Source organism: Ambystoma mexicanum, chromosome 10, assembly GCF_040938575.1.
Source record: "Ambystoma mexicanum isolate Mex_15411 chromosome 10, UKY_AmexF1_1, whole genome shotgun sequence".
Classification (NCBI taxonomy): Eukaryota; Metazoa; Chordata; class Amphibia; order Caudata; family Ambystomatidae; genus Ambystoma; species Ambystoma mexicanum.
Genome location: NC_090932.1, coordinates 582,301,390 through 582,373,478, shown reverse-complemented (window position 1 = coordinate 582,373,478; position 72,089 = coordinate 582,301,390).

The window sequence follows — 72,089 nt, the reverse complement described above, 5'->3', positions numbered from 1 at the left end:
CTAATACCAAACCTGAGACCCATCCTATAACATGAGATGTGATATCCAAATCCTTCCCCTTCCAAACCTGAGACCCTTCCTTTAGCATGAGATGTGATATCCAGCTCCTCCCATTCCAATCCTGAGACCCTTCCGATAGCATGAGATGTGATATCTCAATGCTTCTAATATCAAAACTGAGACCCTCCCTATAGCATGAGATGTGATATCTAAGTCCTTCCGATTCCAATCCTGAGACCCTTCCGATAGCAGAGATGTGATATTTCAATTCTTACACCAAACCTGAGACCCTTCCTATAGCATAAGATGTGATATCCAACTCCTTCCGATTCCAATCCTGAGACCCTTCCTATAGCATGAGATGTGATATCGCAATGCTTCTACCAAAACTGAGACCCTTCCTTTAGCATGAGATGTGATATCCAACTCCTTCCCATTCCAATCCTGAGACCCTTCCTATAGCATGAGATGTGATATCTCAATGCTTCTAATACCAAACCTGAGATCCTTCTGATAGCATGAGATGTGATATCTCAATGCTTCTAATACCAAACCTGAGATCCTTCCTATAACATGAGATGTGATATCCAAATCCTTTCCCTTCCAAACCTGAGACCCTCCCTTTAGCATGAGATGTGATATCCAACTCCTTCCCATTCCAATCCTGATACCCTTCTGATAGCATGAGATGTGATATCTCAATGCCTCTAATACCAAACCTGAGATCCTACCTCTAACATGAAATGTGATATCCAACTCCTTCCCTTTCCAAACCTGAGAGCCTTCCTACAGCATGAAATGTGATATCCAAGTCCTTCCCATTCCAATCCTGAGACCCTTCCTATAACATGAGATGTGATATCCAACTCTTTCCCATTCCAACCTGAGACCCTTCCTATAGCATGAGATGGGATATCCAACTCCTTCCAAATCCAATCCTGATACCCTTCCGATAGCATGAGATGTGATATCCCAATGCTTCTACAAAACCTGAGACCCATACCATGGCATGATGTGATATCAAACTCCCGTCCTATACCATGAGACTTGATATCTCAATGCTTCTAATACCAAACCTGAGACCGGTCCAATAACATGAGATGTGATATCCAAATCCTTCCCCTTCCGAACCTTAGACCCTTCCTTTATCATGAGATGTGATATCCAAGTCCTTCCCATTCAATTCCTGAGACCCTTCCTATAGCATGAGATGTGATATCTCAATGCTTCTAATACCAAACCTGAGACCCTTCCTATAACATGAGATGTGATATCCAAGTCCTTCCCATTCCAATCCTGAGACCCTTCCTATAGCATGAGATGTGATATCTCAATGCTTCTAATACCAAACCTGAGACCCTTCCTATAACATGAATTGTGATATCCAAGTCCTTCCCATTCCAATCCTGAGACCCTTCCGATAGCAGAGATGTGATATCTCAATGCTTATACCAAACCTGAGACCCTTCCGATAGCATGAGATATGATATCTCAATGCTTCTAATACCAAACCTGAGATCCTTCATATAACATGAGATGTGATGTCCAAATCCTTCCCCTTCCATATCTTAGACCCTCCCTTTAGCATGAGATGTGATATCCAACTCCTTCCCATTCCAATCCTGAGACCCTTCTGATAGCATGAGATGTGATATCTCAATGCCTCTAATACCAAACCTGAGATCCTACCTCTACATGAAATGTGATATCCAACTCCTTCCCCTTCCAACCCTGAGAGCCTTCCTATAGAATGAGATGTGATATCCAAGTCCTTCCCATTCCAATCCTGAGACCCTTCCTATAACATGAGATGTGATATCCAACTCCTTCACATTCCAACCTTAGGCCCTTCCTATAGGATGAGATGGGATATCCAACTCCTTCCAAATCCAATCCTGATACCCTTCCGATAGCATGAGATGTGATATCCCAATGCTTCTACAAAACCTGAGACCCATACAATGGCATGAGATGTGATATCAAACTCCTTCCCATTCCAATCCTGAGACCCTTCCTATAGCTTGAGATGTGATATCCAACTACTTCCCATTCCAATTCTGAGACCCGTCCTATACCATGAGACTTGATATCTCAATGCTTCTAATACCAAACCTGAGACCGGTCCTATAACATGAGATGTGATACCCAAATCCTTCCCCTTCCAAACCTTAGACCCTTCCTATAGCATGAGATGTGATATCTCAATGCTTCTAATACCAAACCTGAGATCCTTCCTATAACATGAGATGTGATATCCAACTCCTTCCCATTCCAATCCTGAGACACTTCCTATAGCATGAGATGTGATATCTCACTGCTTATACCAAACCTGAGACCCTTCCTATAGCATGAGATGTGATATCCAACTCCTTCCCATTCCAATCCTGAGACCCTTCCTATAGCATGAGATGTGATATCTCAATGCTTCTAATATCAAACTTTAGAGCCTCCCTATAGCATGAGATGTGATATCCAAGTCCTTCCCATTCCAATCCTGAGACACTTCCTATAGCATGAGATGTGATATCTCAATGCTTCTAATACCAAACCTGAGACTCTTCCTATAACATGAGATGGGATATCCAACTCCTTCCCATTCCAATCCTGAGACCCTTCCGATAGCAGAGATGTGATATCTCAATGCTTATACCAAACCTGAGACCCTTCCTACGGCATGAGATGTCATATACAACTCCTTCCCATTCCAATCCTGAAACCCTTCCTATAGCATGAGATGTGATATCTCAATGCTTATACCAAACCTGAGACCCTTCCTATAGCATGAGATGTGATATCCAACTCCTTCCCATTCCAATCCTGAGACCCTTCCTATAGCATGAGATGTGATATCTCAATGCTTATACCAAACCTGAGACCCTTCCTACGGCATGAGATGTGATATCCAACTCCTTCCCATTCCAATCCTGAAACCCTTCCTATAGCATGAGATGTGATATCTCAATGCTTATACCAAACCTGAGACCCTTCCTACGGCATGAGATGTCATATACAACTCCTTCCCATTCCAATCCTGAGACCCTTCCTATAGCATGAGATGTGATATCTCAATGCTTATACCAAACCTGAGACCCTTCCTACGGCATGAGATGTGATATCCAAGTCCTTCCCATTCCAATCCTGAGACCCTTCCTATAACATGAGATGTGATATCCAACTCTTTCCCATTCCAACCTGAGACCCTTCCTATAGCATGAGATGGGATATCCAACTCCTTCCAAATCCAATCCTGATACCCTTCCGATAGCATGAGATGTGATATCCCAATGCTTCTACAAAACCTGAGACCCATACCATGGCATGATGTGATATCAAACTCCCGTCCTATACCATGAGACTTGATATCTCAATGCTTCTAATACCAAACCTGAGACCGGTCCAATAACATGAGATGTGATATCCAAATCCTTCCCCTTCCGAACCTTAGACCCTTCCTTTATCATGAGATGTGATATCCAAGTCCTTCCCATTCCATTCCTGAGACCCTTCCTATAGCATGAGATGTGATATCTCAATGCTTATACCAAACCTGAGACCCTTCCTATAGCATGAGATGTGATATCCAACTCCTTCCCATTCCAATCCTGAGACCCTTCCTATAGCATGAGATGTGATGTCTCAATGCTTCTAATACCAAACCTGAGATCCTACCTCTAACATGAAATGTGATATCCAACTCTTTCCCCTTCCAAACCTGAGAGCCTTCCTATAACATGAGATGTGATATCCAACTCCTTCCCATTCCAACCTCAGACCCTTCCTATAGCATGAGATGTGATATCTCAATGCCTCTAATACCAAACGTGAGATCCTTCCTCTAACATGAAATGTGATATCCAACTCCTTCCCTTTCCAAACCTGAGAGCCTATCTATAGCATGAGATGTGATATCCAAGTCCTTCCCATTCCAATCCTTAGACCCTTCCTACAGCATGCAATATGATATCTCAATGATTCTAATAACAAACCTGAGACCCGTCCTATAACATGAGATGGGATATCCAACTCCTTCGCATTCCAATCCTGAGACAATTCCGATAGCAGAGATGTGATATCTCAATGCTTATACCAAACCTGAGACCCTTCCTATAACATGAGATGTGATATCCAACTCCTTCCCGTTCCAAACCTGAGACCCTTCCTTTAGCATGAGATGTGACATCCAGCTCCTTCCCATTCCAATCCTGAGACCCTTCCTATAGCATGAGATGTGATATCTCAATGCTTCTAATATCAAACTTGAGACCCTCCCAATAGCATGAGATGTGATATCCAAGTCCTTCCCATTCCAATCCTGAGACACTTCCTATAGCATGAGATGTGATATCTCAATGCTTCTAATACCAAACCTGAGACTCTTCCTATAACATGAGATGGGATATCCAACTCCTTCCCATTCCAATCCTGAGACTCTTCCGATAGCAGAGATGTGATATCTCAATGCTTATACCAAACCTGAGACCCTTCCTACGGCATGAGATGTCATATACAACTCCTTCCCATTCCAATCCTGAGACCCTTCCTATAGCATGAGATGTGATATCTCAATGCTTATACCAAACCTGAGACCCTTCCTATAGCATGAGATGTGATATCCAACTCCTTCCCATTCCAATCCTGAGACCCTTCCTATAGCACGAGATGTGATGTCTCAATGCATCTAATACCAAACCTGAGATCCTACCTCTAACATGAAATGTGATATCCAACTCTTTCCCCTTCCAAACCTGAGAGCCTTCCTATAACATGAGATGTGATATCCAACTCCTTCCCATTCCAACCTCAGACCCTTCCTATAGCATGAGATGTGATATCTCAATGCTTATACCAAACCTGAGACCCTTCCTATAGCATGAGATGTGATATCCAACTCCTTCCCATTCCAATCCTGAGACCCTTCCTATAGCATGAGATGTGATGTCTCAATGCTTCTAATACCAAACCTGAGATCCTTCCTATAACATGAGATGTGATATCCAACTCCTTCCATTCCAATCCTGAGACCCTTCCTATAGCATGAGATTTGATATCTCAATGCTTATACCAAACCTGAGACCCTTCCTATAGCATGAGATGTGATATCCAAGTCTTTCCCATTCCAATCCTTAGACCCTTCCTACAGCATGCAATATGATATCTCAATGATTCTAATAACAATCCTGAGACCCGTCCTATAACATGAGATGGGATATCCAATTCCTTCGCATTCCAATCCTGAGACACTTCCGATAGCAGAGATGTGGTATCTCAATGCTTATACCAAACCTGAGACCCTTCCTATAACATGAGATCGGATATCCAACTCCTTCCCGTTCCAAACCTGAGACCCTTCCTTTAGCATGAGATGTGATATCCAGCTCCTTCCCATTCCAATCCTGAGACACTTCCGATTGCATGAGATGTGATATCTCAATGCTTCTAATATCAAAACTGAAACCCTCCCTATAGCATGATATGTGATATCTAAGTCCTTCCCATTCCAATCCTGAGACCCTTCCTATAGCATGAGATGTGATATCTCAATGCTTCTACCAAACCTGAGACCCTTCCTTTAGCATGAGATGTGATATCCAACTCCTTCCCATTCCAACCTGAGACCCTTCCTATAGCATGAGAAGGGATATCCAACTCCTTCCCAATCCAATCCTGAGACCCTTCCGATAGCAGAGATGTGATATCTCAATGCTTATACCAAACCTGAGACCCTTCCTATGGCATGAGATGTGATATCCAACTCTTTGCCATTCAAATCCTGAGATCCTCCCTATAACACGAGATGTCATATCCAACTCCTTCCCATTCCAAACCTGAGACCCTTCCTTTAGCATGAGATGTGATATCCAAATCCTTCACATTCCAATCCGGAGACCCTTCCTATAACATGAGATGTGATATCCAACTCCTTCCCAATCCAATCCTGAGACCCTTCCGATAGCAGAGATGTGATATCTCAATGCTTATACCAAACCTGAGACCCTTCCTATGGCATGAGATGTGATATCCAACTCTTTGCCATTCAAATCCTGAGATCCTCCCTATAACACGAGATGTCATATCCAACTCCTTCCCATTCCAAACCTGAGACCCTTCCTTTAGCATGAGATGTGATATCCAAATCCTTCACATTCCAATCCGGAGACCCTTCCTATAACATGAGATGTGATATCCAACTCCTTCCCAATCCAATCCTGAGACCCTTCCGATAGCAGAGATGTGATATCTCAATGCTTATACCAAACCTGAGACCCTTCCTATGGCATGAGATGTCATATTCAACTCCTTCCCATTCCAAACCTGAGACCCTTCCTTTAGCATGAGATGTGATATCTCAATGCTTCTAATACCAAACCTGAGACCCTTCCGATAGCATGAGATGTGATATCTCAATGCTTCAAAAACCAAACATGAGAACCATCCTATAACATGAGATGTGAAATCCAAATCCTTCCCTTCCCAAACCTGAGACTCTTCCTATAGCATGAGATGTGATATCTCAATGCTTCTACCAAACCTGAAACCCTTCCTATAGCATGAGATGTGATATCCAACTCCTTCCCATTCCAATCCTGAGACACTTCCTATAGCATGAGATGTGATATCACAATGCTTCTAATACCAAACCTGAGACCCATCCTATAACATGAGATGTGATATCCAAATCCTTCCCCTTCCAAACCTGAGACCCTTCCTTTAGCATGAGATGTGATATCCAGCTCCTCCCATTCCAATCCTGAGACCCTTCCGATAGCATGAGATGTGATATCTCAATGCTTCTAATATCAAAACTGAGACCCTCCCTATAGCATGAGATGTGATATCTAAGTCCTTCCGATTCCAATCCTGAGACCCTTCCGATAGCAGAGATGTGATATTTCAATTCTTACACCAAACCTGAGACCCTTCCTATAGCATGAGATGTGATATCCAACTCCTTCCGATTCCAATCCTGAGACCCTTCCTATAGCATGAGATGTGATATCGCAATGCTTCTACCAAAACTGAGACCCTTCCTTTAGCATGAGATGTGATATCCAACTCCTTCCCATTCCAATCCTGAGACCCTTCCTATAGCATGAGATGTGATATCTCAATGCTTCTAATACCAAACCTGAGATCCTTCTGATAGCATGAGATGTGATATCTCAATGCTTCTAATACCAAACCTGAGATCCTTCCTATAACATGAGATGTGATATCCAAATCCTTTCCCTTCCAAACCTGAGACCCTCCCTTTAGCATGAGATGTGATATCCAACTCCTTCCCATTCCAATCCTGATACCCTTCTGATAGCATGAGATGTGATATCTCAATGCCTCTAATACCAAACCTGAGATCCTACCTCTAACATGAAATGTGATATCCAACTCCTTCCCTTTCCAAACCTGAGAGCCTTCCTACAGCATGAGATGTGATATCCAAGTCCTTCCCATTCCAATCCTGAGACCCTTCCTATAACATGAGATGTGATATCCAACTCTTTCCCATTCCAACCTGAGACCCTTCCTATAGCATGAGATGGGATATCCAACTCCTTCCAAATCCAATCCTGATACCCTTCCGATAGCATGAGATGTGATATCCCAATGCTTCTACAAAACCTGAGACCCATACCATGGCATGATGTGATATCAAACTCCCGTCCTATACCATGAGACTTGATATCTCAATGCTTCTAATACCAAACCTGAGACCGGTCCAATAACATGAGATGTGATATCCAAATCCTTCCCCTTCCGAACCTTAGACCCTTCCTTTATCATGAGATGTGATATCCAAGTCCTTCCCATTCCATTCCTGAGACCCTTCCTATAGCATGAGATGTGATATCTCAATGCTTCTAATACCAAACCTGAGACCCTTCCTATAACATGAGATGTGATATCCAAGTCCTTCCCATTCCAATCCTGAGACCCTTCCTATAGCATGAGATGTGATATCTCAATGCTTCTAATACCAAACCTGAGACCCTTCCTATAACATGAATTGTGATATCCAAGTCCTTCCCATTCCAATCCTGAGACCCTTCCGATAGCAGAGATGTGATATCTCAATGCTTATACCAAACCTGAGACCCTTCCGATAGCATGAGATGTGATATCTCAATGCTTCTAATACCAAACCTGAGATCCTTCATATAACATGAGATGTGATGTCCAAATCCGTCCCCTTCCAAATCTTAGACCCTTCCTTTATAATGAGATGTGATATCCAAGTCCTTCCCATTCCATTCCTGAGACCCTTCCTATAGCATGAGATGTGATATCTCAATGCTTCTAATACCAAACCTGAGACCCTTCTTATAACATGAGATGTGATATCCAAGTCCTTCCCATTCCAATCCTGAGACCCTTCCTATAGCATGAGATGTGATATCTCAATGCTTCTAATACCAAACCTGAGACTCTTCCTATAACATGAGATGGGATATCCAACTCCTTCCCATTCCAATCCTGAGACTCTTCCGATAGCAGAGATGTGATATCTCAATGCTTATACCAAACCTGAGACCCTTCCTACGGCATGAGATGTCATATACAACTCCTTCCCATTCCAATCCTGAGACCCTTCCTATAGCATGAGATGTGATATCTCAATGCTTATACCAAACCTGAGACCCTTCCTATAGCATGAGATGTGATATCCAACTCCTTCCCATTCCAATCCTGAGACCCTTCCTATAGCATGAGATGTGATGTCTCAATGCTTCTAATACCAAACCTGAGATCCTTCCTATAACATGAGATGTGATATCCAACTCCTTCCATTCCAATCCTGAGACCCTTCCTATAGCATGAGATTTGATATCTCAATGCTTATACCAAACCTGAGACCCTTCCTATAGCATGAGATGTGATATACAAATCTTTCCCATTCCAATCCTTAGACCCTTCCTACAGCATGCAATATGATATCTCAATGATTCTAATAACAATCCTGAGACCCGTCCTATAACATGAGATGGGATATCCAATTCCTTCGCATTCCAATCCTGAGACACTTCCGATAGCAGAGATGTGGTATCTCAATGCTTATACCAAACCTGAGACCCTTCCTATAACATGAGATCGGATATCCAACTCCTTCCCGTTCCAAACCTGAGACCCTTCCTTTAGCATGAGATGTGATATCCAGCTCCTTCCCATTCCAATCCTGAGACACTTCCGATAGCATGAGATGTGATATCTCAATGCTTCTAATATCAAAACTGAAACCCTCCCTATAGCATGATATGTGATATCTAAGTCCTTCCCATTCCAATCCTGAGACCCTTCCTATAGCATGAGATGTGATATCTCAATGCTTCTACCAAACCTGAGACCCTTCCTTTAGCATGAGATGTGATATCCAACTCCTTCCCATTCCAACCTGAGACCCTTCCTATAGCATGAGAAGGGATATCCAACTCCTTCCCAATCCAATCCTGAGACCCTTCCGATAGCAGAGATGTGATATCTCAATGCTTATACCAAACCTGAGACCCTTCCTATGGCATGAGATGTGATATCCAACTCTTTGCCATTCAAATCCTGAGATCCTCCCTATAACACGAGATGTCATATCCAACTCCTTCCCATTCCAAACCTGAGACCCTTCCTTTAGCATGAGATGTGATATCCAAATCCTTCACATTCCAATCCGGAGACCCTTCCCATAACATGAGATGTGATATCCAACTCCTTCCCAATCCAATCCTGAGACCCTTCCGATAGCAGAGATGTGATATCTCAATGCTTATACCAAACCTGAGACCCTTCCTATGGCATGAGATGTGATATCCAACTCCTTGCCATTCAAATCCTGAGACCCTCCCTATAACAAGAGATGTCATATCCAACTCCTTCCCATTCCAAACCTGAGACCCTTCCTTTAGCATGAGATGTGATATCTCAATGCTTCTAATACCAAACCTGAGACCCTTCCGATAGCATGAGATGTGATATCTCAATGCTTCAAAAACCAAACATGAGAACCATCCTATAACATGAGATGTGAAATCCAAATCCTTCCCTTCCCAAACCCGAGACTCTTCCTATAGCATGAGATGTGATATCTCAATGCTTCTACCAAACCTGAAACCCTTCCTATAGCATGAGATGTGATATCCAACTCCTTCCCATTCCAATCCTGAGACACTTCCTATAGCATGAGATGTGATATCACAATGCTTCTAATACCAAACCTGAGACCCATCCTATAACATGAGATGTGATATCCAAATCCTTCCCCTTCCAAACCTGAGACCCTTCCTTTAGCATGAGATGTGATATCCAGCTCCTCCCATTCCAATCCTGAGACCCTTCCGATAGCATGAGATGTGATATCTCAATGCTTCTAATATCAAAACTGAGACCCTCCCTATAGCATGAGATGTGATATCTAAGTCCTTCCGATTCCAATCCTGAGACCCTTCCGATAGCAGAGATGTGATATTTCAATTCTTACACCAAACCTGAGACCCTTCCTATGCATAAGATGTGATATCCAACTCCTTCCGATTCCAATCCTGAGACCCTTCCTATAGCATGAGATGTGATATCGCAATGCTTCTACCAAAACTGAGACCCTTCCTTTAGCATGAGATGTGATATCCAACTCCTTCCCATTCCAATCCTGAGACCCTTCCTATAGCATGAGATGTGATATCTCAATGCTTCTAATACCAAACCTGAGATCCTTCTGATAGCATGAGATGTGATATCTCAATGCTTCTAATACCAAACCTGAGATCCTTCCTATAACATGAGATGTGATATCCAAATCCTTTCCCTTCCAAACCTGAGACCCTCCCTTTAGCATGAGATGTGATATCCAACTCCTTCCCATTCCAATCCTGATACCCTTATGATAGCATGAGATGTGATATCTCAATGCCTCTAATACCAAACCTGAGATCCTACCTCTAACATGAAATGTGATATCCAACTCCTTCCCTTTCCAAACCTGAGAGCCTTCCTACAGCATGAAATGTGATATCCAAGTCCTTCCCATTCCAATCCTGAGACCCTTCCTATAACATGAGATGTGATATCCAACTCTTTCCCATTCCAACCTGAGACCCTTCCTATAGCATGAGATGGGATATCCAACTCCTTCCAAATCCAATCCTGATACCCTTCCGATAGCATGAGATGTGATATCCCAATGCTTCTACAAAACCTGAGACCCATACCATGGCATGATGTGATATCAAACTCCCGTCCTATACCATGAGACTTGATATCTCAATGCTTCTAATACCAAACCTGAGACCGGTCCAATAACATGAGATGTGATATCCAAATCCTTCCCCTTCCGAACCTTAGACCCTTCCTTTATCATGAGATGTGATATCCAAGTCCTTCCCATTCAATTCCTGAGACCCTTCCTATAGCATGAGATGTGATATCTCAATGCTTCTAATACCAAACCTGAGACCCTTCCTATAACATGAGATGTGATATCCAAGTCCTTCCCATTCCAATCCTGAGACCCTTCCTATAGCATGAGATGTGATATCTCAATGCTTCTAATACCAAACCTGAGACCCTTCCTATAACATGAATTGTGATATCCAAGTCCTTCCCATTCCAATCCTGAGACCCTTCCGATAGCAGAGATGTGATATCTCAATGCTTATACCAAACCTGAGACCCTTCCGATAGCATGAGATGTGATATCTCAATGCTTCTAATACCAAACCTGAGATCCTTCATATAACATGAGATGTGATGTCCAAATCCTTCCCCTTCCATATCTTAGACCCTCCCTTTAGCATGAGATGTGATATCCAACTCCTTCCCATTCCAATCCTGAGACCCTTCTGATAGCATGAGATGTGATATCTCAATGCCTCTAATACCAAACCTGAGATCCTACCTCTACATGAAATGTGATATCCAACTCCTTCCCCTTCCAACCCTGAGAGCCTTCCTATAGAATGAGATGTGATATCCAAGTCCTTCCCATTCCAATCCTGAGACCCTTCCTATAACATGAGATGTGATATCCAACTCCTTCACATTCCAACCTTAGGCCCTTCCTATAGGATGAGATGGGATATCCAACTCCTTCCAAATCCAATCCTGATACCCTTCCGATAGCATGAGATGTGATATCCCAATGCTTCTACAAAACCTGAGACCCATACAATGGCATGAGATGTGATATCAAACTCCTTCCCATTCCAATCCTGAGACCCTTCCTATAGCTTGAGATGTGATATCCAACTACTTCCCATTCCAATTCTGAGACCCGTCCTATACCATGAGACTTGATATCTCAATGCTTCTAATACCAAACCTGAGACCGGTCCTATAACATGAGATGTGATACCCAAATCCTTCCCCTTCCAAACCTTAGACCCTTCCTATAGCATGAGATGTGATATCTCAATGCTTCTAATACCAAACCTGAGATCCTTCCTATAACATGAGATGTGATATCCAACTCCTTCCCATTCCAATCCTGAGACACTTCCTATAGCATGAGATGTGATATCTCACTGCTTATACCAAACCTGAGACCCTTCCTATAGCATGAGATGTGATATCCAACTCCTTCCCATTCCAATCCTGAGACCCTTCCTATAGCATGAGATGTGATATCTCAATGCTTCTAATATCAAACTTTAGAGCCTCCCTATAGCATGAGATGTGATATCCAAGTCCTTCCCATTCCAATCCTGAGACACTTCCTATAGCATGAGATGTGATATCTCAATGCTTCTAATACCAAACCTGAGACTCTTCCTATAACATGAGATGGGATATCCAACTCCTTCCCATTCCAATCCTGAGACCCTTCCGATAGCAGAGATGTGATATCTCAATGCTTATACCAAACCTGAGACCCTTCCTACGGCATGAGATGTCATATACAACTCCTTCCCATTCCAATCCTGAAACCCTTCCTATAGCATGAGATGTGATATCTCAATGCTTATACCAAACCTGAGACCCTTCCTATAGCATGAGATGTGATATCCAACTCCTTCCCATTCCAATCCTGAGACCCTTCCTATAGCATGAGATGTGATATCTCAATGCTTATACCAAACCTGAGACCCTTCCTACGGCATGAGATGTGATATCCAACTCCTTCCCATTCCAATCCTGAAACCCTTCCTATAGCATGAGATGTGATATCTCAATGCTTATACCAAACCTGAGACCCTTCCTACGGCATGAGATGTCATATACAACTCCTTCCCATTCCAATCCTGAGACCCTTCCTATAGCATGAGATGTGATATCTCAATGCTTATACCAAACCTGAGACCCTTCCTACGGCATGAGATGTGATATCCAAGTCCTTCCCATTCCAATCCTGAGACCCTTCCTATAACATGAGATGTGATATCCAACTCTTTCCCATTCCAACCTGAGACCCTTCCTATAGCATGAGATGGGATATCCAACTCCTTCCAAATCCAATCCTGATACCCTTCCGATAGCATGAGATGTGATATCCCAATGCTTCTACAAAACCTGAGACCCATACCATGGCATGATGTGATATCAAACTCCCGTCCTATACCATGAGACTTGATATCTCAATGCTTCTAATACCAAACCTGAGACCGGTCCAATAACATGAGATGTGATATCCAAATCCTTCCCCTTCCGAACCTTAGACCCTTCCTTTATCATGAGATGTGATATCCAAGTCCTTCCCATTCCATTCCTGAGACCCTTCCTATAGCATGAGATGTGATATCTCAATGCTTCTAATACCAAACCTGAGACCCTTCCTATAACATGAGATGTGATATCCAAGTCCTTCCCATTCCAATCCTGAGACCCTTCCTATAGCATGAGATGTGATATCTCAATGCTTCTAATACCAAACCTGAGACCCTTCCTATAACATGAATTGTGATATCCAAGTCCTTCCCATTCCAATCCTGAGACCCTTCCGATAGCAGAGATGTGATATCTCAATGCTTATACCAAACCTGAGACCCTTCCGATAGCATGAGATGTGATATCTCAATGCTTCTAATACCAAACCTGAGATCCTTCATATAACATGAGATGTGATGTCCAAATCCTTCCCCTTCCAAATCTTAGACCCTTCCTTTATAATGAGATGTGATATCCAAGTCCTTCCCATTCCATTCCTGAGACCCTTCCTATAGCATGAGATGTGATATCTCAATGCTTCTAATACCAAACCTGAGACCCTTCTTATAACATGAGATGTGATATCCAAGTCCTTCCCATTCCAATCCTGAGACCCTTCCTATAGCATGAGATGTGATATCTCAATGCTTCTAATACCAAACCTGAGACTCTTCCTATAACATGAGATGGGATATCCAACTCCTTCCCATTCCAATCCTGAGACTCTTCCGATAGCAGAGATGTGATATCTCAATGCTTATACCAAACCTGAGACCCTTCCTACGGCATGAGATGTCATATACAACTCCTTCCCATTCCAATCCTGAGACCCTTCCTATAGCATGAGATGTGATATCTCAATGCTTATACCAAACCTGAGACCCTTCCTATAGCATGAGATGTGATATCCAACTCCTTCCCATTCCAATCCTGAGACCCTTCCTATAGCATGAGATGTGATGTCTCAATGCTTCTAATACCAAACCTGAGATCCTTCCTATAACATGAGATGTGATATCCAACTCCTTCCATTCCAATCCTGAGACCCTTCCTATAGCATGAGATTTGATATCTCAATGCTTATACCAAACCTGAGACCCTTCCTATAGCATGAGATGTGATATACAAGTCTTTCCCATTCCAATCCTTAGACCCTTCCTACAGCATGCAATATGATATCTCAATGATTCTAATAACAATCCTGAGACCCGTCCTATAACATGAGATGGGATATCCAATTCCTTCGCATTCCAATCCTGAGACACTTCCGATAGCAGAGATGTGGTATCTCAATGCTTATACCAAACCTGAGACCCTTCCTATAACATGAGATCGGATATCCAACTCCTTCCCGTTCCAAACCTGAGACCCTTCCTTTAGCATGAGATGTGATATCCAGCTCCTTCCCATTCCAATCCTGAGACACTTCCGATAGCATGAGATGTGATATCTCAATGCTTCTAATATCAAAACTGAAACCCTCCCTATAGCATGATATGTGATATCTAAGTCCTTCCCATTCCAATCCTGAGACCCTTCCTATAGCATGAGATGTGATATCTCAATGCTTCTACCAAACCTGAGACCCTTCCTTTAGCATGAGATGTGATATCCAACTCCTTCCCATTCCAACCTGAGACCCTTCCTATAGCATGAGAAGGGATATCCAACTCCTTCCCAATCCAATCCTGAGACCCTTCCGATAGCAGAGATGTGATATCTCAATGCTTATACCAAACCTGAGACCCTTCCTATGGCATGAGATGTGATATCCAACTCTTTGCCATTCAAATCCTGAGATCCTCCCTATAACACGAGATGTCATATCCAACTCCTTCCCATTCCAAACCTGAGACCATTCCTTTAGCATGAGATGTGATATCCAAATCCTTCACATTCCAATCCGGAGACCCTTCCTATAACATGAGATGTGATATCCAACTCCTTCCCAATCCAATCCTGAGACCCTTCCGATAGCAGAGATGTGATATCTCAATGCTTATACCAAACCTGAGACCCTTCCTATGGCATGAGATGTGATATCCAACTCCTTGCCATTCAAATCCTGAGACCCTCCCTATAACAAGAGATGTCATATCCAACTCCTTCCCATTCCAAACCTGAGACCCTTCCTTTAGCATGAGATGTGATATCTCAATGCTTCTAATACCAAACCTGAGACCCTTCCGATAGCATGAGATGTGATATCTCAATGCTTCAAAAACCAAACATGAGAACCATCCTATAACATGAGATGTGAAATCCAAATCCTTCCCTTCCCAAACCTGAGACTCTTCCTATAGCATGAGATGTGATATCTCAATGCTTCTACCAAACCTGAAACCCTTCCTATAGCATGAGATGTGATATCCAACTCCTTCCCATTCCAATCCTGAGACACTTCCTATAGCATGAGATGTGATATCACAATGCTTCTAATACCAAACCTGAGACCCATCCTATAACATGAGATGTTATATCCAAATCCTTCCCCTTCCAAACCTGAGACCCTTCCTTTAGCATGAGATGTGATATCCAAGTCCTTCCCATTCCAATCCTGAGACCCTTCCTATAACATGAGATGTGATATCCAACTCTTTCCCATTCCAACCTGAGACCCTTCCTATAGCATGAGATGGGATATCCAACTCCTTCCAAATCCAATCCTGATACCCTTCCGATAGCATGAGATGTGATATCCCAATGCTTCTACAAAACCTGAGACCCATACCATGGCATGATGTGATATCAAACTCCCGTCCTATACCATGAGACTTGATATCTCAATGCTTCTAATACCAAACCTGAGACCGGTCCAATAACATGAGATGTGATATCCAAATCCTTCCCCTTCCGAACCTTAGACCCTTCCTTTATCATGAGATGTGATATCCAAGTCCTTCCCATTCCATTCCTGAGACCCTTCCTATAGCATGAGATGTGATATCTCAATGCTTCTAATACCAAACCTGAGACCCTTCCTATAACATGAGATGTGATATCCAAGTCCTTCCCATTCCAATCCTGAGACCCTTCCTATAGCATGAGATGTGATATCTCAATGCTTCTAATACCAAACCTGAGACCCTTCCTATAACATGAATTGTGATATCCAAGTCCTTCCCATTCCAATCCTGAGACCCTTCCGATAGCAGAGATGTGATATCTCAATGCTTATACCAAACCTGAGACCCTTCCGATAGCATGAGATGTGATATCTCAATGCTTCTAATACCAAACCTGAGATCCTTCATATAACATGAGATGTGATGTCCAAATCCTTCCCCTTCCAAATCTTAGACCCTTCCTTTATAATGAGATGTGATATCCAAGTCCTTCCCATTCCATTCCTGAGACCCTTCCTATAGCATGAGATGTGATATCTCAATGCTTCTAATACCAAACCTGAGACCCTTCTTATAACATGAGATGTGATATCCAAGTCCTTCCCATTCCAATCCTGAGACCCTTCCTATAGCATGAGATGTGATATCTCAATGCTTCTAATACCAAACCTGAGACTCTTCCTATAACATGAGATGGGATATCCAACTCCTTCCCATTCCAATCCTGAGACTCTTCCGATAGCAGAGATGTGATATCTCAATGCTTATACCAAACCTGAGACCCTTCCTACGGCATGAGATGTCATATACAACTCCTTCCCATTCCAATCCTGAGACCCTTCCTATAGCATGAGATGTGATATCTCAATGCTTATACCAAACCTGAGACCCTTCCTATAGCATGAGATGTGATATCCAACTCCTTCCCATTCCAATCCTGAGACCCTTCCTATAGCATGAGATGTGATGTCTCAATGCTTCTAATACCAAACCTGAGATCCTTCCTATAACATGAGATGTGATATCCAACTCCTTCCATTCCAATCCTGAGACCCTTCCTATAGCATGAGATTTGATATCTCAATGCTTATACCAAACCTGAGACCCTTCCTATAGCATGAGATGTGATATACAAGTCTTTCCCATTCCAATCCTTAGACCCTTCCTACAGCATGCAATATGATATCTCAATGATTCTAATAACAATCCTGAGACCCGTCCTATAACATGAGATGGGATATCCAATTCCTTCGCATTCCAATCCTGAGACACTTCCGATAGCAGAGATGTGGTATCTCAATGCTTATACCAAACCTGAGACCCTTCCTATAACATGAGATCGGATATCCAACTCCTTCCCGTTCCAAACCTGAGACCCTTCCTTTAGCATGAGATGTGATATCCAGCTCCTTCCCATTCCAATCCTGAGACACTTCCGATAGCATGAGATGTGATATCTCAATGCTTCTAATATCAAAACTGAAACCCTCCCTATAGCATGATATGTGATATCTAAGTCCTTCCCATTCCAATCCTGAGACCCTTCCTATAGCATGAGATGTGATATCTCAATGCTTCTACCAAACCTGAGACCCTTCCTTTAGCATGAGATGTGATATCCAACTCCTTCCCATTCCAACCTGAGACCCTTCCTATAGCATGAGAAGGGATATCCAACTCCTTCCCAATCCAATCCTGAGACCCTTCCGATAGCAGAGATGTGATATCTCAATGCTTATACCAAACCTGAGACCCTTCCTATGGCATGAGATGTGATATCCAACTCTTTGCCATTCAAATCCTGAGATCCTCCCTATAACACGAGATGTCATATCCAACTCCTTCCCATTCCAAACCTGAGACCCTTCCTTTAGCATGAGATGTGATATCCAAATCCTTCACATTCCAATCCGGAGACCCTTCCTATAACATGAGATGTGATATCCAACTCCTTCCCAATCCAATCCTGAGACCCTTCCGATAGCAGAGATGTGATATCTCAATGCTTATACCAAACCTGAGACCCTTCCTATGGCATGAGATGTGATATCCAACTCCTTGCCATTCAAATCCTGAGACCCTCCCTATAACAAGAGATGTCATATCCAACTCCTTCCCATTCCAAACCTGAGACCCTTCCTTTAGCATGAGATGTGATATCTCAATGCTTCTAATACCAAACCTGAGACCCTTCCGATAGCATGAGATGTGATATCTCAATGCTTCAAAAACCAAACATGAGAACCATCCTATAACATGAGATGTGAAATCCAAATCCTTCCCTTCCCAAACCTGAGACTCTTCCTATAGCATGAGATGTGATATCTCAATGCTTCTACCAAACCTGAAACCCTTCCTATAGCATGAGATGTGATATCCAACTCCTTCCCATTCCAATCCTGAGACACTTCCTATAGCATGAGATGTGATATCACAATGCTTCTAATACCAAACCTGAGACCCATCCTATAACATGAGATGTTATATCCAAATCCTTCCCCTTCCAAACCTGAGACCCTTCCTTTAGCATGAGATGTGATATCCAGCTCCTCCCATTCCAATCCTGAGACCCTTCCGATAGCATGAGATGTGATATCTCAATGCTTCTAATATCAAAACTGAGACCCTCCCTATAGCATGAGATGTGATATCTAAGTCCTTCCGATTCCAATCCTGAGACCCTTCCGATAGCAGAGATGTGATATTTCAATTCTTACACCAAACCTGAGACCCTTCCTATAGCATGAGATGTGATATCCAACTCCTTCCGATTCCAATCCTGAGACCCTTCCTATAGCATGAGATGTGATATCGCAATGCTTCTACCAAAACTGAGACCCTTCCTTTAGCATGAGATGTGATATCCAACTCCTTCCCATTCCAATCCTGAGACCCTTCCTATAGCATGAGATGTGATATCTCAATGCTTCTAATACCAAACCTGAGATCCTTCTGATAGCATGAGATGTGATATCTCAATGCTTCTAATACCAAACCTGAGATCCTTCCTATAACATGAGATGTGATATCCAAATCCTTTCCCTTCCAAACCTGAGACCCTCCCTTTAGCATGAGATGTGATATCCAACTCCTTCCCATTCCAATCCTGATACCCTTCTGATAGCATGAGATGTGATATCTCAATGCCTCTAATACCAAACCTGAGATCCTACCTCTAACATGAAATGTGATATCCAACTCCTTCCCTTTCCAAACCTGAGAGCCTTCCTACAGCATGAAATGTGATATCCAAGTCCTTCCCATTCCAATCCTGAGACCCTTCCTATAACATGAGATGTGATATCCAACTCTTTCCCATTCCAACCTGAGACCCTTCCTATAGCATGAGATGGGATATCCAACTCCTTCCAAATCCAATCCTGATACCCTTCCGATAGCATGAGATGTGATATCCCAATGCTTCTACAAAACCTGAGACCCATACCATGGCATGATGTGATATCAAACTCCCGTCCTATACCATGAGACTTGATATCTCAATGCTTCTAATACCAAACCTGAGACCGGTCCAATAACATGAGATGTGATATCCAAATCCTTCCCCTTCCGAACCTTAGACCCTTCCTTTATCATGAGATGTGATATCCAAGTCCTTCCCATTCAATTCCTGAGACCCTTCCTATAGCATGAGATGTGATATCTCAATGCTTCTAATACCAAACCTGAGACCCTTCCTATAACATGAATTGTGATATCCAAGTCCTTCCCATTCCAATCCTGAGACCCTTCCGATAGCAGAGATGTGATATCTCAATGCTTCTAATACCAAACCTGAGACCCTTCCTATAACATGAGATGTGATATCCAAGTCCTTCCCATTCCAATCCTGAGACCCTTCCTATAGCATGAGATGTGATATCTCAATGCTTCTAATACCAAACCTGAGACCCTTCCTATAACATGAATTGTGATATCCAAGTCCTTCCCATTCCAATCCTGAGACCCTTCCGATAGCAGAGATGTGATATCTCAATGCTTATACCAAACCTGAGACCCTTCCGATAGCATGAGATGTGATATCTCAATGCTTCTAATACCAAACCTGAGATCCTTCATATAACATGAGATGTGATGTCCAAATCCTTCCCCTTCCAAATCTTAGACCCTCCCTTTACATGAGATGTGATATCCAACTCCTTCCCATTCCAATCCTGAGACCCTTCTGATAGCATGAGATGTGATATCTCAATGCCTCTAATACCAAACCTGAGATCCTACCTCTACATGAAATGTGATATCCAACTCCTTCCCCTTCCAACCCTGAGAGCCTTCCTATAGAATGAGATGTGATATCCAAGTCCTTCCCATTCCAATCCTGAGACCCTTCCTATAACATGAGATGTGATATCCAACTCCTTCACATTCCAACCTTAGGCCCTTCCTATAGCATGAGATGGGATATCCAACTCCTTCCAAATCCAATCCTGATACCCTTCCGATAGCATGAGATGTGATATCCCAATGCTTCTACAAAACCTGAGACCCATACAATGGCATGAGATGTGATATCAAACTCCTTCCCATTCCAATCCTGAGACCCTTCCTATAGCTTGAGATGTGATATCCAACTACTTCCCATTCCAATTCTGAGACCCGTCCTATACCATGAGACTTGATATCTCAATGCTTCTAATACCAAACCTGAGACCGGTCCTATAACATGAGATGTGATACCCAAATCCTTCCCCTTCCAAACCTTAGACCCTTCCTATAGCATGAGATGTGATATCTCAATGCTTCTAATACCAAACCTGAGATCCTTCCTATAACATGAGATGTGATATCCAACTCCTTCCCATTCCAATCCTGAGACACTTCCTATAGCATGAGATGTGATATCTCACTGCTTATACCAAACCTGAGACCCTCCCTATAGCATGAGATGTGATATCCAAGTCCTTCCCATTCCAATCCTGAGACACTTCCTATAGCATGAGATGTGATATCTCAATGCTTCTAATACCAAACCTGAGACTCTTCCTATAACATGAGATGGGATATCCAACTCCTTCCCATTCCAATCCTGAGACCCTTCCGATAGCAGAGATGTGATATCTCAATGCTTATACCAAACCTGAGACCCTTCCTACGGCATGAGATGTCATATACAACTCCTTCCCATTCCAATCCTGAAACCCTTCCTATAGCATGAGATGTGATATCTCAATGCTTATACCAAACCTGAGACCCTTCCTATAGCATGAGATGTGATATCCAACTCCTTCCCATTCCAATCCTGAGACCCTTCCTATAGCATGAGATGTGATATCTCAATGCTTATACCAAACCTGAGACCCTTCCTACGGCATGAGATGTGATATCCAACTCCTTCCCATTCCAATCCTGAAACCCTTCCTATAGCATGAGATGTGATATCTCAATGCTTATACCAAACCTGAGACCCTTCCTACGGCATGAGATGTCATATACAACTCCTTCCCATTCCAATCCTGAGACCCTTCCTATAGCATGAGATGTGATATCTCAATGCTTATACCAAACCTGAGACCCTTCCTACGGCATGAGATGTCATATACAACTCCTTCCCATTCCAATCCTGAGACCCTTCCTACGGCATGAGATGTGATATTAAACTCCTTCCCATTCCAATCCTGAGACCCTTCCTATAGCATGAGATGTGATATCTCAATACTTCTAATACCAAACCTGAGATCCTTCCGATAACATGAGATGTGATATCCAAATCCTTCCCCTTCCAAACCTGAGACCCTTCTGATAGCATGAGATGTGATATCTCAATGCTTCTAATACCAATCCTGAGATCCTTCCAATAGCATGAGATGTGATATCTCAATGCTTCTAATACCAAACCTGAGATCCTTCCTATAACATGAGATGTGATATCCAAATCCTTCCCCTTCCAAACCTGAGACCCTCCCTTTAGCATGAGATGTGATATCCAACTCCTTCCCATTCCAATTCTGAGCCCCTTCCTATACCATGAGACTTGATATCCAACTCCTTCCCATTCCAATTCTGAGCCCCTTCCTATACCATGAGACTTGATATCTCAATGCTTCTAATACCAAACCTGAGACCCGTCCTATAACATGAGATGTGATATCCAAATCCTTCCCCTTCCAAACCTTAGACCCTTCCTTTATCATGAGATGTGATATCCAACTCCTTCCCATTCCAATCCTGAGACCCTTCCGATATCATGAGATGTGATATCTCAATGCTTCTAATATCAAACTTGAGACCCTCCCTATAGCATGAGATGTGATATCCAAGTCCTTCCCATTCCAATCCTGAGACCCTTCCTATAGCTTGAGATGTGACATCCAACTCCTTCCCATTCCAATTCTGATCCCCTTCCTATACCATGAGACTTGATATCTCAATGCTTCTAATACCAAACCTGAGACCCGTCCTATAACATGAGATGTGATATCCAAATCCTTCCCCTTCCAAACCTTAGACCCTTCCTTTATCATGAGATGTGATATCCAACTCCTTCCCATTCAAATCCTGAGACCCTTCCGATATCATGAGATGCAATATCTCAATGCTTCTAATATCAAACTTGAGACCCTCCCTATAGCATGAGATGTGATATCCAAGTCCTTCCCATTCCAATCATGAGACCCTTCCTATAGCATGAGATGTGATATCTCAATGCTTCTAATACCAAACCTGAGACCCTTCCTATAACATGAGATTGGAATATCCAACTCCTTCCCATTCCAATCCTGAGACCCTTCCGATAGCAGAAATGTGATATCTCAATTCTTATACCAAACCTGAGATCCTTCCTATAACATGAGATGTGATATCCAACTCCTTCCCATTCCAATCCTGAGACCCTTCCTATAGCATGAGATGTGATATCTCAATGCTTCTAATATCAAACTTGAGAGCCTCCCTATAGCATGAGATGTGATATCCAAGTCCTTCCCATTCCAATCCTGAGAAACTTCCTATAGCATGAGATGTGATATCTCAATGCTTCTAATACCAAACCTGAGACTCTTCCTATAACATGAGATGGGATATCCACCTCCTTCCCATTCCAATCCTGAGACCCTTCCGATAGCAGAGATGTGATATCTCAATGCTTATACCAAACCTGAGACCCTTCCTACGGCATGAGATGTCATATACAACTCCTTCCCATTCCAATCCTGAGACCCTTCCTATAGCATGAGATGTGATATCTCAATGCTTATACCAAACCTGAGACCCTTCCTATAGCATGAGATGTGATATCCAACTCCTTCCCATTCCAATCCTGAGACCCTTCCTATAGCATGAGATGTGATATCTCAATGCTTATACCAAACCTGAGACCCTTCCTACGGCATGAGATGTCATATACAACTCCTTCCCATTCCAATCCTGAGACCCTTCCTATAGCATGAGATGTGATATCTCAATGCTTATACCATACCTGAGACCCTTCCTACATCATGAGATGTGATATCCAACTCCTTTCCATTCCAATCCTGAGACCCTTCCTATAGCATGAGATGTGATATCTCAATGCTTATACCAAACCTGAGACCCTTCCTATAACATGAGATGGGATATCCAACTCCTTCCCATTCCAATCCTGAGACACTTCCGATAGCAGAGATGTGATATCTCAATGCTTATACCAGACCTTAGACCCTTCCTATAACATGAGATCGGATATCCAACTCCTTCCCGTTCCAAACCTGAGACCCTTCCTTTAGCATGAGATGTGATATCCAGCTCCTTCCCATTCCAATCCTGAGACACTTCCGATAGCATGAGATGTGATATCTCAATGCTTCTAATATCAAAACTGAAACCCTCCCTATAGCATGATATGTGATATCTAAGTCCTTCCCATTCCAATCCTGAGACCCTTCCTATAGCATGAGATGTGATATCTCAATGCTTCTACCAAACATGAGACCCTTCCTTTAGCATGAGATGTGATATCCAACTCCTTCCCATTCCAATCCTGAGACCCTTCCTATAGCATGAGATGTGATATCTCAATACTTCTAATACCAAACCTGAGATCCTTCCGATAACATGAGATGTGATATCCAAATCCTTCCCCTTCCAAACCTGAGACCCTCCCTTTAGCATGAGATGTGATAACCAACTCCTTCCCCTTCCAATCCTGAGACCCTTCTGATAGCATGAGATGTGATATCTCAATGCTTCTAATACCAAACCTGAGATCCTTCCGATAGCATGAGATGTGATATCTCAATGCTTCTAATACTAAACCTGAGATCCTTCCTATAACATGAGATGTGATATCCAAATCCTTCCCCTTCCAATTCTGAGACCCTCCCTTTAACATGAGATGTGATATCCAACTCCTTCCCATTCCAATCCTGAGACCCTTCTGATAGCATGAGATGTGATATCTCAATGCCTCTAATACCAAACCTGAGATCCTACCTCTAACATGAAATGTGATATCCAACTCTTTCCCCTTCCAAACCTGAGAGCCTTCCTATAACATGAGATGTGATATCCAACTCCTTCCCATTCCAACCTGAGACCCTTCCTATAGCATGAGATGTGATATCTCAATGCCTCTAATACCAAACCTGAGATCTGTAGGGTATTTTGTGGAGATTTGGGGCCTGACGGTATTTTATTACCGCCGAAAAATAACTTAGCAATAATCACTCTTTGTATTCAGATTTGGCCATGTGCAACAATAATACAATGGACATGCATTATTTCAGCACCCAGACCTGCATATTTGGTCTACGTGGTTGGTGGTATTTTGGTGAGCATAATTCCCTTGTTTTATTTGTGGCCCCAATGTCCAGAATCCCTTATCTTTGCTTAGATTTTTCGTGTGATCACTAGAGAGACCTCAGACCTGCATTCTAGGAATACCACATTTTCCAGTGATAGTGTTGGTGTGCCACCATGGGTGAACTCACTGACTTATTTACGACAGAGAGCTATATGTGGTAGTCTTGTGGTAATTTCCACTACCTTATATACGGTAGGGAGCTATGTTCAGAGAGTCTCTCTTCCCGTTGGCTCATGTACCTCCAACAAGCTATGCTACAGTCACTCCATTCATACTGATTTTGACATGCACACATCTGTCTTAAAATGACCATTGCACTGTTTAAAAATCTCCCCACATCATCAGCATTGTAATGGTAAACAATAAACATCACCCGTCTGTTTTCAAATATTTTTCTGTATTATAAAAGTTGTATTTAAACACGATCTCATTCTTTACAGAAATAAAATGGTACAGTCAAAGCATTGTCTGTGACACACTGCAAAGATAGTGGCGGAGAACATAACTCAAATTGCAACATTAGCACTTGATTAAGACACGCACAGGAATCCTACACTGACTGCATATTACCGTACACACTCAGCTCCCACACTTCTCATTACCTTATCTTTTTAGTTGTTCTCTTTGTGAATGTGGCTCTCTTGGATTAACTCCAGCAAAAAGGAACGCTTGCCTTCTCAAACCGGGGTCATTTCCTGGAATTCTCAGCTTTTGCAGATAGGAATGCCTCAGCCAGTGGAAAGGTCCTTCTTTCAGCTCTCCCCAATCTCGACTGCAGCAGGGCACAGGAATCTGCATTCAGTCAGGAGCCCCACATCCAGGTCTTCTCCCCAATAGTGCAGAAAGATGTCTGCCTGTCTTTTTCCCTGATACTGCCCACTAAAACTTTCCTCTCAGCCCTCTGTATGACGTGTCCCAATGAAATCCATCATCTCTCATCCTCCTACTCTTCAACAATAGCTTCGCTTATACATTTGCAATTGTTGCAAATCTGACTTCCTTCTTCCTGCAGTTACTGTGCACAAAAACACGGAGAATCAGGCAGAGAAGAGAAGAAAAAAAAATCTGCACATGCATTTAAATGGTTTTCAGAGTATGCCTAATTCTGCAGTGGAGAACACATTTTATTAGTGGGTTATGTTAAATAAGGTTTTATTAGTCAGGTTAATTGTTAATAGGTTAGCTGTTAATTTTCAAATGTGTCTCTAGCAATATAGGCATTTCAGGTGAAAAATAGTGTGCATTTTTAAATGAGCACGTGTGCTTTTAACTGTAAAAATAGATTTGCATCTTATATGTTAAAATCGTTTTTGACTGAATAGCCTGTCTTTCCTTGTTAATCTGGCAACCCATATAGCAATGCACCGCACCCTTGTGGTGGTGCTGCAAAAAAAAAAATGTGCTACTTGTGCAGTATTACTGTACTCTGTACTGTAACACGCCAAATATCCTTACATATACCCTCCTTTTGTTTTTAGAATCTGGCCACGATTCAAGCCAATTCCTAAAAACAACTTGTTCTTTCTTTTTCTTTTAAAATGCATGTGTATTGGGATATCTTTCTCTTCCTGACGTAGTCAGTAAAATCAGTAACATTTTCATTTTTACTGATAGCACAATCAACCATCCACCCATGATTAGCACCAGGATAGCCAAACCCACTATTGAGCGTTCCCCCCAGGTTCCCAAATTAAATATTTCCACTTCTATTATGCCCAGATTACTAATTGTAATATTGTTTTTTCTCAAATTCATTTTTATAACATGTCTTTCTTTGTGATTCAACAAATATTCCACATCCGGATCTATTGGAAAAGTATCCCTTTGAAAAAAATCGATATTCTCCACTTGGCTTTCCCAAACATCATTTGTTACATGAAACAATGTTAATCCCCCAATTGACACAATTGCATCCTTTGGAACCTGTAAATAAAAAACATTATATTTCACCTGTTTAACCACGTATGTTCCATGGTTTAAATGTACTACCGTCATGTTCTTTAAGCAGGTGCTGACCAACCATTTACCTCTGACCATCTTAGCCTGTGCCATTTCTTCACTCCCCATATTACTAATAATCACTTCACATCCCTCTGATATACTTGGGTCAGATTTCAACCCACAAATAGCATCTGTGGCATCAGGAACAAACGGTTTACCTGGACACATATAATTTTGTTCTTTAAATGTTACACATGTTTCCAGGTTTGGTATTAAATTAACTTCAGGTTCCCATGACTGAAATGCCACCACTTCTGGAGTCTTAATCTTAATGAATTTGTCCTCTTGCCAAAATCCCACGTTGTGTACCCACTTCGTTTGATAAATAAGTTCAGGGGCTACAAATGGGATGCATAGCAAAAATCCGATCTCTAGTCTTTCCAAGTCCACATATAACGGCATTGCATTCCCCATTTCGAATGCAATTTTTACCTGTATAAGGTCAATTTCCCTCCTGGTCAATCTTTCTATCATTTGACGAATGATATCCTGCGAAACAAAATACAAGGGAATATGTCCTTGAATCAATTGTGAAACTGCAGTTTGAACTTCTCTCATATAATTCGTTAATATTCTATCAACAGGACTCATTATGTTCAATATTTCATTTAAAGTTTTGTCATGCTTAAGTATTATTTTAGTCGCCCGTTGCATCACATCCGCTTGTTCATTTAGAATTATTGCAGTTTCATTTATGAATCTTACTTGTTCATCCAGTCCCCCTCTAATTCCATCTAATGTCTTTTGTATTACTTCTAGGTCAATACTCAGTTGTTGTGCTTTAGTACTCAGTGTTCCTACCGAAATAGAATTGGCTGTTGATATTGTGGTACCTATTATTGCTCCAATTATAGACATTACCATTGATATCGCGAGCATCACCGCACCTCTTTTTCCTCTCTTCTTCTTAATGTCTGCTGAATTCATAAATGTTTTTTCCAATTGCATTAATATATCTCTTATTGACTGCTTAGTGTCCTCTTTTGTTATTTCCAGCCACTCTTTAGTCTGTTCAATCTTAATTCCGGTATTGTTCAAGTGTTTTTCAATCAAAATCTCAGGATTTAACGGAATGTATATATTTTGGAAAATCATCCTTCTATCACTCATGATGAATCCTGGTGCCTCTTCCACCGCGATACCAGATGCTGATCCAGGTTCAATGACAACCTGTGCTTCTGAATTCTTGAAGATCCCTCCAAATATCATCATCATTAAACAGATCATTGGTATCATCTTCAATGCTGATCGTTTTGTAGCCTTGGTCTTCACCCCTCTTTGGGGCTTTCCCGGAATCCGTCCTCGTGGGCTCCAGGACTCCATCGTCTCCCGTGGGCTCTGATCCCAGAACCTCCGACCAAATAATGTTAATTGTCTAAATCAAAATAGAAAATAAATAGATTAAGTACATAGCACAATACTAACTTCATCCTTTTGCCAAAAATAAAACATGCTTGGTAAAAATATTTCGTTTTTTTTTTTTTTCTGAAATTAAACACAAGTTAAAAGAAAACAAACACATATAAAACAGCATTCAATATTTAATACACTTTCTCTCTGCACACCAATCATGAACTTCCATTATATGTGCATTTATTTATTTATTTATTTATATTTATTTTATATTATATTTTACATATACTACAGTGTTTATGTGCCATCATAACAATCAACTTTTTAACTTCTTTGTCACTGCCTCCTGATTGTACCCATTTATTTTCTCTTTTTGTGTTCAAGTGATTTTATCTGTTTCTACATGCTCAAGCCGCCTGATCTCATATCTGGGATGGCATGGTTTGATTTGATTTACATGGACAAACTGCTCTATTGCTGTTTCACCTTCATTTTTCAAAATTTTATACACTACAGGAGAAACCTTATCTATAATTCGAAATGGCCCCTGCCAGGCTGCTAGAAATTTAGAATTTTTCTGTTTACTTTTTCCAAAATGAAACTTGTACACCTGATCCCCTACATTGTATTCCTTTACTGATGTCTTTTTGTCATAATATGACTTAGCACTGTCAGCAGCCCTTTCCAGATTTCTCTGCACAAAAGCAAATGCATGTTGCAAATGCCTCCTCAGTTCATCAATATATTCATGAACCGTGGATGCACTCACTAGAGTTTGCTCATGTGTTCTGTATAGTAGGTGTTGTGGTAACACCATTTTCCTACCTGTCAAGACCTCATGGGGGCTAACACCTGTTGCTTTGGCAGGAGTCGACCTGATTGCCATCAGAACCAACGGTAAACGTAAATCCCAGCTGGAACCTGCTTCTGCCACAAATTTCTTTAAAATATCCACAACAGACCTATTGCTTCTTTCAACTGTACCTGAAGACGCCGCCCGATATGCGATATGTAGTTTCCTTTTTACACCTAGTATTTGCCATACCTTACTCATTAGAGTACTTGTGAAATGACTTCCTCTGTCTGACTCAATTCTTTGTGGCAACCCAAACCTTGAGAACACATGGTTCACCAGTAATGTGGCTGCTGTTTGCGCACTACAATCTGGTGCAGGAATGCACTCAATCCACTTCGACATCAAACATACCACACTCAAAATATAACGGTGTCCCCTGCTCGACCTTTTTAAAGGACCTACATAGTCTATTTGCAAATCTGACCATGGGAGAGTTAGGCCTCTTTTCATCAATGGTGCTCTATGCATTGGTGAAGCAGGTTTAAATTGGGCGCATACTAGACATCCTCTAGTATATAATTCCACATCTTGGGACATATGAGGCCAGTAAGCATAATCTTTTAGTATTTCTAATGTTTTTTGTGAACCTCTATGGCCTGCAGTTATGGCATCATGTGCATGGTGTAGCATTAGTCCTCTGAATGAAAGGGGTACTACCCACTGTATTTGTCCTGTTATGGACTCTCTAATCATGAGTCCATCCTGTAATCTGATTCGTGTTTTGTTCTTTAATAACACCCTCAACTCTTCTTTTCCCATGCAATCTTTTTCTGTTAAAGGATTTTGTTCAGGATCTATCAAATGATTATAATAGATTCCCAAAATTTGATCATTCTTTTGTGCCTCAATCAAATCTTGGTCTGGCGTGTCATGACTCCACTGCACCACCGGTTGATCTATCTCCTTTGGTGCTTTAGAACGTGTCACTGCATCAATTTGTATTTCACCCATTAAATAACCAATAGGTAGCAATTCTCCCATCACAGCCCCAATCTTAGCCAGATGGTCTGCCTTATCATTTCCCTCCTTATCCTCTCCTGGTGTTTTTAAATGCCCACGAATTTTTCTCCAGTATATTGTTAAATTATTTTCTGACACCAATTTGTCTATGGCTTGTATCATTTTTCCATGTTTAAGTGGCTTTTTGTTGTATGTAACCATGCCTCTTGCTTTCCAACCAGGCAAATACTCCACAAAGCTATTCCGTGCATAGTCAGAATCAGTCACCAGGACAATTTCACTGAACTTTTTATCAACTGCAGTAGCAATTGCTTTATAAATGGCTGCCAATTCCGCCACCTGACTGCTCCTATCTCCAATCCTCATCCCTATACTAGGAACGCCTTCACATTTCAACCAGACATTTCCTATTCCTGCCACTAATTGTTTATTACTGTCATTTTCAATGTGAAAAGCACAACCATCCACATATACAGTTGGCAAATCCTTGCATGTTTTTTCATCAAAAGCTTTGTGTGGTGATTGTTCAAATTCCTGTAAACTAGCTTCCACATCCATTTCATTTGTTATTTGTTCAGCTGCACAGTCATGTAAGTCAGCTAACCCTTGAGCAATTGGGCTCTTTTTATTTTGTCCATATCTTACTTCTACGGGAAAACCTTGTAATGCCAGCGTCCATGAAGTGATTCTGGATTGCGCTAGATTGCCTGATCTAATTCTTTTACTCTCTAAAAATTGCAAAGGTTGATGATTTGTTTCAATAATCACCTTTTCTCCCTGAACAATGGGGCGAAAATGTTGTAGCGCCCACCCAGTTTCAACTTGGGAAAATGCCTTACTTGCATATGCAATGGTTTTGTGATTCAAATCGTGTTTTTGTGATAACACTGCTGACATACAATGTTCAGAAAAGCCTATTTCTATAAAGAAATCCCTGTCCTTTATGGGGTATGCTAAACATGGTGCCTTTACAAGACATTCCTTCAATCTAGCCACTGCATCAGACTGCTCTCTTTCCCATCTCCAGGGAGTATTTAGTTTAAGCAGTTTAGTCAATGGTTGAGTGATTTCTGCATAATTCTCAATGAACGTTCTGTTATAGCCTGTCATCCCTAATAAACTTTTTACTCCTTTCACATTTTTAGGATCTTTTAATCTTTGTATGGCCTCTATTTTCTTCCTTTGTGGATTTAGCCCACGTTCAGTCACTTCATGCCCTAGAAAGTTCACTTTTTTCTTGCACCATTGTGCTTTTTGCAAAGATACTTTGGCGCCTGCTTTCTGCAATTGGCCAAGTACATGTCTTATTTCATCAAAATGGCTTTTCAGGCTTTCATTTTTTATCAGGACATCATCCACATAAACTATTGTTCCTCTTTCCGCTGCATCCGGCATGGCCTTTCTCAAAAATATGCCAAATTCACTCCCACTATTGATGTACCCGAACGGAGCTCTAAGCCAGGCATATTGAGTCCTGTCAAATGTAAAGGAAAATAAGTGTTGTATCTCCTCTGCCAATGGCACACACCAATATCCAGATGTGAGATCTAATGTGGTAAATACATTTGAACCATGTATCTGAGCTAGGCCCTGATCAATGAATGGTAGTGGCCATCTAGATACTGGTACTCTTTTATTTAACTCTCTTAAGTCTGCACACAGCCGCCATTGACCATTTGGCTTTAACACACCTAAAATAGGCGTATTGGATGTGCTATGAATGGGCCTAATTATTCCCCGTGATTCCAAATTTTTAATAATCTCTGCCAATGATTCTAAACATGCCAGCGGTAGTCTATACTGGCGTACAAACACTGGATTTCTGCTACAACCTTCTGGTAGTGTGGCCACATGTAAATCAGTTAAACCACAATCATAAGCATCTTTTGCAAATACATCCTTAAACTCCATAAATATTTCCCTCAGGTCGTTTCGATCCCCATCGCTGTCACATGCATCCGCTAAGGAGATCTGCTCTTCTACCATTCTGGAAAATTCTGGAAACTCTTCTGGTAAAGGAATCTCAGCGCTTTCCTCTAACTGTGTGGCTGTGTCTTTTTGTAGAGCTGCCACTTTTAAATATTTTGGCATATCAGCTTCCACTTCAATGGGCTGATTTCCTGTTTCATTTTCATTTAAATTAAATATTATGCAATCCTCTTGATGGCAGCACACTGTCTCATTTGAATCATAAGGATACACAGAATGAATTTTAAATATTCCTTTGGGCTGAGAGTCCAGGTGTTCTGGCAACTCGCCCTTGGCATCTACATATTTTTCAGGAATATTCCCAATCACCATGTTATTTAAATCTGCCGTATAATGTGATTTTTGTATGGCCATTCCTAATGGGGAGTTTTCCTCTAAATGAATATCCTGACAACCTTTATTATTTACCATGATTTTTACAGATCCTTCACCAATGTCTACCAATGGAATGTATTCATAATCCAGGCCTTGCTGTTTTATGGATTCATTCAGGCATACAAATGCATCAGAGCCTTTCATCTGCTGTCCATTTTTGCATTTCAGTGTTATTGCAAACTGTTTTTTAAATGCAGGAATAATAGTATCTTTCCTTATTTGTAATTCGATGGCATAAGGAGCCAGTTGTGCACAATGATAAGCCCTTCTTTTGTCTTCAAATTCAGGTGCCGGCCCACCTAGGCGTGACCATATTTTTTGATTAAGGAAATCTAACACCATACACATTCTGTGCATGATGTCATTGCCCATGTAAAATTCATTTTGTGCTCCACTCACTATCCATACATTATGGTAAATTGTTTTCTGCCCAATGCTAATTTTAAGCATGCATCTGCCTGTAATTCGGTTTTCAAAGTCTGGACTGTCCAACCCAGAAACATATTGGTTTTTAATCCTAAATTTCGGGATTTCTTCCCTCTCCATAATTTTTTGCAACAATTTCTCATTAATGAAACTCCTTTCATGTTCAAGCGCTTAAGTGGCTTTTATTGTTTTAAGATAATCATTTATACCAACGTGAACCCATGGTTGCTCATCTTCCATGTGTATTTCTGCCAGAGTGGTAATGTGTTTTTCTGAATCTGTTTTAGGAACAGTATTCTGTTTGCATGTATTCTCTTTTAAATAGAAACGTAATGTGTGCTCGTCTATGGCAGTCTGCCAATCTTTCCTTGGGTCCAAGTATATTTGTACAGGTAGTTTTTCATTGTCGCTCTGATCTTTGTCTTGACACATTAATATAACAGTGACACTAGGTATGCAGCTATTCTGGAGATATACCTCCACAGCATCATTTGTTTTGGCAACAGTGTGACATTCTTTTATATTGCTGTTTTGTGATTTTAGTTTCTTAGGCCTCAATGGTTTTTTGGTTAAGGACCACAGCACTCCATTCACCCCATCTATGAGAGGAGACAATCTTTTCAGGCAATCTGTCCCCATCAGAAATGGAATTTCACAAATAGATGTGATCAATACCTCTTGTTTCATTCTGTGCTTTCCTATTTTTATGTCAACCTCAGTTACACCTATGATGGGCACCTCCTCCCCATTAAAGTTATGCACTGGGCCTTGATTTTCCTTCACTGTGATCTGACTCTGTGGAGGCCTCCCTTCATTGATACTCTTTACCAGCTCCTTGGACATAATTGTGGCCTGTGCGCCAGTGTCAATCATAGCAAAGGTGTGGCACTTTTCTTCTACAGTGATGGGTGCATAATATCTGTCCTCAACTTCCTCTAATACACATAAGAAGTGTGAATTCTTACTGATTTCAGGGCTCACCTTTCTCAGGTCTTTTTCACTTTTGGCTAAGCACATTGGTAAATGAAAAGACATTTTTCCCTCTTTTTTACCCATTTCTGTGCGAGATATTTTATTCATTTCTCCATGATCAGAGGTTTTTTGGAGTGCGGCCACTGTTCGCCCATCCATCTGGGTAACATCAGAGACCACATTACAATCCTCCAACTGAACATGTGTAATAACATCATTCAGCAATTTGTCATTTTTTAATTCTGTGCATTTGTGATCATTTAGTGTCATATCAGCCCTTGCAGCCTCTTCAAGAATATGTGGCTCAAAGAATTCTTCAGGTGATTGACTTGTACCCCCCTTGTGAGTATTTCCTTTTTCTGTCTGTGTTTGGTCATTGTTTTGCTTGCCCCGAGAAGGAGCTATGGCATCCCCACTTACTCCCTGTTCACTGGTATTCCCCATGCATGAGTCATTTTTCTTAAATCTGTTCCTTTGTTCTTTTGGAATTCCTAATGTTTCTTTTTCATTTGTGCAAATCTTTACTGTTTTATTTAGCTCTAAGCTAAACCGTACCTCTTTTTTAGAAGTATTTGCACTTTCTGTCACAATTTCATTTACTGGTACTTTCATTTTTAATCCATTAGGCATCTCAGAGTTGTTATGCAAAATTATATCAGAGCAATCTGTCATTTTGGCACTGCAGTTATCATGAGTACTTAGTCACTTTTCGGAAGCCCCCCGGTCATTGCTATGGCCATCAGCCCCCTCTTTGGAAGGTTGTTTTTGCGCTGTATAGAGCTTTCCTATTTGCTCAGCTAACATTTTCACTTGGGCCTCAAGGCACTGGAACCTTTCCATCTCTCTAGGATCCTCTTTCTGTGGCCTAGGTCGATATTGGTTGTTTTCCTCCTGATTGGATCTATTCTGATACCTCTCAGGTGATTGATACCGGTTGGGATGGTTTCTGAACTCTTGATTCATTTGTGGAGGGGAGCGGGTTGCACCCATCCTTTGATTATAGTCCCTTGGTGGGGAATCATTGTACTGGCGTGGACTGTAGTTCACGTTTTGCCTCATGTCCTGTCTCTCAGATTGTGGGTACTGGCCCCTATGTTGATTTCCATTATCAGTAAATCGATCCACATATCGGGGCCTATCCTGATTACCATATATCATGGTGTTGGGATCAAACCTACTCTGTGTCCCCAATGACTGGTAGGGACCATCATTTCTTTGATCTTGATTTTGTCTCTGGTTATTGTTCATACCTGCCATATCAGACCGGTATCTTACCCGGGGTCTATCCCCTAAGTACCTAGGGCTGATGTAGCTCTCTCTATTACTAGGATCATGTGTTTGGAACATTGGTACAGGCAATGGCGACCTTTGTTGATTACCCCTTTGTTCAGGTGTCACATTATTTTTACCTTGACTTTGAGCAGACTCAAGGGACATTTTGGCTGAACTGATTTCCATTACTGTGGCTGAGGGTTCTTTAGATTTAGGCCTAGTATCTTTCATTTTATCACTTTCTCTACCCTGACAATAGAGTACCTCATATAGCTTTGTGCTTTGATGTACAATCCATTCAAGGGACTTGTCACGGTCAAATTCACGGACCAATTGGGATATGATGTCTTTCTGTAGCCCATAGAAGTATGCAGTTTTAAACTCATTGGAATTTGAGTCAAAAGATACATCAAAGCGAGAGAATGCTCTTCTTAAGTCTTGTAAAAATTGGCGAGGGGATGTATTAGGTCCAGCAGTAATTGTGTACGCGACTTTCTTTGCCTCCTGCAATGACTGAAAAGGAGAAAAATGACGCCTAATTTCTTTTTCAAACTCCAGCCATGTCATATTCTGCTGTTCATTTAATCCCCTTATGATGCTGGCCATCGGGGCATCTAAAGTTAAATGAAAATATTGTCTGTACTGTTCCTTAGGTATCTGGAGTGCTTTAAAAATGTCATGCACCGCTTCTAAGTGATCCTCAATGCAGCACTCACCTCCCTTTTTAAATGGTTTGATCAGGGCTTTAATGGATTTCATTATTTTTATGGGGCTACTTGTTGCAATACATGGAATTGCACTATTTTGTGAGTCAATCCTGTTTTCAGGTGTATGAGATTGGTGACTGCCCCCAATGGGAGTATCAATTCCCCCAAGGGCGCTGCAACCAAGTTCAGTCACCGGCCCAGTCACTGGAGCACTAGCTCTTTGGGCAGAGCTAGAATTCACCTCCACTCCATTGAAGGTGGTACCCTGCCGCCTCTCCTGGGACCTGGGAATGCACATTTGCTGTTCTAAGTCCTTACACTTTTTAAGGAGTCTGTTGGCTTCATCATGCAAATAATTATTTTCATCACTCATTTTATTAATCGCCTCCTGCATATCGCACATTTGCATTTGGCATTCATTGAACTCTTTATTTCTCTTGTCTCTTTCTTGGATCATTTTAATCATTTCTTGTTCTGCACTCTGGAGATCACCTTCTTTTTCGCAATGTTCTTTTTGTAAAATCTGCATTTCTGAAACAACCTCATCTTTATCCTGCCTAATGTGATCCACTAAGGCTTTTAAGTGTGTCAATTCTTGCTCACTATCTTCAAATTGTTTCTTGCTTTTGGATAACTGAGTATCAAAGTCTCTGCATTTTAATTGCATGTCTTTTTGGCATACATCCAATTCTGCTCTCAACATTTCCTGATTTTTACTTGCCCCATCTAATTCAGTCTTTAACCTGTTAATTAGCTGAGTATCATTCTCTTGCATTCGCAGGGACTTGTTTAAAATAAACCATATTTTGCCGCATAGCCGTATTAAACAGTCTTTCTCTGCACTTTTATCGGCTGCATTCAATAATCTTGTAAGGCAGACCTGAATTATGCTGCCTTCTGCAAAAATATTGTCTAGTTTTTCTTTCTGCACCTCACCCTGGATGCGGTTACTCCATTCTAACGTGCTCTTCGAAGACCAATTCCCATGTGCAAATAACTTTGCCTCTAAATATTGCACTAGATCTGAGAATGTGGTTTCCCTTTGTGACATTCTGAAATTCGTTTTTAGTGGCACTCTGCTATTATAAAATGGGTTCCCTTTAATGTGCAAATGGCAGTGTGAGACACGCTTGCCACGCCCAGTAGGTACTCTATGATCACTTTCCCGGCCTGCAACGCACCATAAATATGTAGGGTATTTTGTGGAGATTTGGGGCCTGACGGTATTTTATTACCGCCGAAAAATAACTTAGCAATAATCACTCTTTGTATTCAGATTTGGCCATGTGCAACAATAATACAATGGACATGCATTATTTCAGCACCCAGACCTGCATATTTGGTATACGTGGTTGGTGGTATTTTGGTGAGCATAATTCCCTTGTTTTATTTGTGGCCCCAATGTCCAGAATCCCTTATCTTTGCTTAGATTTTTCGTGTGATCACTAGAGAGACCTCAGACCTGCATTCTAGGAATACCACATTTTCCAGTGATAGTGTTGGTGTGCCACCATGGGCGAACTCACTGACTTATTTACGACAGAGAGCTATATGTGGTAGTCTTGTGGTAATTTCCACTACCTTATATACGGTAGGGAGCTATGTTCAGAGAGTCTCTCTTCCCGTTGGCTCATGTACCTCCAACAAGCTATGCTACAGTCACTCCATTCATACTGATTTTGACATGCACACATCTGTCTTAAAATGACCATTGCACTGTTTAAAAATCTCCCCACATCATCAGCATTGTAATGGTAAACAATAAACATCACCCGTCTGTTTTCAAATATTTTTCTGTATTATAAAAGTTGTATTTAAACACGATCTCATTCTTTACAGAAATAAAATGGTACAGTCAAAGCATTGTCTGTGACACACTGCAAAGATAGTGGCGGAGAACATAACTCAAATTGCAACATTAGCACTTGATTAAGACACGCACAGGAATCCTACACTGACTGCATATTACCGTACACACTCAGCTCCCACACTTCTCATTACCTTATCTTTTTAGTTGTTCTCTTTGTGAATGTGGCTCTCTTGGATTAACTCCAGCAAAAAGGAACGCTTGCCTTCTCAAACCGGGGTCATTTCCTGGAATTCTCAGCTTTTGCAGATAGGAATGCCTCAGCCAGTGGAAAGGTCCTTCTTTCAGCTCTCCCCAATCTCGACTGCAGCAGGGCACAGGAATCTGCATTCAGTCAGGAGCCCCACATCCAGGTCTTCTCCCCAATAGTGCAGAAAGATGTCTGCCTGTCTTTTTCCCTGATACTGCCCACTAAAACTTTCCTCTCAGCCCTCTGTATGACGTGTCCCAATGAAATCCATCATCTCTCATCCTCCTACTCTTCAACAATAGCTTCGCTTATACATTTGCAATTGTTGCAAATCTGACTTCCTTCTTCCTGCAGTTACTGTGCACAAAAACACGGAGAATCAGGCAGAGAAGAGAAGAAAAAAAAATCTGCACACGCATTTAAATGGTTTTCAGAGTATGCCTAATTCTGCAGTGGAGAACACATTTTATTAGTGGGTTATGTTAAATAAGGTTTTATTAGTCAGGTTAATTGTTAATAGGTTAGCTGTTAATTTTCAAATGTGTCTCTAGCAATATAGGCATTTCAGGTGAAAAATAGTGTGCATTTTTAAATGAGCACGTGTGCTTTTAACTGTAAAAATAGATTTGCATCTTATATGTTAAAATCGTTTTTGACTGAATAGCCTGTCTTTCCTTGTTAATCTGGCAACCCATATAGCAATGCACCGCACCCTTGTGGTGGTGCTGCAAAAAAAAAAATGTGCTACTTGTGCAGTATTACTGTACTCTGTACTGTAACACGCCAAATATCCTTACATATACTTCCTCTAACATGAAATGTGATATCCAACTCCTTCCCTTTCCAAACCTGAGAGCCTATCTATAGCATGAGATGTGATATCCAAGTCCTTCCCATTCCAATCCTTAGACGCTTCCTACAGCATGCAATATGATATCTCAATGATTCTAATAACAAACCTGAGACCCGTCCTATAACATGAGATGGGATATCCAAGTCCTTCCCATTCCAATCCTGAGACACTTCCGATAGCAGAGATGTGATATCTCAATGCTTATACCAAACCTGAGACCCTTCCTATAACATGAGATGTGATATCCAACTCCTTCCCGTTCCAAACCTGAGACTCTTCCTTTAGCATGAGATGTGATATCCAGCTCCTTCCCATTCCAATCCTGAGACACTCACGATAGCATGAGATGTGATATCTCAATGCTTCTAATATCAAAACTGAGACCCTCCCTATAGTATGATATGTGATATCTAAGTCCTTCCCATTCCAATCCTGAGACCCTTCCTATAGCATGAGATGTGATATCTCAATGCTTCTACCAAACCTGAGACCCTTCCTTTAGCATGAGATGTGATATCCAACTCCTTCCCATTCCAATCCTGAGACCCTTCCTATAGCATGAGATGTGATATCTCAATACTTCTAATACCAAACCTGAGATCCTTCCGATAACATGAGATGTGATATCCAAATCCTTCCCCTTCCAAACCTGAGACCCTCCCTTTAGCATGAGATGTGATATCCAACTCCTTCCCATTCCAATCCTGAGACCCTTCTGATAGCATGAGATGTGATATCTCAATGCTTCTAATATCAAACCTGAGACCCGTCCTATAACATGAGATGGGATATCCAACTCCTTCCCGTTCCAAACCTGATACCCTTCCTATAGCATGAGATGTGATATCCAATTCCTTCCCATCCCAATCCTGAGACACCTCTGATAGCACAGATGTGATATCTCAATGCTTATACCAAACCTGAGACTCTTCCTATAACATGAGATGTGATATCCAACTCCTTCCCGTTCCAAACCTGAGACCCTTCCTATAGCATGAGATGTGATATCCAACTCCTTCCCGTTCCAAACCTGAGACCCTTCCTTTAGCATGAGATGTGATATCCAGCTCCTTCCCATTCCAATCCTGAGACACTTCCGATAGCATGAGATGTGATATCTCAATGCTTCTAATATCAAAAATGAGACCCTCCCTATAGCATGATATGTGATATCTAAGTCTTTCCCATTCCAATCCTGAGACCCTTCCTATAGCATGAGATGTGATATCTCAATGCTTCTACCAAACCTGAGACCCTTCCTTTAGCATGAGATGTGATATCCAACTCCTTCCCATTCCAATCCTGAGACCCTTCCTATAGCCTGAGATGTGATATCTCAATACTTCTAATACCAAACCTGAGATCCTTCCGATAACATGAGATGTGATATCCAAATCCTTCCCCTTCCAAACCTGAGACCCTCCCTTTAGCATGAGATGTGATATCCAACTCCTTCCCATTCCAATCCTGAGACCGTTCTGATAGCATGAGATGTGATATCTCAATGCTTCTAATACCAAACCTGAGACCCTTCCTACAGCATGCAATGTGATATCTCAATGCTTCTAATATCAAACCTGAGACCCTTCCTACAGCATGCAATGTGATATCTCAATGCTTCTAATATCAAACCTGAGACCCGTCCTATAACATGAGATGGGATATCCAACTCCTTCCCGTTCCAAACCTGATACCCTTCCTATAGCATGAGATGTGATATCCAATTCCTTCCCATCCCAATCCTGAGACACCTCCGATAGCAGAGATGTGATATCTCAATGCTTATACCAAACCTGAGACTCTTCCTATAACATAAGATGTGATATCCAACTCCTTCCCGTTCAAAACCTGAGACCCTTCCGATAGCATGAGATGTGATATCTCAATGCTTCTAATACCAAACCTGAGACCCTTCCTATAACATGAGATGGGATATCCAACTCCTTCCCATTCCAATCCTGAGACACTTCCGATAGCAGAGATGTGATATCTCAATGCTTATACCAGACCTTAGACCCTTCCTATAACATGAGATCGGATATCCAACTCCTTCCCGTTCCAAACCTGAGACCCTTCCTTTAGCATGAGATGTGATATCCAGCTCCTTCCCATTCCAATCCTGAGACACTTCCGATAGCATGAGATGTGATATCTCAATGCTTCTAATATCAAAACTGAAACCCTCCCTATAGCATGATATGTGATATCTAAGTCCTTCCCATTCCAATCCTGAGACCCTTCCTATAGCATGAGATGTGATATCTCAATGCTTCTACCAAACATGAGACCCTTCCTTTAGCATGAGATGTGATATCCAACTCCTTCCCATTCCAATCCTGAGACCCTTCCTATAGCATGAGATGTGATATCTCAATACTTCTAATACCAAACCTGAGATCCTTCCGATAACATGAGATGTGATATCCAAATCCTTCCCCTTCCAAACCTGAGACCCTCCCTTTAGCATGAGATGTGATATCCAACTCCTTCCCATTCCAATCCTGAGACCCTTCTGATAGCATGAGATGTGATATCTCAATGCTTCTAATACCAAACCTGAGATCCTTCCGATAGCATGAGATGTGATATCTCAATGCTTCTAATACTAAACCTGAGATCCTTCCTATAACATGAGATGTGATATCCAAATCCTTCCCCTTCCAATTCTGAGACCCTCCCTTTAACATGAGATGTGATATCCAACTCCTTCCCATTCCAATCCTGAGACTCTTCTGATAGCATGAGATGTGATATCTCAATGCCTCTAATACCAAACCTGAGATCCTACCTCTAACATGAAATGTGATATCCAACTCTTTCCCCTTCCAAACCTGAGAGCCTTCCTATAACATGAGATGTGATATCCAACTCCTTCCCATTCCAACCTGAGACCCTTCCTATAGCATGAGATGTGATATCTCAATGCCTCTAATACCAAACCTGAGATCCTTCCTCTAACATGAAATGTGATATCCAACTCCTTCCCTTTCCAAACCTGAGAGCCTATCTATAGCATGAGATGTGATATCCAAGTCCTTCCCATTCCAATCCTTAGACCCTTCCTACAGCATGCAATATGATATCTCAATGATTCTAATAACAAACCTGAGACCCGTCCTATAACATGAGATGGGATATCCAAGTCCTTCCCATTCCAATCCTGAGACACTTCCGATAGCAGAGATGTGATATCTCAATGCTTATACCAAACCTGAGACCCTTCCTATAACATGAGATGTGATATCCAACTCCTTCCCGTTCCAAACCTGAGACTCTTCCTTTAGCATGAGATGTGATATCCAGCTCCTTCCCATTCCAATCCTGAGACACTCACGATAGCATGAGATGTGATATCTCAATGCTTCTAATAACAAAACTGAGACCCTCCCTATAGTATGATATGTGATATCTAAGTCCTTCCCATTCCAATCCTGAGACCCTTCCTATAGCATGAGATGTGATATCTCAATGCTTCTACCAAACCTGAGACCCTTCCTTTAGCATGAGATGTGATATCCAACTCCTTCCCATTCCAATCCTGAGACCCTTCCTATAGCATGAGATGTGATATCTCAATACTTCTAATACCAAACCTGAGATCCTTCCGATAACATGAGATGTGATATCCAAATCCTTCCCCTTCCAAACCTGAGACCCTCCCTTTAGCATGAGATGTGATATCCAACTCCTTCCCATTCCAATCCTGAGACCCTTCTGATAGCATGAGATGTGATATCTCAATGCTTCTAATACCAAACCTGAGACCCTTCCTACAGCATGCGATGTGATATCTCAATGCTTCTAATATCAAACCTGAGACCCGTCCTATAACATGAGATGGGATATCCAACTCCTTCCCGTTCCAAACCTGATACCCTTCCTATAGCATGAGATGTGATATCCAATTCCTTCCCATCCCAATCCTGAGACACCTCTGATAGCACAGATGTGATATCTCAATGCTTATACCAAACCTGAGACTCTTCCTATAACATGAGATGTGATATCCAACTCCTTCCCGTTCCAAACCTGAGACCCTTCCTATAGCATGAGATGTGATATCCAACTCCTTCCCGTTCCAAACCTGAGACCCTTCCTTTAGCATGAGATGTGATATCCAGCTCCTTCCCATTCCAATCCTGAGACACTTCCGATAGCATGAGATGTGATATCTCAATGCTTCTAATATCAAAAATGAGACCCTCCCTATAGCATGATATGTGATATCTAAGTCCTTCCCATTCCAATCCTGAGACCCTTCCTATAGCATGAGATGTGATATCTCAATGCTTCTACCAAACCTGAGACCCTTCCTTTAGCATGAGATGTGATATCCAACTCCTTCCCATTCCAATCCTGAGACCCTTCCTATAGCCTGAGATGTGATATCTCAATACTTCTAATACCAAACCTGAGATCCTTCCGATAACATGAGATGTGATATCCAAATCCTTCCCCTTCCAAACCTGAGACCCTCCCTTTAGCATGAGATGTGATATCCAACTCCTTCCCATTCCAATCCTGAGACCGTTCTGATAGCATGAGATGTGATATCTCAATGCGTCTAATACCAAACCTGAGACCCTTCCTACAGCATGCAATGTGATATCTCAATGCTTCTAATATCAAACCTGAGACCCGTCCTATAACATGAGATGGGATATCCAACTCCTTCCCGTTCCAAACCTGATACCCTTCCTATAGCATGAGATGTGATATCCAATTCCTTCCCATCCCAATCCTGAGACACCTCCGATAGCAGAGATGTGATATCTCAATGCTTATACCAAACCTGAGACTCTTCCTATAACATAAGATGTGATATCCAACTCCTTCCCGTTCAAAACCTGAGACCCTTCCGATAGCATGAGATGTGATATCTCAATGCTTCTAATACCAAACCTGTGATCCTTCCTATAACAAGAGATGTGATATCAACATCCTTCCCCCTCCAAACCTGAGACCCTCCCTTTAGCATGAGATGTGATATCTCAATGCCTCTAATACCAAACCTGAGATCCTTCCGATAGCATGAGATGTGATATCTCAATGCTTCTAATACCAAACCTGAGATCCTTCCTATAACATGAGATGTGATATCCAAATCCTTCCCCTTCCATTCCTGAGACCTCCCATTCCAATACTGAGATCCTTCCTATACCATGAGATGTGATATCTCAATGTTTCTGATACCAAACCTGAGGGCCTTCCTATAGCAAGAGATGTGATATACAAATCATTCCCATTCCAAACCTGAGACCTTTCCTATAGCATGGGATGTGATATCCGACTCCTTCCCAATCCAATCCTGAGACCCTTCCTATAGCATGAGATGTGATTTCCAACTCGTTCCCATTCCAATCCTGAGACCCTTCCCATAGCATGAGATGTGATATCTCAATGCTTCTAATACCAAAACTGAGACCCTTCTTAAAGCATGAGATGTGATATCCAACTCCTTCCCGTGTTCCAAACCTGAGACCCTTCCTATAGCATATGTGCTACCCTTCCTATGGCATGAGATGTCATATACAACTACTTCCCATTCCAATCCGGAGACCCTTCCTATAGCATGAGATGTGATATCTCAATGCTTCTACCAAACATGAGACCCTTCCTTTAGCATGAGATGTGATATCCATCTCCTTCCCATTCCAATCCTGAGACCCTTCCTATAGCATGAGATGTGATATCTCAATGCTTCTAATACCAAACCTGAGATCCTTCCGATAACATGAGATGTGATATCCAAATCCTTCCCCTTCCAAACCTGAGACCCTCCCTTTAGCATGAGATGTGATATCCAACTCCTTCCCATTCCAATCCTGAGACCCTTCTGATAGCATGAGATGTGATATCTCAGTGCTTCTAATACCAAACCTGGGACCCGTCCTATAACATGAGATATGATATCCAAATCCTTCCCATTCGAATCCTGAAACCCTTCCTTTAGCATGAGATGTGATATCTCAATGTGTCTAATAAAAAACCTGAGACCCTTCCTATAGCAAGAGATGTGATATCCAAATCCTTCGCATTCCAATCCTGAGACCCTTCCTATAACATGGATGTGATATCCAACTCCTTCCAATTCCAATTCTGAGACCCTTCCTATACCATGAGAATTGATATCTCAATGCTTCTAATACCAAACCTGAGACCCTTCCTATAGCATGAGATGTGATATCCTACTCCTTCCCATTCCAATCCTGAGACCCTTCCTATAGCACGAGATGTGATATCTCAATGCTTCTAATACCAAACCTGACACCCTTCATATAGCATGAGATGGGATATCCAACTCCTTCCCAATCCAATCCTGAGACCCTTCCGATAGCATGAGATGTCATTTCTCAATGCTTCTACCAAAACTGAGACCCTTCCTATGGCATGAGATGTGATATCAAACTCCTTCCCATTCCAATCCTGAGACCCTTCCTATAGCTTGAGATGTGATATCCAACTCCTTCCCATTCCAATCCTGAGACCCTTCCTATACCATGAGATGTGATATCTCAATGCTTGTAGTACCAAACCTGAGACCCGTCCTACAACATGAGATGTGATATCCAAATCCTTCCCCTTCCAAGCCTGAGACCCTTCCTTTAGCATGAGATGTGATATCCAACTCCTTCCCATTCCAATCCTGAGACCCTTCCGATAGCATGAGATGTGATATCTCAATGCTTCTAATATCAAACCTGAGACCCTCCCTATAGCATGAGATGTGATTTCCAAGTCCTTCCCATTCCAATCCTGAGATCCTTCCTATAGCATGAGATGTGATATCTCAATGCTTCTAATACCAAACATGATATCCTTCCTATAACATGAGATGTGATATATAAACTCCTTACCATTCCAATCCCGAGACCCTTCCGATAGCAGAGATGTGATATCTCAATGCTTATACCAAACCTGAGACCCTTCCTATGGCATGAGATGTCATATACTACTGCTTCCCATTCCAATCCTGGGACCCTTCCTATAGCATGAGATGTGATATCTCAATGCTTCTACCAAACTTGAGACCCTTCCTATAGCATGAGATGTGATATCCAACTCCTTCCCATTCCAATCCTGAGACCCTTCCTATAGCATGAGATGTGATGTCTCAATGCTTCTAATACCAAACCTGATATCCTTCCTATAACATGAGATGTGATATCCAACTCCTTTCCATTCCAATACTGAGATCCTTCCTATACCATGAGATGTGATATCTCAATGTTTCTCATACCAAACCTGAGGCCCTTCCTATAGCAAGAGATGTGATATACAAATCCTTCCCATTCCAAACCTGAGACCCTTCCTATAGCATGAGATGTGATATCCGACTCTTTCCCAATCCAATCCTGAGACCCTTCCTATAGCATGAGATGTAATATCACAATGCTTGTAATACCAAACCTGAGACCATTCCTATAGCATGAGATGTGATATCCAACTCCTTCCCATTCCAATCCTGAGACCCTTCCTATAGCATGAGATGTGATATCTCAATGCTTTTAATACCAAAACTGAGACCCTTCTTAAAGCATGAGATGTGATATCCAACTACTTCCCGTTCCAAACCTGAGACCCTTCCTATAGCATATGTGACATCCAACTCCTTCCCATTCCAAACCTGAGACCCTTCATATAGCAAGAATGTAATATCCAACTCCTTCCCATTCCAATCCTGAGACCATTCCTATAGCATGAGAAGTGATATCTCAATGCTTCTAATAGCAAACCTGAGATCCTTCCTATGACATGAGATGTGATATCCAATTCCTTCCCATTCCAAACCTGAGACCCTTCCTACAGCATGCGATGTGATATCTCAATCCTTCTAATACCACACCTGAGACCCGTCCTATAACATGAGATGAGATATCCAACTCCTTCCCATTCCAATCCTGAGACCCTTCCGATAGCAGAGATGTGATATCTCAATGCTTATACCAAACCTGAGACCCTTCCTATGGCATGAGATGTAATATACAACTACTACCCATTCCAATCCGGAGACCCTTCCTATAGCATGAGATGTGATATCTCAATGCTTCTACCAAACCTGAGACCCTTCCTATAGCATGAGATGTGATATCCAACTCCTTCCCACTCCAAACCTGAGACCCTTCCTATGGCATGAGATGTGATATCACAATGCTTCTAATACCAGACCTGAGATCCTTCCTATAACATGAGATGTGATATCCAATTCCTTCCCATTCCAAACCTGAGACCCTCCCTGTAGCATGAGATGTGATATCCAACTCCTTCCCATTCCAATACTGAGACCCTTCCTATAGCATGAGATGTGATATCTCAATGCTTCTAATACCAAACCTGAGAACCTTCCTATAGCATGAGACGTGATATCCAACTCCTTCCCTTTCCAAACGTGAGACCCTTCCGATAGCAGAGATGTGATATCTCAATGCTTGTACCAAACCTGAGACCCTTCCTATGGCATGAGAGGTCATATACTACTCCTTCCCATTCCAATCCTGAGACCCTTCCTATAGCATGAGATGTGATATCTCAATGCTTCTACCAAACCTGAGACCCTTCCTATAGCATGAGATGTGATATCTCAATGCTTCTAATACCAAACTTGATATCCTTCCTATAACACGAGATGTGATATCCAACTCCTTCACATTCCAATCCTGAGATCCTTCCTATACCATGAGATGTGATATTTCAATGTTTCTCATACCAAACCTGAGGCCCTTCCTATAGCAAGAGATGTGATGTACAAATCCTTCCCATTCCAAACCTGAGACCTTTCCTATAGCATCAGATGTGATATCCAACTCCTTCCCAATCCAATCCTGAGACCCTTCCTATAGCATGAGATGTAATATCACAATGCTTGTAATACCAAACCTGAGACCCTTCCTATAGCATGTGTGATATCCAACTCCTTCCCATTCCAATCCTTAGACCCTTCCTATAGCATGAGATGTGATATCTCAATGCTTCTAATACCAAACCTGAGACCCTTCTTAAAGCATGAGATGGGATATCCAACTCCTTCCTATTACAATCCTGAGACCCTTACGATAGCATGAGATGTGATATCCAACTCCTTCCCATTTCAATCCTGAGACCCTGCCTATAGCATGAGATGTGTTATCTCAATGTTTCTAATACCAAACCTGAGATCCTTCCTATAACATGAGATGTGATATCCAACTCCTTCCCATTCCAAACCGGAGACCCTTCCTTTAGCATGAGATGTGATATCAAACTCCTTCCCATGCCAATCCTGAGACCCTTACTATAGCATGAGATGTGATATCTCAATGCTTCTAATACCAAACCTGAGAGCCTTCATATAACATGATATGTGATATCCAACTCCTTCTCATTCCAAACCTGAGATCCTTCCTATAGCCTGAGATGTGATATCCAACTCCTTCCCATTCCAAACCTGAGACCCTTCCTATAGCATGAGATGTGATATCTCAATGCTTCTAATACCAAACCTGAGACCCTTGTTATAGCATGAGATGTGATATCCAACTCCTTCCCATCCCAAACCAGAGACCCTTCCTATAGTATGAAATGTGATATCTCAAAGCTTCTAATACCAAACCTGAGACCCTTCATATAGCATGAGATGTTATCTCCAACTCCTTCCCATCCCAAAACAGAGACCCTTCCTATAGCATGAGATGTGATATCTCAATGCTTCTAATACCAAACCTGATATCCTTCCTATAACATGAGATGTGATATCCAACTCCTTCCCATTCCAATCCTGAGATCCTTCCTATACCATGAGATGTGATATCTCAATGTTTCTCATACCAAACCTGAGGCCCTTCCTATAGCAAGAGATGTGATATACAAATCCTCCCCATTCCAAACCTGAGACCCTTCCTATAGCATGAGATGTAATATCGCAATGCTTGTAATACCAAACCTGAGACCCTTCCTATAGCATGAGATGTGATATCCAACTCCTTCCCATTCCAATCCTGAGACCCTTCCTAGAGCATGAGATGTGATATCTCAATGCTTCTAATACCAAAACTGAGACCCTTCTTAAAGCATGAGATGTGATATCCAACTCCTTCCCGTTCCAAACCTGAGACCCTTTCTATAGCAAGAATGTAATATCCAACTCCTTCCCATTCCAATCCTGAGACCATTCCTATAGCATGAGATGTGATATCTCAGTGCTTCTAATAGCAAACCTGAGATCCTTCCTATGACATGAGATGGGATATCCAACTCCTTCCCGTTCCAAACCTGAGACCCTTCCTATAGCAAGAATGTAATATCCAACTCCTTCCCATTCCAATCCCGAGACCCTTCCGATAGCAGAGATGTGATATCTCAATGCTTATACCAAACCTGAGACCCTTCCTATGGCATGAGATGTCATATACTACTCCTTCCCATTCCAATCCTGAGACCCTTCCTATAGCATGAGATGTGATATCTTAATGCTTCTACCAAACCTGAGACCCTTCCTATAGCATGAGATGTGATATCCAACTCCTTCCCATTCCAATCCTGAGACCCTTCCTATAGCATGAGATGTGATATCTCAATGCTTCTAATACCAAACCTGATATCCTTCCTATAACATGAGATGTGATATCCAACCCCTTTCCATTCCAATACTGAGATCCTTCCTATACCATGAGATGTGATATCTCAATGTTTCTGATACCACACCTGAGGCCCTTCCTATAGCAAGAGATGTGATATACAAATCATTCCCATTCCAAACCTGAGACCTTTCCTATAGCATGGGATGTGATATCCGACTCCTTCCCAATCCAATCCTGAGACCCTTCCTATAGCATGAGATGTGATATCCAACTCGTTTCCATTCCAATCCTGAGACCCTTCCTATAGCATGAGATGTGATATCTCAATGCTTCTAATACCAAAACTGAGACCCTTCTTAAAGCATGAGATGTGATATCCAACTCCTTCCCGTGTTCCAAACCTGAGACCCTTCCTATAGCATATGTGCTACCCTTCCTATGGCATGAGATGTCATATACAACTACTTCCCATTCCAATCCAGAGACCCTTCCTATAGCATGAGATGTGATATCTCAATGCTTCTACCAAACCTGAGACCCTTCCTATAGCATGAGATGTGATATCCAACTCCTTCCCATTCCAATCCTGAGACCCTTCCTATATCATGAGATGTGATATCTCAATGCTTCTAATACCAAACCTGATATCCTTCCTATAACATGAGATGTGATATCTCAATGTTTCTCATACCAAACCTGAGGCCCTTCCTATAGCAAGAGATGTGATGTACAAACCCTTCCCATTCCAAACCTGAGACCCTTCCTATAGCATGAGATGTGATATCCAACTCCTTCCCAATCCAATCCTGAGACCCTTCCTATAGCATGAGATATAATATCACAATGCTTGTAATACCAAACCTGAGACCCCTCCTATAGCATAAGATGTGATATCCCACTCCTTCCCATTCCAATCCTTAGACCCTTCCTATAGCATGAGATGTGATATCTCAATGCTTCTAATACCAAACCTGAGACCCTTCTTAAAGCATGAGATGGCTTCATATAACATGAGATGTGATGTCCAAATCCTTCCCCTTCCAAATCTTAGACCCTTCCTTTATCATGAGATGTGATATCCAAGTCCTTCCCATTCCATTCCTGAGACCCTTCCTATAGCATGAGATGTGATATCTCAATGCTTCTAATACCAAACCTGAGACCCTTCTTATAACATGAGATGTGATATCCAAGTCCTTCCCATTCCAATCCTGAGACCCTTCCTATAGCATGAGATGTGATATCTCAATGCTTCTAATACCAAACCTGAGACTCTTCCTATAACATGAGATGGGATATCCAACTCCTTCCCATTCCAATCCTGAGACTCTTCCGATAGCAGAGATGTGATATCTCAATGCTTATACCAAACCTGAGACCCTTCCTACGGCATGAGATGTCATATACAACTCCTTCCCATTCCAATCCTGAGACCCTTCCTATAGCATGAGATGTGATATCTCAATGCTTATACCAAACCTGAGACCCTTCCTATAGCATGAGATGTGATATCCAACTCCTTCCCATTCCAATCCTGAGACCCTTCCTATAGCATGAGATGTGATGTCTCAATGCTTCTAATACCAAACCTGAGATCCTTCCTATAACATGAGATGTGATATCCAACTCCTTCCATTCCAATCCTGAGACCCTTCCTATAGCATGAGATTTGATATCTCAATGCTTATACCAAACCTGAGACCCTTCCTATAGCATGAGATGTGATATACAAGTCTTTCCCATTCCAATCCTTAGACCCTTCCTACAGCATGCAATATGATATCTCAATGATTCTAATAACAATCCTGAGACCCGTCCTATAACATGAGATGGGATATCCAATTCCTTCGCATTCCAATCCTGAGACAATTCCGATAGCAGAGATGTGGTATCTCAATGCTTATACCAAACCTGAGACCCTTCCTATAACATGAGATCGGATATCCAACTCCTTCCCGTTCCAAACCTGAGACCCTTCCTTTAGCATGAGATGTGATATCCAGCTCCTTCCCATTCCAATCCTGAGACACTTCCGATAGCATGAGATGTGATATCTCAATGCTTCTAATATCAAAACTGAAACCCTCCCTATAGCATGATATCTGATATCTAAGTCCTTCCCATTCCAATCCTGAGACCCTTCCTATAGCATGAGATGTGATATCTCAATGCTTCTACCAAACCTGAGACCCTTCCTTTAGCATGAGATGTGATATCCAACTCCTTCCCATTCCAACCTGAGACCCTTCCTATAGCATGAGAAGGGATATCCAACTCCTTCCCAATCCAATCCTGAGACCCTTCCGATAGCAGAGATGTGATATCTCAATGCTTATACCAAACCTGAGACCCTTCCTATGGCATGAGATGTGATATCCAACTCTTTGCCATTCAAATCCTGAGATCCTCCCTATAACACGAGATGTCATATCCAACTCCTTCCCATTCCAAACCTGAGACCCTTCCTTTAGCATGAGATGTGATATCCAAATCCTTCACATTCCAATCCGGAGACCCTTCCTATAACATGAGATGTGATATCCAACTCCTTCCCAATCCAATCCTGAGACCCTTCCGATAGCAGAGATGTGATATCTCAATGCTTATACCAAACCTGAGACCCTTCCTATGGCATGAGATGTGATATCCAACTCCTTGCCATTCAAATCCTGAGACCCTCCCTATAACAAGAGATGTCATATCCAACTCCTTCCCATTCCAAACCTGAGACCCTTCCTTTAGCATGAGATGTGATATCTCAATGCTTCTAATACCAAACCTGAGACCCTTCCGATAGCATGAGATGTGATATCTCAATGCTTCAAAAACCAAACATGAGAACATCCTATAACATGAGATGTGAAATCCAAATCCTTCCCTTCCCAAACCTGAGACTCTTCCTATAGCATGAGATGTGATATCTCAATGCTTCTACCAAACCTGAAACCCTTCCTATAGCATGAGATGTGATATCCAACTCCTTCCCATTCCAATCCTGAGACACTTCCTATAGCATGAGATGTGATATCACAATGCTTCTAATACCAAACCTGAGACCCATCCTATAACATGAGATGTGATATCCAAATCCTTCCCCTTCCAAACCTGAGACCCTTCCTTTAGCATGAGATGTGATATCCAGCTCCTCCCATTCCAATCCTGAGACCCTTCCGATAGCATGAGATGTGATATCTCAATGCTTCTAATATCAAAACTGAGACCCTCCCTATAGCATGAGATGTGATATCTAAGTCCTTCCGATTCCAATCCTGAGACCCTTCCGATAGCAGAGATGTGATATTTCAATTCTTACACCAAACCTGAGACCCTTCCTATAGCATGAGATGTGATATCCAACTCCTTCCGATTCCAATCCTGAGACCCTTCCTATAGCATGAGATGTGATATCGCAATGCTTCTACCAAAACTGAGACCCTTCCTTTAGCATGAGATGTGATATCCAACTCCTTCCCATTCCAATCCTGAGACCCTTCCTATAGCATGAGATGTGATATCTCAATGCTTCTAATACCAAACCTGAGATCCTTCTGATAGCATGAGATGTGATATCTCAATGCTTCTAATACCAAACCTGAGATCCTTCCTATAACATGAGATGTGATATCCAAATCCTTTCCCTTCCAAACCTGAGACCCTCCCTTTAGCATGAGATGTGATATCCAACTCCTTCCCATTCCAATCCTGATACCCTTCTGATAGCATGAGATGTGATATCTCAATGCCTCTAATACCAAACCTGAGATCCTACCTCTAACATGAAATGTGATATCCAACTCCTTCCCTTTCCAAACCTGAGAGCCTTCCTACAGCATGAAATGTGATATCCAAGTCCTTCCCATTCCAATCCTGAGACCCTTCCTATAACATGAGATGTGATATCCAACTCTTTCCCATTCCAACCTGAGACCCTTCCTATAGCATGAGATGGGATATCCAACTCCTTCCAAATCCAATCCTGATACCCTTCCGATAGCATGAGATGTGATATCCCAATGCTTCTACAAAACCTGAGACCCATACCATGGCATGATGTGATATCAAACTCCCGTCCTATACCATGAGACTTGATATCTCAATGCTTCTAATACCAAACCTGAGACCGGTCCAATAACATGAGATGTGATATCCAAATCCTTCCCCTTCCGAACCTTAGACCCTTCCTTTATCATGAGATGTGATATCCAAGTCCTTCCCATTCAATTCCTGAGACCCTTCCTATAGCATGAGATGTGATATCTCAATGCTTCTAATACCAAACCTGAGACCCTTCCTATAACATGAGATGTGATATCCAAGTCCTTCCCATTCCAATCCTGAGACCCTTCCTATAGCATGAGATGTGATATCTCAATGCTTCTAATACCAAACCTGAGACCCTTCCTATAACATGAATTGTGATATCCAAGTCCTTCCCATTCCAATCCTGAGACCCTTCCGATAGCAGAGATGTGATATCTCAATGCTTATACCAAACCTGAGACCCTTCCGATAGCATGAGATGTGATATCTCAATGCTTCTAATACCAAACCTGAGATCCTTCATATAACATGAGATGTGATGTCCAAATCCTTCCCCTTCCAAATCTTAGACCCTCCCTTTAGCATGAGATGTGATATCCAACTCCTTCCCATTCCAATCCTGAGACCCTTCTGATAGCATGAGATGTGATATCTCAATGCCTCTAATATCAAACCTGAGATCCTACCTCTACATGAAATGTGATATCCAACTCCTTCCCCTTCCAACCCTGAGAGCCTTCCTATAGAATGAGATGTGATATCCAAGTCCTTCCCATTCCAATCCTGAGACCCTTCCTATAACATGAGATGTGATATCCAACTCCTTCACATTCCAACCTTAGGCCCTTCCTATAGCATGAGATGGGATATCCAACTCCTTCCAAATCCAATCCTGATACCCTTCCGATAGCATGAGATGTGATATCCCAATGCTTCTACAAAACCTGAGACCCATACAATGGCATGAGATGTGATATCAAACTCCTTCCCATTCCAATCCTGAGACCCTTCCTATAGCTTGAGATGTGATATCCAACTACTTCCCATTCCAATTCTGAGACCCGTCCTATACCATGAGACTTGATATCTCAATGCTTCTAATACCAAACCTGAGACCGGTCCTATAACATGAGATGTGATACCCAAATCCTTCCCCTTCCAAACCTTAGACCCTTCCTATAGCATGAGATGTGATATCTCAATGCTTCTAATACCAAACCTGAGATCCTTCCTATAACATGAGATGTGATATCCAACTCCTTCCCATTCCAATCCTGAGACACTTCCTATAGCATGAGATGTGATATCTCACTGCTTATACCAAACCTGAGACCCTTCCTATAGCATGAGATGTGATATCCAACTCCTTCCCATTCCAATCCTGAGACCCTTCCTATAGCATGAGATGTGATATCTCAATGCTTCTAATATCAAACTTTAGAGCCTCCCTATAGCATGAGATGTGATATCCAAGTCCTTCCCATTCCAATCCTGAGACACTTCCTATAGCATGAGATGTGATATCTCAATGCTTCTAATACCAAACCTGAGACTCTTCCTATAACATGAGATGGGATATCCAACTCCTTCCCATTCCAATCCTGAGACCCTTCCGATAGCAGAGATGTGATATCTCAATGCTTATACCAAACCTGAGACCCTTCCTACGGCATGAGATGTCATATACAACTCCTTCCCATTCCAATCCTGAAACCCTTCCTATAGCATGAGATGTGATATCTCAATGCTTATACCAAACCTGAGACCCTTCCTATAGCATGAGATGTGATATCCAACTCCTTCCCATTCCAATCCTGAGACCCTTCCTATAGCATGAGATGTGATATCTCAATGCTTATACCAAACCTGAGACCCTTCCTACGGCATGAGATGTCATATACAACTCCTTCCCATTCCAATCCTGAGACCCTTCCTATAGCATGAGATGTGATATCTCAATGCTTATACCAAACCTGAGACCCTTCCTACGGCATGAGATGTCATATACAACTCCTTCCCATTCCAATCCTGAGACCCTTCCTAGGGCATGAGATGTGATATTAAACTCCTTCCCATTCCAATCCTGAGACCCTTCCTATAGCATGAGATGTGATATCTCAATACTTCTAATACCAAACCTGAGATCCTTCCGATAACATGAGATGTGATATCCAAATCCTTCCCCTTCCAAACCTGAGACCCTTCTGATAGCATGAGATGTGATATCTCAATGCTTCTAATACCAATCCTGAGATCCTTCCAATAGCATGAGATGTGATATCTCAATGCTTCTAATACCAAACCTGAGATCCTTCCTATAACATGAGATGTGATATCCAAATCCTTCCCCTTCCAAACCTGAGACCCTCCCTTTAGCATGAGATGTGATATCCAACTCCTTCCCATTCCAATTCTGAGCCCCTTCCTATACCATGAGACTTGATATCCAACTCCTTCCCATTCCAATTCTGAGCCCCTTCCTATACCATGAGACTTGATATCTCAATGCTTCTAATACCAAACCTGAGACCCGTCCTATAACATGAGATGTGATATCCAAATCCTTCCCCTTCCAAACCTTAGACCCTTCCTTTATCATGAGATGTGATATCCAACTCCTTCCCATTCCAATCCTGAGACCCTTCCGATATCATGAGATGTGATATCTCAATGCTTCTAATATCAAACTTGAGACCCTCCCTATAGCATGAGATGTGATATCCAAGTCCTTCCCATTCCAATCCTGAGACCCTTCCTATAGCTTGAGATGTGACATCCAACTCCTTCCCATTCCAATTCTGATCCCCTTCCTATACCATGAGACTTGATATCTCAATGCTTCTAATACCAAACCTGAGACACGTCCTATAACATGAGATGTGATATCCAAATCCTTCCCCTTCCAAACCTTAGACCCTTCCTTTATCATGAGATGTGATATCCAACTCCTTCCCATTCAAATCCTGAGACCCTTCCGATATCATGAGATGCAATATCTCAATGCTTCTAATATCAAACTTGAGACCCTCCCTATAGCATGAGATGTGATATCCAAGTCCTTCCCATTCCAATCATGAGACCCGTCCTATAGCATGAGATGTGATATCTCAATGCTTCTAATACCAAACCTGAGACCCTTCCTATAACATGAGATTGGAATATCCAACTCCTTCCCATTCCAATCCTGAGACCCTTCCGATAGCAGAAATGTGATATCTCAATTCTTATACCAAACCTGAGATCCTTCCTATAACATGAGATGTGATATCCAACTCCTTCCCATTCCAATCCTGAGACCCTTCCTATAGCATGAGATGTGATATCTCAATGCTTCTAATATCAAACTTGAGAGCCTCCCTATAGCATGAGATGTGATATCCAAGTCCTTCCCATTCCAATCCTGAGAAACTTCCTATAGCATGAGATGTGATATCTCAATGCTTCTAATACCAAACCTGAGACTCTTCCTATAACATGAGATGGGATATCCACCTCCTTCCCATTCCAATCCTGAGACCCTTCCGATAGCAGAGATGTGATATCTCAATGCTTATACCAAACCTGAGACCCTTCCTACGGCATGAGATGTCATATACAACTCCTTCCCATTCCAATCCTGAGACCCTTCCTATAGCATGAGATGTGATATCTCAATGCTTATACCAAACCTGAGACCCTTCCTATAGCATGAGATGTGATATCCAACTCCTTCCCATTCCAATCCTGAGACCCTTCCTATAGCATGAGATGTGATATCTCAATGCTTATACCAAACCTGAGACCCTTCCTACGGCATGAGATGTCATATACAACTCCTTCCCATTCCAATCCTGAGACCCTTCCTATAGCATGAGATGTGATATCTCAATGCTTATACCATACCTGAGACCCTTCCTACAGCATGAGATGTGATATCCAACTCCTTCCCATTCCAATCCTGAGACCCTTCCTATAGCATGAGATGTGATATCTCAATGCTTATACCAAACCTGAGACCCTTCCTATAACATGAGATGGGATATCCAACTCCTTCCCATTCCAATCCTGAGACACTTCCGATAGCAGAGATGTGATATCTCAATGCTTATACCAGACCTTAGACCCTTCCTATAACATGAGATCGGATATCCAACTCCTTCCCGTTCCAAACCTGAGACCCTTCCTTTAGCATGATTTGTGATATCCAGCTCCTTCCCATTCCAATCCTGAGACACTTCCGATAGCATGAGATGTGATATCTCAATGCTTCTAATATCAAAACTGAAACCCTCCCTATAGCATGATATGTGATATCTAAGTCCTTCCCATTCCAATCCTGAGACCTGTAAGGATATTTGGCGTGTTACAGTACACAGTACAGCAATACTGCACAAGTAGCACAATTTTTTTTGCAGCACCACCACCACAAGGGTGCGGTGCATTGCTATATGGGTTAGCAGATTAACAAGGAAAGACAGACTATTCAGTAAAAAACGATTTTAACATATAAGATGCAAATCTATTTTTACAGTTAAAAGCACACGTGTTCATTTAAAAATGCACACTATTTTTCACCTGAAATGCCTATATTGCTAGAGACACATTTGAAAATTAACAGCTAACCTATTAACCATTAACCTGACTAATAAAACCTTATTTTAATATAACCCACTAATAAAATGTGTTCTCTACTGCAGAATTAGGCATACTCTGAAAACCATTTAAATGAGTGTGCAGATTTTTTTCTTCTCTTCTCTGCCTGATTATCCGTGTTGTTGTGCACAGTAACGGCAGGAAGGAGGAAGTCAGATTTGCAACAATTGCAAATGTATAAGCGAAGCTATTGTTGAAGAGTAGGAGGATGAGAGATGATGGATTTCATTGGGACACGTCATAAAGAGGGCTGAGAGGAAAGTTTTAGTGGGCAGTAGCAGGGAAAAAGACAGGGAGACATCTTTCTGCACTACTGGGGAGAAGACCTGGCTGTGGGGTCCTGACTGAATGCAAATTCCGGTGTCCTGCTGCAGTCGAGACTGGGAGAGCTGAAAGAAAAACCTTTCCACTGGCTGAGGCATTCCTATCTGAAAAAGCTGAGAATTCCAGGCAATGACCCCGGCTTGAGAAGGCAAGCGTTCCTTTTTGCTGGAGTTAATCCAAGAGAGCCACATTCGCAAAGAGAACAACTGAAGAACACTCAGATAAGTTAATTACCTAAGCGTGGGAGCCGGGTGTGTGCACGAAATTATGCAGTCAGTGTAGGATTCCTGTGCGTGTCTTAATCAAATACCAATGTTGCAATTTGAGTTTTGTTCTCCGCCACGCTCTTAGCAGTGTGACATAGAAAATGCTTTTACTGTACCATTTTATTTATTTCTGTAAAGAATGAGATCATGTCTAAGTGCAACTTTTATAATACAGAAAATATTTGAAAACAGACGGGTGGTTTATTTTCTATTTACCATTACAATGCCAATGATGTGGGGAGATTTTTAAACAGTGCAATGGTCATTTTAAGACAGATGTGTGTATGTCAGAATCAGTATGAATAATTGTGAGTGACTGTAGTATAACTTGTTGGAGGTACATGAACCAACGGGAAGAGAGACTCTCTGAACATAGCTCCCTACCGTATATAAGGTAGTGGAAATTACCACAAGACTACCACATATAGCTCTCTGTCGTAAATAAGTCAGTGAGTTTGCCCATGGTGGCGCACCAACACTATCACTGGAAAATGTGGTATCTCTAGAATGCAGGTCTGAGGTCTCTCTAGTGATCACACGAAAAATCTAAGCGAAGATAAGGGATTCTGGACATTGGGGCCACAAATAAAACAAGGGAATTATGCTCACCAAAATACCACCAACCACGTATACCAAATAAGCAGGTCTGGGTGCTGAAATAATGCATGTCCATTGTATTATTGTTGCACATGGCCAAATCTGAATACAAAGAGTGATTATTGCTAAGTTATTTTTCGGCGGTAATAAAATACCGTCAGGCCCCAAATCTCCACAAAATACCCTACAGACCCTTCCTATAGCATGAGATGTGATATCTCAATGCTTCTACCAAACATGAGACCCTTCCTTTAGCATGAGATGTGATATCCAACTCCTTCCCATTCCAATCCTGAGACCCTTCCTATAGCATGAGATGTGATATCTCAATACTTCTAATACCAAACCTGAGATCCTTCCGATAACATGAGATGTGATATCCAAATCCTTCCCCTTCCAAACCTGAGACCCTCCCTTTAGCATGAGATGTGATAACCAACTCCTTCCCCTTCCAATCCTGAGACCCTTCTGATAGCATGAGATGTGATATCTCAATGCTTCTAATACCAAACCTGAGATCCTTCCGATAGCATAAGATGTGATATCTCAATGCTTCTAATACTAAACCTGAGATCCTTCCTATAACATGAGATGTGATATCCAAATCCTTCCCCTTCCAATTCTGAGACCCTCCCTTTAACATGAGATGTGATATCCAACTCCTTCCCATTCCAATCCTGAGACCCTTCTGATAGCATGAGATGTGATATCTCAATGCCTCTAATACCAAACCTGAGATCCTACCTCTAACATGAAATGTGATATCCAACTCTTTCCCCTTCCAAACCTGAGAGCCTTCCTATAACATGAGATGTGATATCCAACTCCTTCCCATTCCAACCTGAGACCCTTCCTATAGCATGAGATGTGATATCTCAATGCCTCTAATACCAAACCTGAGATCTGTAGGGTATTTTGTGGAGATTTGGGGCCTGACGGTATTTTATTACCGCCGAAAAATAACTTAGCAATAATCACTCTTTGTATTCAGATTTGGCCATGTGCAACAATAATACAATGGACATGCATTATTTCAGCACCCAGACCTGCATATTTGGTATACGTGGTTGGTGGTATTTTGGTGAGCATAATTCCCTTGTTTTATTTGTGGCCCCAATGTCCAGAATCCCTTATCTTTGCTTAGATTTTTCGTGTGATCACTAGAGAGACCTCAGACCTGCATTCTAGGAATACCACATTTTCCAGTGATAGTGTTGGTGTGCCACCATGGGCAAACTCACTGACTTATTTACGACAGAGAGCTATATGTGGTAGTCTTGTGGTAATTTCCACTACCTTATATACGGTAGGGAGCTATGTTCAGAGAGTCTCTCTTCCCGTTGGCTCATGTACCTCCAACAAGCTATGCTACAGTCACTCCATTCATACTGATTTTGACATGCACACATCTGTCTTAAAATGACCATTGCACTGTTTAAAAATCTCCCCACATCATCAGCATTGTAATGGTAAACAATAAACATCACCCGTCTGTTTTCAAATATTTTTCTGTATTATAAAAGTTGTATTTAAACACGATCTCATTCTTTACAGAAATAAAATGGTACAGTCAAAGCATTGTCTGTGACACACTGCAAAGATAGTGGCGGAGAACATAACTCAAATTGCAACATTAGCACTTGATTAAGACACGCACAGGAATCCTACACTGACTGCATATTACCGTACACACTCAGCTCCCACACTTCTCATTACCTTATCTTTTTAGTTGTTCTCTTTGTGAATGTGGCTCTCTTGGATTAACTCCAGCAAAAAGGAACGCTTGCCTTCTCAAACCGGGGTCATTTCCTGGAATTCTCAGCTTTTGCAGATAGGAATGCCTCAGCCAGTGGAAAGGTCCTTCTTTCAGCTCTCCCCAATCTCGACTGCAGCAGGGCACATGAATCTGCATTCAGTCAGGAGCCCCACATCCAGGTCTTCTCCCCAATAGTGCAGAAAGATGTCTGCCTGTCTTTTTCCCTGATACTGCCCACTAAAACTTTCCTCTCAGCCCTCTGTATGACGTGTCCCAATGAAATCCATCATCTCTCATCCTCCTACTCTTCAACAATAGCTTCGCTTATACATTTGCAATTGTTGCAAATCTGACTTCCTTCTTCCTGCAGTTACTGTGCACAAAAACACGGAGAATCAGGCAGAGAAGAGAAGAAAAAAAAATCTGCACATGCATTTAAATGGTTTTCAGAGTATGCCTAATTCTGCAGTGGAGAACACATTTTATTAGTGGGTTATGTTAAATAAGGTTTTATTAGTCAGGTTAATTGTTAATAGGTTAGCTGTTAATTTTCAAATGTGTCTCTAGCAATATAGGCATTTCAGGTGAAAAATAGTGTGCATTTTTAAATGAGCATGTGTGCTTTTAACTGTAAAAATAGATTTGCATCTTATATGTTAAAATCGTTTTTGACTGAATAGCCTGTCTTTCCTTGTTAATCTGGCAACCCATATAGCAATGCACCGCACCCTTGTGGTGGTGCTGCAAAAAAAAAAATGTGCTACTTGTGCAGTATTACTGTACTCTGTACTGTAACACGCCAAATATCCTTACATATACCCTCCTTTTGTTTTTAGAATCTGGCCACGATTCAAGCCAATTCCTAAAAACAACTTGTTCTTTCTTTTTCTTTTAAAATGCATGTGTATTGGGATATCTTTCTCTTCCTGACGTAGTCAGTAAAATCAGTAACATTTTCATTTTTACTGATAGCACAATCAACCATCCACCCATGATTAGCACCAGGATAGCCAAACCCACTATTGAGCGTTCCCCCCAGGTTCCCCAATTAAATATTTCCACTTCTATTATGCCCAGATTACTAATTGTAATATTGTTTTTTCTCAAATTCATTTTTATAACATGTCTTTCTTTGTGATTCAACAAATATTCCACATCCGGATCTATTGGAAAAGTATCCCTTTGAAAAAAATCGATATTCTCCACTTGGCTTTCCCAAACATCATTTGTTACATGAAACAATGTTAATCCCCCAATTGACACAATTGCATCCTTTGGAACCTGTAAATAAAAAACATTATATTTCACCTGTTTAACCACGTATGTTCCATGGTTTAAATGTACTACCGTCATGTTCTTTAAGCAGGTGCTGACCAACCATTTACCTCTGACCATCTTAGCCTGTGCCATTTCTTCACTCCCCATATTACTAATAATCACTTCACATCCCTCTGATATACTTGGGTCAGATTTCAACCCACAAATAGCATCTGTGGCATCAGGAACAAACGGTTTACCTGGACACATATAATTTTGTTCTTTAAATGTTACACATGTTTCCAGGTTTGGTATTAAATAAACTTCAGGTTCCCATGACTGAAATGCCACCACTTCTGGAGTCTTAATCTTAATGAATTTGTCCTCTTGCCAAAATCCCACGTTGTGTACCCACTTCGTTTGATAAATAAGTTCAGGGGCTACAAATGGGATGCATAGCAAAAATCCGATCTCTAGTCTTTCCAAGTCCACATATAACGGCATTGCATTCCCCATTTCGAATGCAATTTTTACCTGTATAAGGTCAATTTCCCTCCTGGTCAATCTTTCTATCATTTGACGAATGATATCCTGCGAAACAAAATACAAGGGAATATGTCCTTGAATCAATTGTGAAACTGCAGTTTGAACTTCTCTCATATAATTCGTTAATATTCTATCAACAGGACTCATTATGTTCAATATTTCATTTAAAGTTTTGTCATGCTTAAGTATTATTTTAGTCGCCCGTTGCATCACATCCGCTTGTTCATTTAGAATGATTGCAGTTTCATTTATGAATCTTACTTGTTCATCCAGTCCCCCTCTAATTCCATCTAATGTCTTTTGTATTACTTCTAGGTCAATACTCAGTTGTTGTGCTTTAGTACTCAGTGTTCCTACTGAAATAGAATTGGCTGTTGATATTGTGGTACCTATTATTGCTCCAATTATAGACATTACCATTGATATCGCGAGCATCACCGCACCTCTTTTTCCTCTCTTCTTCTTAATGTCTGCTGAATTCATAAATGTTTTTTCCAATTGCATTAATATATCTCTTATTGACTGCTTAGTGTCCTCTTTTCTTATTTCCAGCCACTCTTTAGTCTGTTCAATCTTAATTCCGGTATTGTTCAAGTGTTTTTCAATCAAAATCTCAGGATTTAACGGAATGTATATATTTTGGAAAATCATCCTTCTATCACTCATGATGAATCCTGGTGCCTCTTCCACCGCGATATCAGATGCTGATCCAGGTTCAATGACAACCTGTGCTTCTGAATTCTTGAAGATCCCTCCAAATATCATCATCATTAAACAGATCATTGGTATCATCTTCAATGCTGATCGTTTTGTAGCCTTGGTCTTCACCCCTCTTTGGGGCTTTCCCGGAATCCGTCCTCGTGGGCTCCAGGACTCCATCGTCTCCCGTGGGCTCTGATCCCAGAACCTCCGACCAAATAATGTTAATTGTCTAAATCAAAATAGAAAATAAATAGATTAAGTACATAGCACAATACTAACTTCATCCTTTTGCCAAAAATAAAACATGCTTGGTAAAAATATTTCGTTTTTTTTTTTTTTTCTGAAATTAAACACAAGTTAAAAGAAAACAAACACATATAAAACAGCATTCAATATTTAATACACTTTCTCTCTGCACAGCAATCATGAACTTCCATTATATGTGCATTTATTTATTTATTTATATTTATTTTATATTATATTTTACATATACTACAGTGTTTATGTGCCATCATAACAATCAACTTTTTAACTTCTTTGTCACTGCCTCCTGATTGTACCCATTTATTTTCTCTTTTTGTGTTCAAGTGATTTTATCTGTTTCTACATGCTCAAGCCGCCTGATCTCATGTCTGGGATGGCATGGTTTGATTTGATTTACATGGACAAACTGCTCTATTGCTGTTTCACCTTCATTTTTCAAAATTTTATACACTACAGGAGAAACCTTATCTATAATTCGAAATGGCCCCTGCCAGGCTGCTAGAAATTTAGAATTTTTCTGTTTACTTTTTCCAAAATGAAACTTGTACACCTGATCCCCTACATTGTATTCCTTTACTGATGTCTTTTTGTCATAATATGACTTAGCACTGTCAGCAGCCCTTTCCAGATTTCTCTGCACAAAAGCAAATGCATGTTGCAAATGCCTCCTCAGTTCATCAATATATTCATGAACCGTGGATGCACTCACTAGAGTTTGCTCATGTGTTCTGTATAGTAGGTGTTGTGGTAACACCATTTTCCTACCTGTCAAGACCTCATGGGGGCTAACACCTGTTGCTTTGGCAGGAGTCGACCTGATTGCCATCAGAACCAACGGTAAACGTAAATCCCAGCTGGAACCTGCTTCTGCCACAAATTTCTTTAAAATATCCACAACAGACCTATTGCTTCTTTCAACTGTACCTGAAGACGCCGCCCGATATGCGATATGTAGTTTCCTTTTTACACCTAGTATTTGCCATACCTTACTCATTAGAGTACTTGTGAAATGACTTCCTCTGTCTGACTCAATTCTTTGTGGCAACCCAAACCTTGAGAACACATGGTTCACCAGTAATGTGGCTGCTGTTTGCGCACTACAATCTGGTGCAGGAATGCACTCAATCCACTTCGACATCAAACATACCACACTCAAAATATAACGGTGTGCCCTGCTCGACCTTTTTAAAGGACCTACATAGTCTATTTGCAAATCTGACCATGGGAGAGTTAGGCCTCTTTTCATCAATGGTGCTCTATGCATTGGTGAAGCAGGTTTAAATTGGGCGCATACTAGACATCCTCTAGTATATAATTCCACATCTTGGGACATATGAGGCCAGTAAGCATAATCTTTTAGTATTTCTAATGTTTTTTGTGAACCTCTATGGCCTGCAGTTATGGCATCATGTGCATGGTGTAGCATTAGTCCTCTGAATGAAAGGGGTACTACCCACTGTATTTGTCCTGTTATGGACTCTCTAATCATGAGTCCATCCTGTAATCTGATTCGTGTTTTGTTCTTTAATAACACCCTCAACTCTTCTTTTCCCATGCAATCTTTTTCTGTTAAAGGATTTTGTTCAGGATCTATCAAATGATTATAATAGATTCCCAAAATTTGATCATTCTTTTGTGCCTCAATCAAATCTTGGTCTGGCGTGTCATGACTCCACTGCACCACCGGTTGATCTATCTCCTTTGGTGCTTTAGAACGTGTCACTGCATCAATTTGTATTTCACCCATTAAATAACCAATAGGTAGCAATTCTCCCATCACAGCCCCAATCTTAGCCAGATGGTCTGCCTTATCATTTCCCTCCTTATCCTCTCCTGGTGTTTTTAAATGCCCACGAATTTTTCTCCAGTATATTGTTAAATTATTTTCTGACACCAATTTGTCTATGGCTTGTATCATTTTTCCATGTTTAAGTGGCTTTTTGTTGTATGTAACCATGCCTCTTGCTTTCCAACCAGGCAAATACTCCACAAAGCTATTCCGTGCATAGTCAGAATCAGTCACCAGGACAATTTCACTGAACTTTTTATCAACTGCAGTAGCAATTGCTTTATAAATGGCTGCCAATTCCGCCACCTGACTGCTCCTATCTCCAATCCTCATCCCTATACTAGGAACGCCTTCACATTTCAACCAGACATTTCCTATTCCTGCCACTAATTGTTTATTACTGTCATTTTCAATGTGAAAAGCACAACCATCCACATATACAGTTGGCAAATCCTTGCATGTTTTTTCATCAAAAGCTTTGTGTGGTGATTGTTCAAATTCCTGTAAACTAGCTTCCACATCCATTTCATTTGTTATTTGTTCAGCTGCACAGTCATGTAAGTCAGCTAACCCTTGAGCAATTGGGCTCTTTTTATTTTGTCCATATCTTACTTCTACGGGAAAACCTTGTAATGCCAGCGTCCATGAAGTGATTCTGGATTGCGCTAGATTGCCTGATCTAATTCTTTTACTCTCTAAAAATTGCAAAGGTTGATGATTTGTTTCAATAATCACCTTTTCTCCCTGAACAATGGGGCGAAAATGTTGTAGCGCCCACACAGTGGTTAATAGGGCCTTCTCACATTCATTAAATTTCATTTCAACTTGGGAAAATGCCTTACTTGCATATGCAATGGTTTGGTGATTCAAATCGTGTTTTTGTGATAACACTGCTGACATACAATGTTCAGAAAAGCCTATTTCTATAAAGAAATCCCTGTCCTTTATGGGGTATGCTAAACATGGTGCCTTTACAAGACATTCCTTCAATCTAGCCACTGCATCCGACTGCTCTCTTTCCCATCTCCAGGGAGTATTTAGTTTAAGCAGTTTAGTCAATGGTTGAGTGATTTCTGCATAATTCTCAATGAACTTTCTGTTATAGCCTGTCATCCCTAATAAACTTTTTACTCCTTTCACATTTTTAGGATCTTTTAATCTTTGTATGGCCTCTATTTTCTTCCTTTGTGGATTTAGCCCACGTTCAGTCACTTCATGCCCTAGAAAGTTCACTTTTTTCTTGCACCATTGTGCTTTTTGCAAAGATACTTTGGCGCCTGCTTTCTGCAATTGGCCAAGTACATGTCTTATTTCATCAAAATGGCTTTTCAGGCTTTCATTTTTTATCAGGACATCATCCACATAAACTATTGTTCCTCTTTCCGCTGCATCCGGCATGGCCTTTCTCAAAAATATGCCAAATTCACTCCCACTATTGATGTACCCGAACGGAGCTCTAAGCCAGGCATATTGAGTCCTGTCAAATGTAAAGGAAAATAAGTGTTGTATCTCCTCTGCCAATGGCACACACCAATATCCAGATGTGAGATCTAATGTGGTAAATACATTTGAACCATGTATCTGAGCTAGGCCCTGATCAATGAATGGTAGTGGCCATCTAGATACTGGTACTCTTTTATTTAACTCTCTTAAGTCTGCACACAGCCGCCATTGACCATTTGGCTTTAACACACCTAAAATAGGCGTATTGGATGTGCTATGAATGGGCCTAATTATTCCCCGTGATTCCAAATTTTTAATAATCTCTGCCAATGATTCTAAACATGCCAGCGGTAGTCTATACTGGCGTACAAACACTGGATTTCTGCTACAACCTTCTGGTAGTGTGGCCACATGTAAATCAGTTAAACCACAATCATAAGCATCTTTTGCAAATACATCCTTAAACTCCATAAATATTTCCCTCAGGTCGTTTCGATCCCCATCGCTGTCACATGCATCCGCTAAGGAGATCTGCTCTTCTACCATTCTGGAAAATTCTGGAAACTCTTCTGGTAAAGGAATCTCAGCGCTTTCCTCTAACTGTGTGGCTGTGTCTTTTTGTAGAGCTGCCACTTTTAAATATTTTGGCATATCAGCTTCCACTTCAATGGGCTGATTTCCTGTTTCATTTTCATTTAAATTAAATATTATGCAATCCTCTTGATGGCAGCACACTGTCTCATTTGAATCATAAGGATACACAGAATGAATTTTAAATATTCCTTTGGGCTGAGAGTCCAGGTGTTCTGGCAACTCGCCCTTGGCATCTACATATTTTTCAGGAATATTCCCAATCACCATGTTATTTAAATCTGCCGTATAATGTGATTTTTGTATGGCCATTCCTAATGGGGAGTTTTCCTCTAAATGAATATCCTGACAACCTTTATTATTTACCATGATTTTTACAGATCCTTCACCAATGTCTACCAATGGAATGTATTCATAATCCAGGCCTTGCTGTTTTATGGATTCATTCAGGCATACAAATGCATCAGAGCCTTTCATCTGCTGTCCATTTTTGCATTTCAGTGTTATTGCAAACTGTTTTGTAAATGCAGGAATAATAGTATCTTTCCTTATTTGTAATTCGATGGCATAAGGAACCAGTTGTGCACAATGATAAGCCCTTCTTTTGTCTTCAAATTCAGGTGCCGGCCCACCTAGGCGTGACCATATTTTTTGATTAAGGAAATCTAACACCATACACATTCTGTGCATGATGTCATTGCCCATGTAAAATTCATTTTGTGCTCCACTCACTATCCATACATTATGGTAAATTGTTTTCTGCCCAATGCTAATTTTAAGCATGCATCTGCCTGTAATTCGGTTTTCAAAGTCTGGACTGTCCAACCCAGAAACATATTGGTTTTTAATCCTAAATTTCGGGATTTCTTCCCTCTCCATAATTTTTTGCAACAATTTCTCATTAATGAAACTCCTTTCATGTTCAAGCGCTTAAGTGGCTTTTATTGTTTTAAGATAATCATTTATACCAACGTGAACCCATGGTTGCTCATCTTCCATGTGTATTTCTGCCAGAGTGGTAATGTGTTTTTCTGAATCTGTTTTAGGAACAGTATTCTGTTTGCATGTATTCTCTTTTAAATAGAAACGTAATGTGTGCTCGTCTATGGCAGTATGCCAATCTTTCCTTGGGTCCAAGTATATTTGTACAGGTAGTTTTTCATTGTCGCTCTGATCTTTGTCTTGACACATTAATATAACAGTGACACTAGGTATGCAGCTATTCTGGAGATATACCTCCACAGCATCATTTGTTTTGGCAACAGTGTGACATTCTTTTATATTGCTGTTTTGTGATTTTAGTTTCTTAGGCCTCAATGGTTTTTTGGTTAAGGACCACAGCACTCCATTCACCCCATCTATGAGAGGAGACAATCTTTTCAGGCAATCTGTCCCCATCAGAAATGGAATTTCACAAATAGATGTGATCAATACCTCTTGTTTCATTCTGTGCTTTCCTATTTTTATGTCAACCTCAGTTACACCTATGATGGGCACCTCCTCCCCATTAAAGTTATGCACTGGGCCTTGATTTTCCTTCACTGTGATCTGACTCTGTGGAGGCCTCCCTTCATTGATACTCTTTACCAGCTCCTTGGACATAATTGTGGCCTGTACGCCAGTGTCAATCATAGCAAAGGTGTGGCACTTTTCTTCTACAGTGATGGGTGCATAATATCTGTCCTCAACTTCCTCTAATACACATAAGAAGTGTGAATTCTTACTGATTTCAGGGCTCACCTTTCTCAGGTCTTTTTCACTTTTGGCTAAGCACATTGGTAAATGAAAAGACATTTTTCCCTCTTTTTTACCCATTTCTGTGCGAGATAGTTTATTCATTTCTCCATGATCAGAGGTTTTTTGGAGTGCGGCCACTGTTCGCCCATCCATCTGGGTAACATCAGAGACCACATTACAATCCTCCAACTGAACATGTGTAATAACATCATTCAGCAATTTGTCATTTTTTAATTCTGTGCATTTGTGATCATTTAGTGTCATATCAGCCCTTGCAGCCTCTTCAAGAATATGTGGCTCAAAGAATTCTTCAGGTGATTGACTTGTACCCCCCTTGTGAGTATTTCCTTTTTCTGTCTGTGTTTGGTCATTGTTTTGCTTGCCCCGGGAAGGAGCTATGGCATCCCCACTTACTCCCTGTTCACTGGTATTCCCCATGCATGAGTCATTTTTCTTAAATCTGTTCCTTTGTTCTTTTGGAATTCCTAATGTTTCTTTTTCATTTGTGCAAATCTTTACTGTTTTATTTAGCTCTAAGCTAAACCGTACCTCTTTTTTAGAAGTATTTGCACTTTCTGTCACAATTTCATTTACTGGTACTTTCATTTTTAATCCATTAGGCATCTCAGAGTTGTTATGCAAAATTATATCAGAGCAATCTGTCATTTTGGCACTGCAGTTATCATGAGTACTGCCCCCCGGTCATTGCTATGGCCATCAGCCCCCTCTTTGGAAGGTTGTTTTTGCGCTGTATAGAGCTTTCCTATTTGCTCAGCTAACATTTTCACTTGGGCCTCAAGGCACTGGAACCTTTCCATCTCTCTAGGATCCTCTTTCTGTGGCCTAGGTCGATATTGGTTGTTTTCCTCCTGATTGGATCTATTCTGATACCTCTCAGGTGATTGATACCGGTTGGGATGGTTTCTGAACTCTTGATTCATTTGTGGAGGGGAGCGGGTTGCACCCATCCTTTGATTATAGTCCCTTGGTGGGGAATCATTGTACTGGCGTGGACTGTAGTTCACGTTTTGCCTCATGTCCTGTCTCTCAGATTGTGGGTACTGGCCCCTATGTTGATTTCCATTATCAGTAAATCGATCCACATATCGGGGCCTATCCTGATTACCATATATCATGGTGTTGGGATCAAACCTACTCTGTGTCCCCAATGACTGGTAGGGACCATCATTTCTTTGATCTTGATTTTGTCTCTGGTTATTGTTCATACCTGCCATATCAGACCGGTATCTTACCCGGGGTCTATCCCCTAAGTACCTAGGGCTGATGTAGCTCTCTCTATTACTAGGATCATGTGTTTGGAACATTGGTACAGGCAATGGCGATCTTTGTTGATTACCCCTTTGTTCAGGTGTCACATTATTTTTACCTTGACTTTGAGCAGACTCAAGGGACATTTTGGCTGAACTGATTTCCATTACTGTGGCTGAGGGTTCTTTAGATTTAGGCCTAGTATCTTTCATTTTATCACTTTCTCTACCCTGACAATAGAGTACCTCATATAGCTTTGTGCTTTGATGTACAATCCATTCAAGGGACTTGTCACGGTCAAATTCACGGACCAATTGGGATATGATGTCTTTCTGTAGCCCATAGAAGTATGCAGTTTTAAACTCATTGGAATTTGAGTCAAAAGATACATCAAAGCGAGAGAATGCTCTTCTTAAGTCTTGTAAAAATTGGCGAGGGGATGTATTAGGTCCAGCAGTAATTGTGTACGCGACTTTCTTTGCCTCCTGCAATGACTGAAAAGGAGAAAAATGACGCCTAATTTCTTTTTCAAACTCCAGCCATGTCATATTCTGCTGTTCATTTAATCCCCTTATGATGCTGGCCGTCGGGGCATCTAAAGTTAAATGAAAATATTGTCTGTACTGTTCCTTAGGTATCTGGAGTGCTTTAAAAATGTCATGCACCGCTTCTAAGTGATCCTCAATGCAGCACTCACCTCCCTTTTTAAATGGTTTGATCAGGGCTTTAATGGATTTCATTATTTTTATGGGGCTACTTGTTGCAATACATGGAATTGCACTATTTTGTGAGTCAATCCTGTTTTCAGGTGTATGAGATTGGTGACTGCCCCCAATGGGAGTATCAAATCCCCCAAGGGCGCTGCAACCAAGTTCAGTCACCGGCCCAGTCACTGGAGCACTAGCTCTTTGGGCAGAGCTAGAATTCACCTCCACTCCATTGAAGGTGGTACCCTGCCGCCTCTCCTGGGACCTGGGAATGCACATTTGCTGTTCTAAGTCCTTACACTTTTTAAGGAGTCTGTTGGCTTCATCATGCAAATAATTATTTTCATCACTCATTTTATTAATCGCCTCCTGCATATCGCACATTTGCATTTGGCATTCATTGAACTCTTTATTTCTCTTGTCTCTTTCTTGGATCATTTTAATCATTTCTTGTTCTGCACTCTGGAGATCACCTTCTTTTTCGCAATGTTCTTTTTGTAAAATCTGCATTTCTGAAACAACCTCATCTTT